Genomic DNA, 72,089 nt, shown 5'->3' on the forward strand with positions numbered 1-72,089 from the left:
CTCCCCTTGCAAAAGTCGCTGTTCACGGCTCAAATACCGTAACGGGTGACTAAATCATGGTCGTTGTACGGACTAGACAGGGAGTCGCTACATACAGACCATTTATATAGTAAATACTGTTCGGCGCACCTAACTATGGTCGCTATATACAGGGGGTCGCTAAGACAGTCTTTACTGTATGAATATTGAATGTTTATTTTGAATTTGAAGTAAATGAAAGTTAAAAGAACGAATAGGAAAAATTAAAAGTTTAAGGAGGAGATAATTCTGGAAATATGGATGCTAGATTTATAAACCTTGTCATATTATTATGATGTGGGAGTTTGAAGAAAATCCTATCATGATTGAAGAAGTTGGAGTAAAAATTACCAATTTCTCAAAAAAAAAAAGTCTAAGTTCAAAAGGGGCATAATTCTGGAAATAGTCTTGCTAGAGTATTGAACACTCACAAATGTTGAGTGTTAATAAGAAACATTTATATGAAGTTTGAAGTAGATACATTCAGAAAAAAAGAAGTTATTAAAAAAAACAATGTTTTTTTCATGAAAAGTTCAAGGGAGGTAATTCTGATAAATTTTGTGCTAGAGTTGTAAACCTTGTCACATATGATGTGGTTGATGACTAGCAACTTATATTTAAAGTTTGAAGAAAATACCTTAAGAAATAAAGAACTTATAGTGAAAAAACTTAAAAACTAGAATCAGAAATCTTGAAATTCAGTCTATTTGTTGCCATAGCAATCAGAATTTTCAACATAGGAAAATAAGAAAAGGATGTGCATAATTTCCATACTGCCATCTATCCATATATCAAGTTTCATAAAAATATTTTCAGTACTTTTTGTGTTATCGCGGGATCCAGGTTATGTGTAAAATTTGCCATATTTTCAGTCTATTTGATGCCATAGCAACCAGAATTTTCAACATAGGAAGAAAAGAAAAAGACGTGCATAATCTCCATACTGCCATCTATCCATATATCAAGTTTCATTAAAATATTTTCAGTACTTTTTGCGTTATCGCGGGATCCAGTTTTGTGGACAGACTGACGGACGGACTGACGTTCTAACAGGAGAGTAATAATGTGGCTACTCTATTGTTCTCTCTAATGTTCTTTTTAGCCACACAAAAGAAAATAGCCACATAAAAGCATTATTGAATGAATGACATCAGAGAAAGAACACTTACCTATTGTCCCTCTAGCCACATAATTACTGTCCTGTAAGTGCGGACAGACGGACAGACGGACGGAGGGTAAACCTAAAGTCCCCTCCGGTAAACCGGTAGGGGACTAATAATGGGTTAAGAGCAATTAGATGTTTAACAACTGAAGAAAGTAGCGTAGAACGATTAAAAATGTGTAGTATTTTCAAAAGGTAACAAAATGTAAACAATGTAGTATTTTGACTTCCTGACCAAATACTAACTCACTATATAATCACACCAATTGCCAACAGAGCAAAAGAGGCATACAACAGTTAATGTATAGGGCAAATGAGTATATTTTTTGGAAACTTTAACAAGATCTCAAAACTAGAAAAGTTTTTGAGATAGCATTTCTGAGGCAAAATGGGCCTTCAAATATTAAGCCATGAATAGGAACATGCTTCTTATGAACATGTGTAGGCGGTAATCAATATTATTGTATATTTAGAAGTATTAACGACGATGATAAAGATCTGGGCGATATTTTACAGCCGCCACCCATCAAATTCTGGGCGATATTTTGCAGCCGCCACCCATCACTTAATACTTGTTACATTTGTCTTTTCCATGAAAAAGAAACAATGCTCATATAAGACAAATTAAAATTAAACATTTTATGTTCTTATTGCAATGTGATATTGCAAAAAAATTGAAATGGAAGTTCACATTCTAATTCTTACCCCAGGCCGGAAGTACAGTCTTCAACGTAAATCGCGTAATATAGGTTCCTAGTATCTTGACAAATGTAAGGTATTGCAGTATTGCTTCCATCAACATCCACATGAACGAGACCAGAATGAGGTAATGAAGAAGCACGGCTACAGTTATACAGCCAAAGTAACTGTGTGTTTGTTTAATTCCGACCAGGAATACCAGCATTGACAGGAGCAGTGATAAGGACAGGTTGAACAAGCACTGCTGGGCGCGACCTTGACGAAGTTTTCTACAAGACAAAGACAAGTTTAAAACAAGACATATTCTTGAAACAAGATATATTCTTTTGTACTGAAAATATATAGTCACCATTATTATTACTCTAACTTCTGGGAATATATATGACCACATAAATGGATTTATAAGTTCTAAAGTTCCGTATACATTGATTTCGATAAAAAATGCACATTGACGTTGTAAGTGCAATAATACTGATGTTGCAGTGGTGCAATACCCTGTAATTGCGCTTTTCACAAATATTATTTAATACGGATCACCGTAAGCATCCTTCAGTCTTCATGTTTTTGCTCTTAGTTCGTTAGCTCAACTTCTGAAAATTCTTTACAGTCAAATCTTAAATGTGAAAACAATTTACTTACCTAAAGAAAACGTAAGAAATAATGGTAAGAGATAACCCAAGGATTGAACAACTAAGACCGAGCACTGTGATGATACTGAGAGATAATTCGTGGTGGTCGGGTATTGGTTTAGCCTGGCCGTAGAAATCCTGAAAATAAATAGTCCGCATTTTAGACCATACCTTATGCAATCGTTTATTTCTAAGTTTTTGTGATATAATTCATATAAAATATTCAGAAGATTTTTAAGACTGTTTGATGTTATAAGGCATGATATAAACCACACAATTATATTTGAATATTAAGAAAGTTAATTAAAAAAATTGGAGGAGCTGTGGCCTAATGATTAAGTTATATGCCTCACTACATCTACATGGCTTCCAGTCCTTACAGGGTGGCGGCCAAGTTTCATCACATGAATCAAATACTGATAAGTTCGAGAAAGCGGACTGGAGAATGGTTCAAATAAACTACAAGATTTCTTTACAATCAAACGCAAATAGTGTTAAAATGCACATTATGACTAAAAATAGTTTAATTCTTTTGAAATGTCAAACATGTGTTCAATAATGTGTAAATAATAGATTGAGAGCACTTTAGATGATAACTTAAACAACTGAAGAAAGTAGCACTGAATGTGCAGCAATGTGTTGTAAAGATAGCAAAATGTAAACAAAGTAGTATTTTGACTTTCATACAAGATACCTATTCACTATAATTATTTCCATTGCCAACAGAGCTAAAGTAGCAACAGACAGTTCGTGTTTATGGCAACTTAGAAATTAAAATTATAACATGTCTGAGGCACAATGGGTCTTTAACTAAGTAATACAATCTAATCAAATGAATTACGTGTATTATAATGAGCATTGCCTATGAACTATAAAATGTCTTACAAAGTTATTGTCATAGGAAAGCAATACTCACAATGAGAACAGCAAAGTTTGTAAGATGATCACACAGGCACACGTCCCGACCATTCACTTTACCGTCGTATACACAACCTTTGTTAGACCAGCCTCCCTTGAAATTATTCATGTCAAAATCCCACCATACACAGCGACTTCCGCTTTCAACATTCTAGAATATTTATTTGGTAGTCGACATTGTTGAGGAGCATTATATTATAACAATTAAATACAACATTTTAATATAATTGTGTCAGTGGTCCATGATTTTGATGTCTATGAGTGCATGTGTGCATCTATTTTTAGTAACACATTTTAAAGTAAAAGCATAATTATACATGTATCGTAAAATTAGACGTTATAATAAACATATAGTGAAAATTTGAGTAATATCCATATTACAGATTTTTTATCCGACACCTATTGATATAGTAAAAGGCGGTAAAATGAAACAAAGAAAAAAAACTTCATTATCAATTCACTGAATTCTCATTTTCCTTTTAAATTATAAAAAATGGTGTTAACTCACCTTGATTGGCTTGAAGATAGTTTTGACTTTTTCATTAAGGTCTTGTAACTTTTTCCCTGCAATGCTAGCGGAAATGACGTAACTGTTGAGATTAGTAAGTTGTTGTTCGGATGGATTCATTTTTCGGCCACCGTCTGTAATTGCAGCTTCGAACAATTTGTTCTTTCGGAATACCATCATGGTAAGACGATTACTTGTCATACCACCTTAAAAGGAGAAGAAATAAAACTTAATTCTAGGAAATGAAATTATAAAAACAGTTTTCTAGTATAGGCTAATGCTGATTAATAGACCATGCTCACAGATTCACGTAATGATAATAAAAAACATGGATCACTTGATAGTTATAAGTACATGTATCTGCTTTTCGATAACACTTTTTAGGGTACTAAAAAGGCAGAACACTTTCAGTCACGCAAATAAATTGTTTATGATAAGAAACAAAGCGTTATTCTTTAGAATAAAAATTAAAATACCTTTCTCCTTCATGCCAAACACTTCCGCCGGAAGTTCAATGGCGGCGTCTACGTTTGCGTCATATAGATGTGATTTGTTGTAAACTGTGGCAATACTCTCGGTCTTAAATGGCTTGTCTAAACCGGCTCCATGGCTCTCGGCGGCCAAACCAATGACCGGTTTTAGTGTCGGGTTGAGGTTCCAGATCTCGACCACGACGTTATCGGAAACAAATCGCATTTGATCTTTTGTGCCAATGTCCGCATTCTCCGCATATCTCTCTAAAGATTTTATTATCCTATTGGAAATAAAATGATTAAAATCATTGCTTTATATAGGAGAGAAAATACTGGAATAAATATAATGTTAAAGAAGACGTCTTGTATTTGTTTGTTCAGTTACGTGATTTATTTACGTACTTTAATATTTATTTATTGTTTACACGAGAAAAAAACAAAACAAGAAAACAGGAAAATATTTCTGTCAAGATGAATTTTATAATAATGGATATTGAACATTTAATATTTGCTTCAAACCTGTTAGCAGCTTTAGTCTCTACGTTAGCCACGTGCGACTCCTTCTCACTTCTCTCCATTAAACGATCAACTGTCCTCAACACATCCTCTCCAACCTAAATAATAAAATAATTTATATACATGTACATTAATACGGTATCCCGTTTAGCCCAAATAAAACATCGCCTGTTTGTCAGTCGAGCTTTCATCCCAACATGAGCTATTTTTTAGATATAGATCCCTGAAGAAATATGAAAACAACAATGAAAAGATGATAACTGCAGACTCGATTTGAATGAGTTGATTCATGAAATATAATGAAAGGCGCTACATTATCCATGCCTTCTGGCACCGGCTTAAGCAGTATTCAATCTTAAGTATTTGAATGAATGGTACCGAAGGAAATATAAAATAATAAGAAACCAGTTCTTGCGTTTGACAAATAAAAATGTCAAAAGTTGACATGACATGGATTCCGTATATAAACACAGATCTATCTTCTGCTTTTTAGGGACACATTTAAACTAAATCATTTACATTGTGTAAAAAAATAACACACACGCACACAAAAATCGTAACAAAAAAAAACCCAACAAAAACAACAACAACAGCAACAACAAATACACAAAAACAACGAATTTTCTATAAATGTCAACAAATGATATTAAGTACTTAATGAAAATTTCCCTTTTAAAGGCACATATTGCCTCAGGAATCCATACTTTTTAATTTTTCAGAAATTTCAAATGTTTAAACAATGAATTTAGAGCATGTTTGATGTAGGAGCGCTGAATGTCAATAATGTGTCGTAACTGTGGTAAAATGTAAACAAAATAGCATTTTGAATTCCATACATTTATAGCCAACATTTAATATCATGATAATGATAACGATACGTACTTTTTGTGGTAAATTACGAACTTGAGTCGTATGATCCAGAACGTCTGCTATTTTGTTAATGTCGGTTGGTGTGAATTTTGGCGCCACCTTGGCGATATTCGCCATTTCCGATACAAGTTTCTCTACGTTTCTCGAATCAACCGTTACCTATGTTTAAAAGAGAACATTTTTCATTTACATGTATGTCAATTATAATTTATGTTTTTATACCAGTGATCTTAAACCATTTAATCCACTTGATGTCGTTTCCATTTTGGACGGATATAAAAATTTTAATTGTTCACAGTATTATTCTTTTAACAAACAATCATATAAATTGTATCAGATGTTAACACTAGTCTTATCCTCGAAAATTTGATGTAAAATTATACATTATCCATTTATTATTACCGTTTCATAAGAATTATCTGTAACTACCCATTCTTTATTACCACACCCATCAATTTTAGAGCCAGGCCCACTGCACCTTGTTTGGTTATCATTGACTTGACACATCAAAATACGGGATCAAAAGGACATAATTTCATAAAATTAGAAAAGGTTTTGTTAGATAAGCTAAAAAAAACTAAGACTATATGATCTTGTCATTAACTTTGTATGACCACGTACTTGTGCCATTTCAGTAAGCTTTTCGGTATACGGAGACGCTCCCCATATCTCGTTGTTAAACTGGTCAAGGTCAGCTTCCTCAATACACTCGTTCGCAACAACTTCTCCCCAGTAAGCACCGGTGTAGAAATCACCAAGGCAACGGGCAGTACCAGAAGGCAATCGGTTTGTAATGCCTGCGATCAAAAGGGATATTTGAGCCGCGTCACGACAAAACCAACATAGTGGGTTTGCAACCAGCATGGTCCAGACCAGCCTGCGCATCCGCGCAGTCTGATCATGATCCATGCTGTTCGCTATCAGTTTCTCTACTTGTTATAGGGTTTGTAAGCGAACAGCATGGATCCTGATCAGACTGCACGGATGCGCAGGCTGGTCTGGATCCATGCTGGTCGCAAACCCATTATGTTGGTTTTGTCGTGACGCGGCTCATATTTCATTCAAGAAGAGATCATTCATGTTCAGAAGATTTCATACAAAACAGTAAATGGCTAAAAAGAAAGGGAGTGAATCTATACAAGGGTTAAATAAAGAGCCCTGATTTATCTGTCTTTGCATTGTTATACGGTATTAACTAGCATTTTATGATTTATTTTAAGTTTTGCTGACTTTGTATATAATTTATATTTTAAAGTTTTAAAAAGTTTTTAACTTGATGTGAGTTAAAAGGCAATGATAAACGAATAGTCAGAACAATATATAGGTTATACCTGGGAAAGCTTTTCCGTCTGTCCAGTTTGTAAATTTCTTAAAATGTTTAAAATATATATAAAAAAAAACACTCAATTGTGCTGGAAAATAATAAAAGTATTTACTTACTACACTTATCAATACTGTTGGAAAATTCTCCAAGGAGAGCTTTTGGAAAAGAGAAAACTCTCTTCGGGATCGTGTGGCCGTACAAATCTCTTGTCGTCTGCAAAGTTGCAGCAGGACAGGCCACTGTAAAAGAATACATATTTTTATATCATTTCCTTTTTTCTGTAGTTAGTTTGTAGTTCGAATGTGTTGGAAGCTATAAGCTTATTGAAACAACTGGAACCAACCAGTGCTTAGTAATGAATGTAAAATTTCTTGCTCAAGGAAACAACGGCTTGCCACTGATAGGGTTTCAACCCACGCTGTCAGCAATCCTTAAATCATTGGTCAGACGCGTTAACCACTCGGCCACACCGCCACTCTTTAACTGTTATTTGTAGTTGATGATGTTTCATAGATTTTTTCAATCAAATTAATGAATATGTGCTAGTGTAGTATCGGTCAATGTTTTATTTAGTCAAAATTATCTAAAAGTGATATTTTATTCAGTCTTTTGATGCATTTGTTTAAATCAGTTTATGCCCTTTGTCCTTTTACTTCTTTGTTTTCATATGACTTTTGTTTCTTTAAAAACCTTAAGCCGATTATATGTTTTAAATAAAGCTCATTCTAGCTGTTTACTTGAACAAAAAATAATTATTTTAAGCATAATTAGTCTTTCATATTGTCCTGCTTATAACAATTACTTGTTGTTTTTTTTAATGAATTTGAATAACTTGTTAATATTTTTTACCAGTGCTTTGCAGTGACATTGTCCTGAACGACGATAGTGGTGTATGACCCGGAAGTTCCGCCATGTAATTCCGGTTTCCGAGCTTTGACCGGAGAACGGCTTTTAGCCTATTGTACACGACATCTTCATCAATGGTGTCATAGTTTCTGCTTAACGTGAAATATGTGTGGTACTCAATCACGTTCGGTATTGACCTGTTGTTAAAAATAGAATCTCGCTGTTACTTTATACCAGTCATTCATAAATTAATAATAATATCATAAAAGAACATATTTTCACAAGAAAATGTAATGCTGAAAGCAATTATATTGCAAGCTTTATTTCTCCTGGACTCCAAACGACAATTCGAGTTACAGTTTTGTATTTATGTAGGTATACTCAACATCACTAATTCCGCGTCTGACATCACTTACTTCATGGTAATGGCATATTTTCATGTGACCAGTGCTAAAATTGGTCAGAATTGACATATTTTATTCATACACATATACAACAAAGTTTTTGTGCAAAATATTTTAAATCTCTAGATTTTTACGTAAAACAGAACAACATTTTACAAATTCTGCCAAAAGCAACAATAGTCCATTAAATTTGTGCGTATGTCTGAAACAATCATCATTTTCTAAATGTTCTTGATTGTTGAAAAAATAAATTTTGAGTTACAAAGTAAGGGTAATTTTAATATTTAAAATCAAGCAAATTAATATGCAGAAATTTTAACTGAAACATGAAAAAACTGAAATGTAACATCATTACCGCGATTTTATTAATGACATACTTTTTTCAAAATGGCAGACTTATGTTCTACGTTTGGTCCATTAAAATTGACTTTGACCCAATATATTGTTGTTTCCTTGTGCCATACAGTAGAAAATACCCTATATGTTATAGCTTACGACAATTATTGTACCATAAGTTTCATTAGTTGTTTTCTTTCTGGTTTCAAAGCGTTAAGTACCGTTAACTAAGAGGAGCACAGTACAATTGTATTGAGAAAGCATCACTGGTTCTTTGACTTTTGGAAATACAGCACTAATGTTACAACGATATCCTTAAACCGAATAAAACACAGATGTCAATCAAGAAAAGTCTAAAGTGACAGGGATGAGCGTGTCTAAAAATAGAAATTTATTAGCTTTGGGCGTGCTTTGCCAATTTCAGATTCATAATTATTCACGATAAAAGACAAAAAAATATTCACAAGGAACTATCTTTAAGTAAAAGAAAGAGCATTGCAACACGAGGCTATCTGATTTGTACGAGGGGCCATAACCCCCGAGTATAAATCAGATTGCTGAGTGTTTTAATGTTCTTTCTCGTTTGTATCATAGACAAAAATAAAAACACGTTCCAATATGAAATCCCAGAAGAAAAAAAAACATACGAGCATCTGAATGTTATTTTTCTATCGTTATTCCTTTCTCTGTCGTAACAATAAATAAACCCAGAAAAAAATGAGCCAATCAACGAGTATGCTTTATGTACACTTTTAACAGAAATGTCAAACAATTTAAGTATGATACAACTATAATTAATTATCATTGTATATGCTCGGCTCCTAGGGCATACCTAATTCCATCTACGTATGTAAATACATCAACAACATCGGGAAGACGGGCTTGTATCATTGGTAAAACGTCTTTAAACACTTTCTTCATATCAGTTTCTATGGCAACAAGTTGAGGGAACTTCTGATTCATCATGTTAAACAGAATTTCGTCTTTGTGAGAAAAGGACGACAACTCCATCGAACCGTGGAATGATATGACGTCTGCAAGAGATATAAGCTTATTTTGTTTAAACTGTACTACAGATTGGCAAGTGCAACAGTAAAAAAAACCTCTGATTTCCTGTAAAATCATTTTCAATTCGATTTTATTTTAAAATACATATATAATGTATATAAAAATTGGCATACTTGTAACAAGGGAGTTAACTACATCTATTGGCGGTGAATATAAAGATAAAAACATGCAGAACAACTTAAAATGTTTCTTTTTTAAATTTTCAAAATTGACTGTATGCCTTGTTGTCTAAAATAATGAATGAGTGGGAATCGGATGTCATTCTTTGCCAAAAAGGAGCTCATGAATCGATTTATATGATCATGGCTTTAATAACAATGATCGTAAACTAATAATTAAATCTGTTTAAACCATACCTGAGTATCGAACAATAAATGGTTTTGATCTTTTCCTGGTCAGTGTCTGTCGATCCCAGACCTCACACCAATATTGACCTTGAAGGGCAGGCGTTGCTAGGTTACGGTCAGTCACCATGTTTATTGATGAAATTAATTCGGTACTAAGATACAGCGATATATCTGGCGATACATCTGAAAAATATGCGTGACAAGGTTACTGAAATATAACAGAACAGAACATACTGAAATATATGTAAACATGTCGGAAAAAGGAATATAAGATATCAGGCGACAAGTCTAAAAGAATGCGGTACTTAAAAGAACACTTAAATATCAGGCGACACATTTTAAAAAAATGCGGGACAAAATGAACAAAACTGTAAATGTAAATTTGTAAATGAAGAATGTTTTACATTGGGACTAAAACATGTTTAACATTTTGTTGCATCTGAAATAGGTTTAGACTCTAAGCAACAAATGTAATGCAATATTAAATTTAGCCGAATTGCAGCTTTAAAATTTTTCTCTTTTCTCTCCTCATTTAATCTTAACAAAAGAGAAATTTCTTAATATATTTGTATTTACGGTGAATGATTATCATAACACAGGGCATTTCTTTGAAGTCACAAAATACATATGTTTACATCGAAAATGACAAACACTTCTCTCTCAAGAAAGTGTTAATAGACACGAAAATTACTAAATAAACATTTGTTCGATGCATTTTCAGCAAAGAGGTAACAAATGTAGATCAAATTCTTACAAAACCAAAATAATGACGGTTTTTATATATTTGAAATACAAGATAAAAAGACAAGTTAATGCTAGGCATTGTTGTTGAAATGGTAATATTTTAAGTACTAGAATAGGTGGTAAATCAGAGGGAGGAATAGTGTCCGATCCTAACAGCAGACACAGGTTTTCTTTTTGGACCATACTGCATACTGTTAATCGCATTCCATTAAGTTTATCCCAATGGAAAAAAGTCATGAATTACACCGTTATATCACACGCGTATAATATATCAGTCGCATTACTCAAAATAAAATAAATATTTATGAAACTCTATGTGTTTTGCATTTTCAAGTTTATATAATGTGAGATTCTAAATTTAATATTATGTAAAGCATATAATCAAGTTGTTTGTTTTTTCTTTCAAAGTCATGAGGCCATTTATACATACAAGTGTCTTTTGTTTCCACAAGAAGTCCGTCTTTAAACCACAGAACCGGAAACTCGGATGCTGAGCTTGTTAGCTCGCATGGAATCTTATTGTCTCCCCTGCGTGACGAAAACATCGTCAGTGCGCCTGCGCTGTCGTAGTAGCCCGTGACGCCTTCGTTGTAGAACGGTTGGTTGTTGACCGTGTACACAGCTGTGGAAACACAACATTACAAGTAAACATCTTTATTTGAACACGTGACACATTTTTCTGACGCCATGATTTCGTTGATTTTGCAGATTTCGGACATAACTTGTATATGTGTTTCCGATGTTTTACAAAAAATGTTAGAATCACATACATGCTTGGCATTATGTAAACAATGTTTTCTATTTTACGACATGTTCAAATTTAGTGCAACAGTACTAGTTTTTATTTGTACAGGAATAGGACGCTCTGGAAAGAATCGAGGACAAAAATAACATATAATTTTATAAAAATTTTGTTGCTATTTCTATTCAAAATGAATAAAATATTGATACAGCAAAACTGTTAATTCACGATATTGCTAAAATTTATATCTGTACTGACGCGTAGCTTAAAATAGATACAGAAAAAATACACTACATACACAACGACTTGGCATCTTTGACACAGACGACATTCAGTTGGGTATTGCAACTCCTCATTGTTGCCACACCTCTCTCGTCGAAATAATTACAGTTCTTTTTGTCAGTGGGTGATTCCATCCAAAATTTGGCACCTGAAGATAGTCAAATCCTACTAAACATTCGAATTACAGTGGAAACTCTACCTAAAGTCCACACCGCAATTAACTTGAATTAAGACCACCCTGCTATTAAGGCATTTAAAAGAACGGAATTTTTTTTATTCCAGAACATTTTTACTTGTACTTGTTTGTCTATGCTACCCGTTTACTGCACTTCCGTCCATTATACAAACTAAATGGTGAAAGTTTGAAATCATAACTAACAAAGGGTTGGTTCATTATTATCGTAATGCAAATATACAATATACTTGCGGGATACATGAATATTTTTTTTTTATAAAATGTTATTCTTTTCAAAATCTTATTATGTTAGTGATGTATCAGTAATTATTTTCACATTCTACAATGTATATTACTTAGAGGAAACAGATCGGTTTTGTTACAATTGTTTAGAGGAAATAGTAGTACGTTGATAATGACTGTGAAATTACTTTATTCGCTTATTAATCGTTTAATTGAGATCAATTATTTTACATTTAAAATTAAACAGTACGTTCCGTAGCCCTTAAATATTGTATGTGAAAGTGAAATTTGGTGATCAAATTACCTTTTCTCTATATATGTACATGTACGCATCGTTCGTCTTCATTTCTAAACATGTCGTTAAAAGGGTGGTTGATAAAAAATAAACTCTCAGAATGCAGGGATGTTTACTATGTATGCATATACTTAGTATAGAAGTGTAAATATGAAGAAACTTAAAACTGACACATGCTCCGTTTAGTACCCTATACGGAACGTGATTGACAATAGGCCTACTAGTATTTCATAAACTGTATTAAAATGTGGATGTTTATTTTGATTGCTATATTGACATAGAGTTCTTTTGATATTTATAAAATAGTAGTAGTTTACTTAGTTTATGTTTTTATTGCTTTATGGCACTATTCATAACAATTCATTACTTCCTAACAGGTGCCCGTAAAATACGAATATATCCGGTCAAGTAGCTTTGCATGAACAGCGTCTAAAATAAAAAAATCTCTCCAATTTATTCGCGAAATCGTGCGGACTTATTCGCGCAAACAAATATTCGCGCTTCGTGGCCATCCGCGAATATAGCGAATATTAATTGGTCGCGAATATTCGTTGGGTTACAGTACTCGTACTTTAAGACGTTCTACCCTCCCCGCGATTGTAATGTGAAAACTGTACGTATCTCAACATTGTGTGTATAAATCATATCTAACAGCGTGATAAATCTCAGTATATCGATCACAATGCACGTGAATATTTAATTAACTGTATGTTTTTTTTTAAATTTATCCAGTCATGAGCGAAAATAAATTTTTTGGATAAACTTCAGAATGTCAAAGATAGCCCTACTTTACCTCTGAATAATTTTCCATCTTTAGACACAGCAGTGAGGACAAATTTCCGCTCGAACTCGCTACCCGCCAAAACCAGTCTGGCGTTTTTCGTTTTACACTCTAGTTCAGCCTCTCTATAAGTCAGCCTCGTATCTAGAATCTGATAGCACGTGTCTAACAACACGTGTCCATACCAACCATTGTCACATGTAGAAGCTGTTAAATAACATAAAAATTAAATTATCTCTGAACCCTGTAAATGTACGAGCTAATTCATATGATTAAAAAGTAATCACTTTGTTGTAATTTTGTTCTTTCGCCTTTCGCTCCGCGGTTACTTTGCCGTATTCCAGTGTTTTCGTCTGGGAAAATACGAAATGACACAAATCAGCCCAAAAGTAAACATATAAATGTAGAATCGAGTACAAGTATAACTCGAATTGTTATAAACTTTTATCTTTCATAAACCAATAAAACATTCAGCATATTTCACCTTTTCATTGTTTTATTTATTAGAAACAATCGTCTCTAAGATCGTATATGCAAAGCAACAAAAATGTTGCCTTAGGAGTTCAAAGTGTTAAGTCTTTGCCACTAGTATATAGCTAGATATTCCATTATGTCTGACATGTATCCATACTGTTGGTAGCTCAATATTTTGTATTTCAATACTGACATCCATTAAACATCAAAATGGTATATCCAAATTCAATGCAAGGCAAATCCAAATGCAGCAGGTCAAAGGTTGAGTGCATGCTTAAACAATATATAATTTGAAAAAAAAAAAAACGCAAAACTGAGCGACTTTATGAGATCTCTTGAGATTGAAATATAAAACACATACCTTTATCCATAACCTCAACTTCGTAGCTGAAGCATACTGAAGGAAGTTTGACTTCACATGATGCTAGCTGCATTTCTTTACTTTCTAGCACGGGGTTTAAAGTGTCTTGCGATCATCTTCCACGACATCTTCAGCCAGATCAGGGATTTCGTCAAAACGGTCATGTTCTTCTTTATCTTCATAATAAGTATCAGGAAGTTTCGTTACATCGTCCAAATCGGGTTCATTGTCAGGTGTTTCTAATCTGTCGTCTGTATCAACATTAATCACATCAAGTGTTTCATTCTCATTCATATCATTATCATTTTTGTTTGGTTCGTTATCATTAATATCTTGATCATTTGTAATGGCGTCGTTCTCCTTTTCAAAATTGTCAGATATGTCATCATTATTATTATTTTCGGGTTCGTTATTTTCAAACAGGTCATTGTTGTCATAATTTATTTCAAAATCTTTTTCAAATTTATCACTATTTCGATCATTAATGTCGTAATCTTTTTCATAAAGTCCGTCAGTATCCTCCTGATTATCCGTATTAATTACATCTTGGTGTGGATTCATAGGACTCGCCGAATCTAAATAATCATCATTATTATCAACTTCAACCGCATCGTTCCCGTTTACTGTTTCTTGATCATTAAAATCTCTGTCTAGTTCCGACCAATCAAAGTCTCGTTTTGTCTGTCCATCATCTTTCATATCATCAGCTCTAACACCTGTCGTGTCATCAGTATTTTCAATGCCATCAGTATTGAAATCTGTATCAGTATCAATATCTTTATCAGTATTGAAGTCTGTATCTTCATGTTTATCTTTTTCAGTATCAAATGGAGAATCATAATCTGGTAAATCATCAAATGTTTCTTTTAAAATCCCAAGAGGATTTTCGGTAGACGCAAAATTATTTTTCAAGTCTTCGTTTGTTTCATCAGATATTTTAAGTCTTTCACTCATGTCGTCAAAGTAATCTTCTTTCTTTGGTTCCATATCTGCTTCAGGTGCAAATGTGGTTCCAGATTCTTTATCATCGTCAATATCGCTAACAATATCGTCGATAAAGTCGGAATTCACAGGTTGTTGCTCTTGTTCTCTGGTTTCATCGTTGATCGGACCGGCCATAGAAGTCATACTCTCCTCGGGTATGTCTAACGTTTCCGAAACAAGTTCCTGAATATCTTTGTCATTTTTTAATTCATTATCATTTCTGAGCTCACTGAGTTCAGTCGGTTCTTGTTTATCTAGATCGTCATTTATTTCATCAAAAATTGTCTTTACATCATCTGGAATTGATTCAAATACACTGTCATCAGTTGTTACAGGTTCAATTTCCGGTTCATCTTTATTGATGTCAATTGGAGGCATATCTAAAACGACATCATCTAAGTTATCTTTTGCACGGTCACTTCCGTCATTTGTGTTCATATCATCTATTTGTTCATTCAAACTGTCAATATCAACTATTTCACTAGGAGAATTTTCTATCTCAGAAACTATGTCTGAGGTTCTATCAGCGACATTTTCAATATCAGGCAAAACGTTATTAATATCATCAACTTCATTTAACGTGTTTAAATTTTCTATTATTGGCTTATCTAAATCATCAGGGACAATTGTTTCACTTATGAGTGTTTTTTCATTCGTGATTGTATCTTGATTTTCATTTAAATCATCAATAACGTCTTTCACTTTATCAAATTTGTCCTTCATATTATCTATGTCATCTGGGACAATTGATTCACTGACGAGTGGTTTGTCATTCATAATTGTATCTTGATTCTCATGTAAATCATCGATAACGTCTTTAACTGTATCAATTTTGTCTTTCATATTATTTAGATTAATGCCTTCATTGACAGCATTATTTGTTACAATATCAGCAAGATCTCCGAATCCCAGAGATGGAATCAAGTTTGAATCATCTTTAGAATCGGCCGCTTCAATTCCTTTGTTAATGTCATCGGTAGGAGTGTCAGTGATAACTTTACTATCATCGATGATATCTTCAACGGTTTTAACAATTGTCTCTGGCGGTCTTACATCCATTAATGGAGCGATAATATCAGCTACCTTTATGTCTGTTCCATCTACTTTAGCTGAGTTATCATCGTTGTCATTTTTCTGCACATTGATGGTGGGGACGTTTTTTAGCTCTACAGAATCTACTTTAGGGATGTCGTCTACTTTGTCAACATTTAAATCGTCTTGTCTATTATCATCACCTACATTGATGGTGACGGGAGGGCCAACAGTGGTAACTCTTGCAAACGTGTTGTCAGGTGTATCAGACTTCGCTGCGGAATCAGAATTATCGGAATTCATATTTTCTTCATTTTGTTTTAGTAGATCTCGAAGTTTTTCCATAGCCTCTGTAGGAGAAGGTTCTGGAGGAAAACCGCCTGACCCGATTGTAGCAGCTATATCTTTCACAGCAGTAAGTAAAGGTTTGCTATCCGGATTATCATTAGAGTCAGTGTTTGAAGTATCACCATTGTTAGAATCATTATTGCCAAACTGGTTATTTGTTTCAAAATCTGGTTGCTCGAAATTAGATGTTGTTCCAAATGATGGCATATCTGTAGCGAGACCTCCATTTTGGATATTTGCATCTGGGATACCGGAACCTGGAATTTGGTGCTCGCTCTGGAGTCCAAGAACTTCAGGAAGCTCTGCTAGCTGGTCAGACATTTGAGTTCGAGCTAAAATGGTCTGAAATGCTCTGGTTGGTGGGAACTCACTATTTGATCCGGTAAATCCTTCATAAAGATTTGGAAAATTAGTGGATTCAAAATTTGGAAAATTGTCGTTTGAATCATCGTCGCTTGAACGCTTTTTTCTTCGCCTTTTATCTTCTGTTTCAACGTTCATTTGACCACAATACTCTTGTCTGTTAGGAACAAGGCTGTCGTCCCAGGTCCAAGGTCTTTCGTGCGTTGTTGTTATATTACCACTGAAATGAGATTACCATGAAGATAATATTTCAACGTCACTGATTGGTTGAAAATTACAATATTAAATAGATGAACATCTATTATAAAAATTCCTTTATTGATATATACAGTATTAGAATGCATTTTGTTCTACACTTTAGATGAAAACGGTGCAAATTGTTACTAAAAGACTAAATCAAAATAATGGATCGACGTTTTTAAAGGTTTTATTTAAATTTGAAAATATTTACGTTATATTTCTAGAACCATTACACAACAGTGCATGAAAAAGGTTTCATATTGTTTTTAACACTTGTACAAAATAAACACCGACAACACAAGGCAGATCTTTAAAGCGAGATCTGTTAAAGAACTTACAATACATTACAGCATTAGCATTTACTGATTTACTAGTATCTTAAAAAGTTAGAAGACCTTAAGAAAAGATGAACTCACTAAGAAACCAATATAGGGAAAATTTAGTATCCCTTTGCATTACCCATTAATCTACCGGAAGTAATAGGGACTCTGCCGTTACTATGTAAATATTTTTCTCTTAAATTTTATTTACATAAGAGACTTTAAGAAACTTCTTTTATCCCACAATCATGAAATGTACAGATCCATTTCGAGAAAAATATGTTTAAATATTATATAAGATACCTCTCAATGAAGAAAGATTGACTTACTGGCAAAGTTAAAAGATTTATTATTGCACACTGTGCAAACATTGTAGAAATGTACCAATTGAACGTTAAGATAGAATAAGTCTTTTGTTGTTTTTTAAACGTCAAATCCCTGTCGCGACGGTGAATCGGTAATCGAAAGACAATGACTTTCAATTTAATTTGAATTCAACGCACATAACCCAAATGAACTGCAATAAAAATCGCACTTAGTGAACCTAATGAGCAAAATATCGGCTGAGTGAAAACCGTTTTGTTATATAAATTAAGCATGCACCATATCTTACCTATTGTTCGGCCGGACTTGATTAGGTATAAGATCATCCCAAATTAGATGATTGTTTCCCGTATGCATTCCTGTCCAGAATTTAGTAATACCTGCAAAACCAATGAAAGAACACTGTTTTACTTATAATTCCCATTACCTTGTCAATGCTTCCTGTTTTATTATTATATTAATTACGAATCTAAAACAATATAAAGTTTATACAAGTTAAATGTTTAAAATAACACCACTGTCTTCTTAAGTTCGTTTGATATTTTGTTTTCTCAAAGGCATTCCAAATAATGAAAGTTTATATATCTAGAATTGATACAGCTATTACATCACTAAGATAAAGATCCTGTAACTCATTTTTGTTTTGGTTTTATATCATAAATATAATGCTAAAATGAAGATTTATCGATATTGTAAGTTCCAAAAAGCATGATTTGTAGAGATATTACCGAATTTACATTTCATGTTAATAAAGGGAGGTTATTAGAAATTTGTTTTCTATAAAGTCTTAAGTCATTTTTTTCAATTAGAAATTAATTCATATATTTTAATGATTACATAATTATAATGTGACAAATATTTGCAGTACATTACTTTACATATTCTTTGATTTTTGAAAATTGTTTTAGAAGCATAATCATATACATATATAAAATTTCACTTAAGTATGGTAACAACCCTAATTACAACATACAGGATATTTAAACATATTAAAGGTATTACTTTATACTAGTTCTTAAATGATAGTATTTTCTTTTCTTCACTGCTTAAATACTTTTTATTTACATAGGTGTTTCAGTGATATCTTTCACAGTTTGAAAATACTTTCTTAAATAACGATACTAATTGTGTATTAGTCATACGGATTTACGAACCTTTTGTTATCACCGAAGACAACAGGTCGGCCTTGTTAATAGTAGCGTGGGAGTCAAACTTCATCAGAAAACCATAATCTTTTCTGCAAGTCTGTTGCGCCTCTGACCACGTCAGGGCATCTGGATTTATTTTCAAGCAGATTGGAATTTCTTTTCCAGAAAAGTCTTTCATAGTTCCCGACGACCAGCCGACTCTACAAAGGCCCTTTAACTTGGCCCGGGGGTCATCTGGACTGATGGTCTGTACCTCCAGATTCTCGGGCACGACTATCCGCTGCCGGGACGAATTTTGTTGATCATGATTTTGGCACCATGCATTAGGGACTACTAAAACGAGAAAATCAAGAATTTTAGTTGTTAAATGTACAGAAACAACTAAACAAATAAAATGATATATAAAATTTTAACTTCTTATTCATCATTTACTATCAGTACATAGTATTAAGGTCGACTGTTTTGGAAGCTATAAAGCTTCTTGAAACACTCCCTCGGATCTGTTCCTGGAATCAGAGTACTAAGCAATGAGTGTAATGTTTTTTGCTCAAGGAAGCAACGGGTTGGCTCTCACAGGGGTTTGAACCCACGTGGCCAGCAATACTAAGCTCACTTGTCCGATGCGACAACCATTCGGCCACGCCTCCACAAGATTATCATTGTTCAATGGGACAAATGTTAAACATGACAAAATATTTTTGGGCAACGCACCTTAAAATTTAGAACCATAAGCCTCTTTTCACATGGATAGTCATAAACGTGTCACATTGATGGTTTCATGTGATTATTTGTGTGAATGTTTCAAAAGTTTTAATTGACACATGAAATGTTTAATTCTTCCACAGTCGGTGCTAGTCAAAAGACGGTGATATTCAAAACAACGCTCCATTAACATTAAAAAATCAATCAACGCATGGAACAATATCTTCTTGGCATCATAAAGCGAAGTTTCTCTATTCTAAACCAACCAAACAATACCTTTGTATTTGGCATTGGACCATAGTTTCGATTATTTAGTCTCTCTACATTTCGTGCTATTTGAGATAGTTTTTTTCCCTCTCAGTGTTATATGGCAACTTTGTGCTAATGACAAGTGCGTTCGCTTGTATCATTTTCAAAGTTTAATGTGTTTATGCAATTATGCCTCAGAAATGTTTTTTCTTTATTTCTCAAAAACTTTTTAATTTTGATGTACTTTTATAGTATCCAAGAAGCTACTCATTGGCCAGTTTAATGAACCATCTTGTTCATCTGTTGCTTTTTTGCAATCAGTACAATTATAGTGAATTAGTATTTTGTATGGAAGTCCAAACACTGCTTTGTTTAGTGAATTGGTATTTTTATGGAAGTCCAAACACTGCTTTGTTTACATTCAGCTACTTTTATAACAAATTATTTCACATTTGTTGCTACATTCTTCAGCTAACAAGCATCTAACATTCTTTTAAACCATTAGTTAAAGAATCTGTAACTCATTTTTATGGTTTTATATAATAAATATAATGCTCAAATGAAGATTTATCAATATTGTTAGTTCCAAAAAGCATTATTTGTAAAGATATTACCAATTTTACATTTTATGTTAATAAAAAGAGGTAATTAGACATTTATTTTCTATAAAGTCAAATATTTCAATAAGAAATGAATGCATATATTTTTATGATTATATGTAATGTGGACAAATATTTGCAGTACATATTTCACATATTCTTTGATGTTTGAAAATTGTTTTAGAAGCATAAATATACATATATAAATTTTCACTTAAGTGTGGTATCAACCTTAATTACAACATACAGGATCTTTAAACATTTAAAATCCATGTTTGCCCTTTCTTAAGATGTTAAAAAATTTATTTCCGAGGCATAATATGCCTATAATGGGAGGATTAATATAACATCATTTCAGACTTGACAAAATGGAACAATAAAATACGGGAAAACATCCGAAACATCCGGTTATAATGCCAAAAACACTAACAACCAACAATATTTAAACAATCCATTCATTTTAGCAAGTCTCCAAATTAAAATAATTTTCATCATAATTAGTGGTAATTATGTACAAGTTAATAATATCATAAACAGTTTGAATATATTATATGTAATTTTATGCATTTACTAATAAAACGTTCATTTGACTTGTCTCGGTACGCCAATTCTACTTCCATTTTGTTGTGTTTATTGTTGAATTGTCATTTCTTTTTCCTTTTTTGCTTATGCGACTGAAAAGACGACCGTGAATTCTAATTTTAAATTGAATTTCATAACGCCTGACGTTTCTCTCTATTTTAAACTTTTTATGTTATTAAAAAAAACCCCGACAACATTTGCTCCCGAAATCGACAGCATTAATGTTACATTATGCATCGCCAAGTCGCCATTTTTGCATCGCCAAGTCGAGCTGAATTGACTCTATATTTTAAATGACTGACTGTATAACGTTGTTCGACAGATAGATGATATTATAAAATGTTAAGGATACAAATTTAAATCTGCCTAAAATAAAAAAAGACGCCCCCCATTTTTATAAATTGAACATTATCTGTAAATTCAAAGGAAAAAAAAAAAAAAAAAAAAAAAAAACAACCTTGATCATCGTTATTTATCTATCGTTCATGCGAAATAAATTGTAAAATTAAACGGAATTATATAAAAATGTAAACTTTTTTTGACTTTCATCTGTTCACTCTATTATACTCTTGGATTGACACAATGTCACTTTAATAACATTTTAATGTACTTGAGTTATTTGTTTCAAACTTAAAGCCAGTGCTTCAAAGAATACCTCTCATTTATTAAAGTAAACCTTCAAAGAAATTCCTAAGGTCTATAACATAAGGAACTGATACCGTTAAAAAGGGCTCGAACTTATACCTCTAAATCCCCGGGCGCATGTGTCCCACTTCTGTTGTGGCGAATGTAACATGTGCTCTGTTTCTATAATTTAACTCTATAGTAATAATTCATATTTCTTAACATATTTTTATGCAACCAGTTTTGTATATTTCAACACTTTTTCTACGTATATGGACCGCAATATTTTAAAATCTATTTTAGGACAATCGCAGTAACACAAGAAGTGCCCGCCAAGAATTCGCAAGGAGGAAAGTGGCAAATAACAAGAAAATTTCTAACCACAAATGAGTAATATGGCTATATACGTGTAAATGTCATTAATTTGTCAGTATTTATACAAATGTTTCCGCATAGTTTTAATATGTAGAACACACACCAGTAGTCAATATATTTGTCAATATCTATTTTCGTATCTATAACACTTCTAATGAACTATGTTAAGTGACCAAAAATTGTCAACAGCGAAATTCTAGTATGTGTGCGTGTGAGTGTTTTTGTGCGTTTGACAATAGTAATCAAAATAACTAATTTTCTTTCCCAAAAACTAGACTTTGACCTGTAATCATTCATAGTAATGAATCTATCCTTGTGACTGAACAGTCCGAAAAATATTAACATTTAACCTGTTCAGTCCAGAAATGATTGGTCACCAGTATAGAGCCAGGTCAGCAAGCATCTCACTACTGTAGCTCATTTCTTTGCATTTTTACGTTGAAATCCCGTATTCTTATAATGGATTGTTCCATAGTTAAAACAGGATGAATCCATTTTAACAGAAGAGGTAACATTTTTCGTCACACGGCACAATGAATAAAAAAATTGTTGCTATTTGACAATATTTTTCTCTTTTTGTGATTTAATACGCTGTGACTTAAGTGCTAGAATGGCATTTTCAGTATTGTAAGCAAACTAAAATTGACATAGCCTAAACAGCTTGAACAGTAATGTTATCATATCGTCAGTGGCACATTTCACTTTTCGACCTTATTAAAATCCACGAAGAGAAAATGTCCATGCACAGCATAACTGCACGCCAAATATGTAAGATATCGGTAAAGGAAGTAGAAATCAATTCATAGATCCCTGACCTGTCTAATTCTAATTATCAGATAAATGGATGCAATACGGATTTCACCACAACATATTTGTTAACAAAAGAGCACATGTCAATGCGTGTGGTTAAATCTATTGTTATTCAAATAAAAAAGTAAGGATCTTTCAATTACCTTGACTACACCAAACCCAAACCATCTCTTCTATGGAAGAGGTCCATGCAAGGTATCTTCACAATTATTTCTAACTAATTAAATGATTTAAATCTGTCAATACATTGTTTGCATATGTAGAAACAGTACGGAGAATGAGAAAGAAAGAACGAAGGACAGTCAGGACATTCAAATGAATATACTTGTTGAAACACCTTTCACATTAGTAACGTAAATGATATATTCAATTTGATACATGTATGTTTTTTGATGAATTTCATAACCTAGCTATTAACATGATCTACCGTTGTTTATATCATTTAATTAAACACCACATGATTAACACCATGAACTTTGTCTCGTTTATTTATACTAAAAAATGGCTGCGATACTCCATCAATTAACCATCGACAACTTAATGGCGTTATCTTATCGTTATTGAACAATAAAGTTCACAGAAAACCTGGGCAAGAATAAAACTTTGAACTTACTGTTGACATCTTCCGATGATGGATGAGCATGTGATACGTTGTAAATCTAATGGTATTTTGTCAATATGTTTGATGGACGAAAATGAGCTATTTTATTGTGCCATTAAAATGATGACGTAGTAATACTTAAGGCTCGGACGTTTTACTGCGCATGCGTAAAGAAAGATAAAATGTTAAATACATGAAACCTAATACTTTAAAGAAGGATTCACATCATCAAAAATAAAATTGAACTTGATATACACTTATTAACATAAAAGTATATTCATACGCCAAAATGCTCGGACTACTTTTTGTCTTGTTAATTATACGATTATTGTTTCAAACGTCATCCATTATAATGTTTATAAATTTTTGTATGTTTATATAACATTTATAACGACGACGGACCTCTTATGCTACGACAATTAACCTCAGTATATAACTTGTTAATTACTAAGTTAATCACAATTACGCAGTAGTCATAATCGCCATTCAAACACTAGAAAATAGTGAGATACGAGTTTTATTGTGCTTTCTCCTTTTTTATAGACACTTTCAACAAAACGTACAAATTTTCGAAATATTTACAACATGAGCCGGCGATAATTTTTGTCTTGATGACAAATGACTAAGATTATGGTAAAACCGCAATCAGTACCGAAATACCTTTAGATACTTGACAACTACTTTGATATGACTGAACAACATTGTTTTAACTTTTTTTTCCACAGTTTCTATTTGCTATCTAGAAAAAAAGCAGGAGTGGATGCCGCACCGTCCAACACAGAAAAAGATAATAGACGGTCTAATGGTACACACCGGAAATCGCGATTACATATAAATAATGGGTAAAGGGCAAAAGTAAGAATCCTTGAATAGTTATTCTCAGTCATAACATTGTATTTAAAGATGTAAATTATGTGATGATAAAACATCGGGTCTTTTCCTTGATGTTTTTTTGACACAAGCGACATGCTTTGAAACAAAATAATTTATTTTATTTTCGATTTAAATGCAATTACATCAATTGATATTACGTAAGCCACGCTATTTTGTTGATATCATGCACGACGCGCCATTTATTTTGTTCAGCCCTACTGAGAATACAGTGGTTGTGTAAAACTTTTTTCACATAACCATTACTTTTGCTCAGTGGGCAGCGTTTATATGTTTACATATTGCATGTAATAAAATGATAAAGAATGGAATTTTTGCTTCATATTTTCATGTAATACGTGATCACAATGCCATTATCGTTGTTTTTGTATGTCTTTCTTTCTTATTAAGGGAGGCAATAAATGAGCCGCGTCATGACAAAACCAACACAATGGGTTTGCGACCAGCATTCGCGCAGTCTGATCAGGATCCATGCTGTTCGCTATCAGTGTCTCTACTTGTAATAGAGTTTGTAAACGAACAGCATGGATCCTGATCAGACTGCGCGGATGCGCAGGCTGGTCTGGATCCATGCTGGTCGCAAACCCATTATGTTGGTTTTGTCGTGACACGGCTCAAAAGGCAATGAATAGAAAGGGAAAATTTTAACCTACCTGCTGAGACGATTAGGGACAGGCATATCAGACAGAATGATCCTGACATTCTATGGCACGCTCGTGACCGTCACATCCTGAAATTATACACGAAAATATCCTGAAATAATATATTACCAGTATATGCAGAAATATGACACTAATGTACATGGAATATGAGTGCCGCTATATAAACATGAATGTATGTACAAATGATAAAAAAAATAAAAACGGAATATGAAAGAAAGAAAGAAAGAGAGAGAGAAAGAAAAAAAGAAGATAGAAAGAAAAGGAAAGAAAGAAAAAGTAAAAAACAAGAAAATGATAAGTATATAAAGTATAGATAGAAAAACATGCGGAAAGAAAAGAGAATATTGAAAGAAACGAGAGAAAGAAAGATATAAAGAATGAAACAAAACAAATAAAGAAAGAAACAAGAGAAAGATAGAAAGAAACAAACAAATGAACAATATTAAAATTCGAATGAAAGTACGAACGATTGTACTGTTTATTATGGTAAAAAATGAAGGTAAATAAGTGATAAAAAAATCTTTCTTAAAAGGCTAACTTAACATTTGAACACAAATTCTATAGTTGTCATAATATTAAAAAGCCGGTCTTTTGTATGTTTTTATTTTCTAAACTTACATAAATGTCATTTGTTTAAATAAGACATTTATAAAGAGTTTACATTCGTGGGCGTTACCCCGCATTAATTTTCATTTTACCATCATCTTGAGAGGTTTATGTAACTTTTGTTAACATTAAGTAGAATTACACCATCATTTCATCATGCAAATTACATTTCATTAACTTACCACACCGTTACTAAAGTTTGAGACATATCAGCTGCGAGTTAACGTTTTTCATTTTCATACAACCTTGAAGAAATTGTCAAGAAACTTTAGTCGTCCTCTAATCATAGTAATAACTTAAAGTAAATGGTTGTGTTTTATATTTGTGTTATCAGTTTTATCAGTTATTTCGTCTATTGTTACCTCTTTTTCTACAAAAAAAATACAGAATAAAAATGAACGTGGTGTAACTATATAAGTGATGACTATCTTGATAGAACAATATCTGGTAAAAACAATATCTTCTACAAACAATATTTTCTTCTTCTAACAATATCTTCTTCAAATAGATACAAAAGTTTTGAATATGAAAACAATGACTTTCTGTGACTTTTTCATTGATGTTAACAATGTCATATCTCTATCTCTTTATTTATGTAAAAGCCCCTTTGTGGCTGAGGGGTTGCTATTAATAGTTGAGGCACTATAAGAAATTCAGCCAGTGTTTATTCATGCGTGATCGTAGGACGTTACTAAATGGGTTCAAATAACTGGAGTATTTGCATCTTTTATCCCCAGCATATGAGATGGTTTTTACCCCTGGTATTGCTTTAAAGTTTGTAACACCCGAGCTTTGCCAAAATCATCTTTCCTGTTTCGGCGCCATTTGACCTATACTGCATGGTGCGCCGAAATTTTTAATGATATCAATTAAAACTTTATATATCCAGAGGTATGATTAATGGCCAAACTGTATCAATGTGAAAAAGAACATGTACTAAATAATAATTGGACTGCTTCTCTGCTTCAAATGTTATTTCCTTATTTCTTGTCATTTTTTTTCTCAAAGATTTTTATCAAAACGTAAAATAAAAAATGTGGCGTGTCTAGCTGTTGAGACCCTTTTGATATGCATTATGGGGTAAACTGATACATCAAGACTAAGCTGTCAGTGACATACAATGTTTATGGTTAGATGCAAATATTTGAATTCCAAAGCCTATGTAAAATTGTCATGTAATATGAACATGTCTGACTTTTTTCAATGTAGCTATCGGTTTAAAAAGCCTTTGTTAAATTGCCAAGTAAAATGAACATGTCTGACTTTTTTCAATGTAGCAATCGGTTTAAAACAGGGAGATACATAGTCACCGTTACAATTTATGTCTTTCATAAATGTTATTGCTGGAATCTTACATGAATCTTGATGGGTAGACTTTAGATGATTGTTTTGCAGATGATCTTGTTTTATTCATAACAGATCCAAAAAGTCTTCAAGAACAAAATGATAATGTCCAATTGAATTTAAAAATAAATTGTAAATGAAACTAAAATATGTGATTTTGAGAAAAAAACAAAAACAAAACAAAAGTGTTTATTCCGATTTTTATATGGATTATGAAAAAATATATATAAAAATAAAAAGTAAAATCAAAATTAAAATTGTCCTCTTTTTAATGAGGAATCAAGTTTGAATATACTGATACCATGTTCATAAGGTATTGGGGCATAGTAGAAATCTCCTTGATTTGAAAATAGAGCTCATTTGTCCCATTAAGATGAATGTCTCTAAAGAAATAACGCTTAAGAAATGACCTTCTTTGACGCAAAATTATGATATATTTTTCATCCAAGTTAGACTTATGACATTTTTTTTTAATCTTTTCCACCGTATTCAATATATAACTAATAAAGCAATCTATATAGTTATGTCTTTACATTTATACTTTAGTTTGGGAAATCTGTACATAGTAGGTGTCTCAGGCTTTACGTAGTCATTTTTTGTAAATATTTGATTTGATAACAATTCAAACAAGTTTTTACATTTTCATAAAAACTTGACGCACATCTGAAATCTAGCTACTTTAAACTGTTGTCGTCGTGTCAAAGCCTTGACGATACATCTAAAGTGTCATCGATATGTTTAAATCCGGTAATAATACGTTAGTAGTAACTGTTCAACTGATAATAAATCAATCAGGTCTGATATAAATTCATGTTATTGTCAATCGTCATATCCGTCACATCACCATGCAAGGGTCAATGCAAGAACAATCATGGCTTTTTCAGATTTATTGATGTATCAACGGAAGCTTATACAAACGAATCTTTGTTTAAAACAAGTTTGGAGGCAGTGATCCCAAGTCTGATTAGTACACTGCAATATGATATTGAGACAAATTGATGTGTATAAAATTATGAATATTTTACAGCTTTCCCACACGATTCAATTGTGTAAGTATATAAAACGCTTGAAATTTATATTTTATTGTGCAGTTATGTGGCCTTGGCACACTGTTATGTCTGTCATTCATAAAACGGCGACTACCTGGCTTCAACTGGTGACAAAAATATCGATAAATATTTCTTTATTATATTATTTCAAATATTGAAAGAATATAGGGAAGTGGATGAGTTAACAGTTTTTCAAATGTCAAATGCAGATTGTTCTGATTTTATTACCTTGTATGTAATTGTGATTGGTGAACGCACTGGGCCCATTTATCTATGTTGTAAAAATGAAAAAAAAACCTATAATTTCCATTAGTGTTTTATTGCGTTCCCCTCCAACTTGTGACAACCGACTCTTCAAACTTTAGTGTTAACTTCCGGTTTAGTCGAAAGTTCTGTATGGAGCGGTTTATAACCTTTTTTGAGCGTATTAGATCTAGTTCGTCTGATCAGTTGTAAAACTTATTTAATGTACTTGAGTTGAACATGAATATATAAAGTACATTCGAATTTCAAACATATATTTTATCAATCTCGTACACAGTGATCTCCCCTTATCAGTACAATTCTGCCAAGTGAGGTAATCACTGTGAGGAGTTTGATATTTTATTGACCGTCAATATATGCCGCTTTTCCGTATCATATATAAAATGCGGTGAGTTGACAAGAACTTTTGCTACTCATAAAACACGAAAAGAAGCGAAGTTAACCGGAATTTACCGATCATCTTATAGATATATGTATCACCTTAAAAGCAAATGAATTTCGCACGCTTTAAATCAATTACATACATATTAATATTCCTAATGCAATGAGTAATACACGTATATTTAGACACGCGGAACTTATATGTATATATATATATATACACGCATGTAAGTATATTTATCACAAAATGTCAGTTGATATTTGCCTTATTGACAGCCTGTATAACATAATTACATTTGACAGGTATATATGTGTGTAAATTGTAATTAACTCTAAGGTCATTGCCGGTCAAACATAGAATACATGACCAGAAATCTGGTATCTACATTATGCTAATAGACTTTTTAAAATGTCTTGCCGTGTTAAGTAACGTAATATACCCTTCTCGCGTGTACTATAACTATTCCGTCAACATTATTACGTTATTGACGTGACTTTAAACTGTGTACGTTACGGAACAGAGTTAACGTAAACATATCGCCCACTCTAGTGTTGTCTAAAGTAGTGCGTAATGAAAACTTCCCTTTCGTGCTTGCTATACCAAATCCAGAAACATTTTGTACCCAACAAAAATAATTGTATTGTTTACGTAAACTATATTAGAAACGCCAAAAATATCACCTTTCCTTCCAACAAAATCATTGAAAATGTCAGTACAAATTATTGGGAGCGAGACTCCTTGCTCGTTTATTTAATGCCAAAGATTTCGAATCACTTACACTCTATTACAGCGAGTTCAAATCCCGCAGTGACTTTATTGATATGATGAAACTATCCAGGTAGATTACGGAACGTCAGTGGCTCTACTTAAATGCTTAGTCGTGCCTGAAATAATGCATTGAGAGGCATCTGGAGTCCTCCTTCGCAAATAAACCCGGAAAGTCGTCATGTGACCTTCAGTCATTATTGCGATGCAAGCCCCACCTCATGAAGAAAAAATACGCTATTCATATTCATCAGATGAACTGAATATTCAACATTGCAATACAAAACAATGACTTTAATTTATTCATATTCAAAGTTACAAGCCCTTTGCAAACAAAAATGACTTTGATTTATTCACATTCAGAGTAACTAATCTTTTAAAATAGATTTAATGTATGCAAATGACGTCACATATATCTTCAAGTAACGACCAGGATATCTCGTGTTGTGATTCTAAAGTAATATAGTAAATTATTTATAATAAAGATCTAAGCACAAATCAAAGAATATGAGAGTGATTTTACCCTAAATATTGGTCCATGTCATTGCACCACATTTGTTAGAATTGCTTTAATAAAACGTGAAACTTATTCACGATCATCATGCACGATCTATGCACTTATGATTTTATTACAGCGATAAATTTTAAATTTGAACATATTTATACTAATGTATAGATTACATAGAACTATAGGTTATGCCAGAACATAAAATATTTATTACAATTTTATTATTGCAACGTCATCATTAGCAGCACGTAGAAAATAATATCATCATTTTTTTTTCAAATAAGTTCAAGCACGAAAATCTATTTTCAATTTCAAAACGAGACAGCAAAAGATCTGACTCATTTAAGATACATGTACTGTACATGTATATGGACGACAATTATAAGCGAAGAGTTCGTTAAGTCCCTTTTTATTCTCCAACGGTTAACACATCTTCAAAGGGCAAATAACAATAATTAATAATTGATCAAAGGTGGACGATAATAAAATTGTCGTCTGGTGCAGTAAGGGTTGTTTATTTATTGTTGCCTTAACATAACACGATAAGTAAATTTCTTTAATTGTCTTTGTGTCTTGTGTTTTAACGTGTCTCCGCCATTACATTCGTGTATATACTGACAAAATTCGTGTCAAAATAAATTTTATTTTACATAAACGTGTGGTGTAGACCTACTTAAATTCTGATTAAATGAAATGTAACTCATGTCGACAGGAGATTTATTTCACTGACGGTTAAGAAGAATCCATAAATTCACGAGTGTACTAGAAATAAAAAATATTAGCCCAATTTAGCACTAAATTGTGTTTGAGTTTTTCCTATTTGCTTCTTAACGGTTGTCAAAGCGCCCATAATGCTTCCCTGTTTAATTCTCAAAAAATAATACAATATATTTTATCAAAAAGGAAAAAGAATGTATTGTCAATTGAGATGAAAAAGGAGGCTGGATTTAAAGCCTGAACTGAGCATTTGCTGTCAACCACAACTATATAAGTCAAACAATGTTATAAAATCAGTAAATAATAATCATACAAAGTTAAAACTTAAAAATATCATTATCATTTTAATCATTATTTTGGTTTAATTTGGTTTAAAACCACACCGACACTGTTAAGATTTTTATAGCAACATTCCAGTTTTTATTGTGGTGCAAAACCACTTGTGCCTCGGAACAGAACCATCCACCTGCAGTAAGCTAGCTGGATAGCTTCCTTACATGAAACCATCCAAAGCTAATAAAGAAATTCAAAACGAAACAAAATTAGAAGGAGAAAGTGATCCGGAGTCTGCGGGACTAAAAATTCGGCGACGAAGATCTAACAGATAGTTAGACTCAGATAGTAATAATGATAAAAATACAAACAAATTATTCATGCGACAGATACATTTAATTCAAATGGCTAAATGAAATATCAATAAATGTTACGTATGATAATTTTACATCTTTCTTTCATGCTAAAGATAAGAAAACATCGTATATTTTTCTCTTTTCAAAATATTTCATTTACACCAGTAAATTAAAAAAACAAACTCCAGATATAAGTATCTTCAAAAGAAAATTTTTAAACAGATTAAAAATTGAAAGATTTGTTGCGTTACAAAATGATACATTAGAAGAATTTGAAAATTGCTGGATAAATCTAATTGAACTGTTTGATTTCTAAATAGTACATGCAGAAAAAATGCTACAAAAGCAGTTTATTTACTTTTTACTTTTTATTTACTTTTCAACCTTTTGCCCCTTTTCTTGTGTAATTGTATAAATGAATGAACCACTTAACTTTTTAAAATGTCTTATATATTCTAACTAAAAACGTAACAAAATAAATTTATTTTTATTTTTAATTATCTACATGTCAATGAAAATGCTAAAGTTATCATGGTTTGTATACTTGTATTGTATTATTTTTTCTTAAACGTGGTTCAAATAAAAAAAAAATCAAAGGCCATATCAGCATTTAAAGCAAGAAGCAAGCATACCAAAGTGAATAGGTTCTCAATGGAAGGACTGTACTACTATACATAAACATTATGTTAGTCATACACTTCCAAAAAAAAGAAGAAAAAAAATCTAGGAAAATCTAAATGTTTTTATCATTACTTGAAATATTCATAGAAAATATTCCTGTTGTATGTCTAGACCAATCCACTTTAAAGTAAACGAAACAGAGTTACTTATTGGAAGAAATAAATGTATTCTATGAATAGTGTTATTTTGTGGGAACAGATTATGACAAACTGTCAACATAAGAGTTATTTATTGCGATAAAAGATAAAATAAATTATAAATTAGTCTTCATGCGGTGTGAAGGTTGCAGTAAAAGAGTAAATGGTTACGTTTAAAGTTACATGGTGTCTTCCTGCGGAGGAAGACCTCATGTACTCTTCCGCGCTTTTTTCACGCATGAGTGGGCTTCAGATTATAGGCACCGAACTGCTATAACCTAGCTGGGTAACTTCATGGCATAAACAAATCTTAAGTTCCAGGCGGGATTCCAACTCACAGTGTTGTAAGTTCGCGACCTTGACCACTCGGCCTAGGATTCCCAAAATCAACCCAGGGTTAAGCAAATACATGTGTATCATTAATGTGTTATACTTCCTTTTCTAAACCCAGTTTTATCACATGATCCAAAGCAAACGTCGACCGTGTGTAATGAATTGCTAAGCGGGTGGGCTTATATGCTTTACAAAAAAAAGAAGAATAATGTAAAACGTCATAAATAGAAAACAAATGAAAGAAACAAATGCTCTAAAAGTGACATGATTTATACTTCAAGCAAATTTGCACCATTCTGAACATATTCTCATTTATCTTGACAGTGAAAATTAATCAAGCAATCCGAAAAGGATAAATTACGTAACGTATGGTATTGCTGTTCTACATAGATGAAATTAAGAAACATAATAACTAAATTTGATTGCTTTTTTAAAGAGTAAAATATGTACACATTGAGTAAAGCAAAAAGAAAAAAATAAAGTAAATGAATAAAGTAAATAAAAATGAAATAAATAATAATAATAAAAATAAATAAAAAGGATTATACATAGTGTTTGATTAATAATCAACTGGAAGCATATGTTTGAATTAATTCATACTTAAAATTTCCGATGAGGTAACTGCTGTCAAACGAAACATTTTCAATTTTTTATTTTTTGTTGTTGTTGAAATTATGATATTTGGTTCACATCAAATTTCGTCATACCTTTGTCTAAATTATCCTTGACACACAGGTATATTCATATGGAAAATATTTCAAAAAATAAATAAATAAATGTAAATAAAATACTCCTTAACATTATGTTATTGTTTCATCTTTTCTTGCAATAATTTTGTGTCATGTTTACTTTTTCCAAAGGTCAAAGTATTTCTGTCACATGTCACCAAAATTTAAAGACCATAAAAAAACAACATCTAAGGTCAAGAAATTTAAAGTTAATGCATGTTGATTTTTTTTGTCACTGGTGCGTAGCTTTAAGCTGGTCTATATTTTGGGTACATGTGATCTGGAATTTTTTTTATTTAAAGATAATAAGGCACTTTTTATCTAAAAATGTACGTATTTGCACTTATGAAGTATCATTCCAAAATGTTGCACTATTTGGAATTCGTCCTATATTTGATCCAATAGAACATAAAACAATGTTTTTATTTTTAATAGAATGTCTTTCATGGTGATAAGTATATATGCAATGATTGTACATTATAGTTGTTTACTTTAATAGATGATCTATATTTGTTGATATATTTCGAATTCTATAAACTTTTAAGATGAACGACCTATGTTCGACCTATGTTTCGAACCTATGTTTTATACATATTTTGAATTCTGAACAGATAAACCATGTTTGTTGATACATTTCGAATTCTACAAAGATGAACTATATTTATGTTTGTTGATATATTTTGAATTCTGAACAGATTACCTATGTTTGTTGATATATTTCGAATTCTGAGCAAATGAACCATGTTTGTTGATTTTGTTGATTTATTTCGAATTCTAAACATATTACCTATGTTTGTTGATATATTTCGAATTCTGAGCAAATTAACCATGTTTGTTGATATATTTCGAACTCTACAAAGATGAACTACATTTATTTTTGTTGATATATATCAAATTCTGAAAAGATGAACTCTATTGTTAATTTAATAAATATTACTTTTTCCCTGATATTGAAACAATCATCTTTATTTATTGACGATAAACGCTTATAAGATTGTTTTTTAGAAAAAGTAATTCAACTTCACTAAACAAACATTTTCATATGATCATTAGAACATCCAGAAAAAAATCTATGGTGTAGAAATAGTGCCATTATTGCAATTCTTTTATTTTTCTTCAAATTATCAAATTACCGTTAATCGGTGGAATATTTCCCTTTTGTGAAGTTAAGTCACGAAACGTTATACCATACCGTTTTATAATATGCATAAATATATATATATATTTCACTTCTGCATAATTTAACATACACCTCAAACAGCTGGTCCTCTGTTGTTATATGTAACTAAAATTGTATGATAAAGTCAGATGTTATACATTTTCGCACAGTGTTTTGAAAATAACATAAAGTAACAATTTTAAAGGTTTGTTTGTTAAAATACAAGTATTATTGTCTGCTGTATATAAGGGGTAACTGCTTTTAAGGGTATACAGAAAGTAAAGGTTACTGGTCACTGCCATTTTACATCATTTTTGTCAGTAAAATCTTAACCTCATTTTGTTTTTGAACTGGTTTGCTTACCTAAAAGGATTTAAACTATTTTATTTTTAGCTAAGACTTTAATGTTTTAAGTATTAAGAGGGACACTCAGTATTAAGAGAGACACACAGTATTAAGAGGGACACTCAGGTTTAAGATAGACACTCAGTATTAAGACAGACACTCAGTATTAAGACAGACACTCAGTAGTAAGATGGACACTCTCAAACAGTTCTTTCCTTAAGAGGAACATCAGTAGAGGGACAATCTCAGAAAAGTTAATTTCTTTATCTATTGTCGTTAGCGTTTTTTGTATGACAACAATAAGTGAAATACACAAGAATAGTGCAAATTTACATAATTACTCGAAATACGTGTGTTTTCAGAAGAAAAGCTACAGTTTATTATTTCAAACAGAAAATTTAAAATGGAAAAAAGTCCAGTGCGTTAATTAACGGAAGTCTAGTTAGCATTTTTTGGGTGTCTCAGTTGATATTTTGACAGATACACCGTGATTTATTTTTACATAAGTTTACATTGCCCCAAATGTATGCCTGTCAATCACTGTCAAATTAAAAACTCCAGAGGCGCATATGGGAAGTAATAATTTATTAATTAACTTTCAAAATCCTTAAAAAATTTTCACTTTGTACACAATCATACGAAAATCTACACATGCACGATCAAAATTATTTAAGACCAAATGAATCGGTTTCATAACATTAAAATCAAACAGGCATACAGTTCAATCGTTAGTTTCCGAACATTTCCGTCGAGTATGGATAATAGGGGAAGTGTGCCGAATGTCATGTTCTTAAGACTCTTCACAATAGAAAATAAAACAGAGTTATTTTAAGGACAACACACGTTAAGTTACCAAATAATTCCGATGAGCATATTTCTGAATAAAAAGCACTTTTAAGGGGTTTTCTACACCTTTTCCTCAATGATAATTCCCATTTAAGGTTTATTCCTGGTAATTATCTACTGAACCTTATTTATAATATTCATGATGAAAAAATGACCACTGAGATAGCCTAAACCATTTCCCTAGGAATATTTTGCGATTCCGGGTGTTGTGTAATGTGAAAATCTTTTCTTTGAATTATGAACATATAAAGAACTTTGATTTGGTTAACATATACATCATACAATAAAAGTACATCGGTTTTCCGAGATGAGACAAGAATGTTTTTTTAAATAATATATTTGAAGTAATATATACGTCACTATCGACAACACACCTTTTAGTTTTAATCCATCAAGTTAACCTATGTTTACATTCTTTTAATTGGTAGTAATGTATTGTTAACAACACACATTTATAAAAAACATCTCATTGGTTGAAAATATGATTTCGTGAATCATATAAGATATAAAAAATAAAATATTTCGAAATTCTTAAATGTATAATACCTGAATGAATATTATACTAGTAATAATAATTCTAACACCTTCAAATAATCATATTCTTTATTCAAACCTTTTTTAACTTTAAATTCGTGTCTATTTAGTTAAAATGTCCTACTTAAACGAATCAATTGAATTAATGGCATGGTTACAACCCTCTCGGAAAACGAATCCATTGTACAGCGTTATATTTTCATTGTATAAACTTGGTACACTTGCTTTAAAAAAAATTAATTACGCGAGTTTTAAACTATGCGAGTTTCACTATTTGTAAATGACTTTGATATGGATTCAAAACTTAGTTAATATACAATGTTATAGTATAGGTTTATTATATACTTATAAATGAAATATTGAGAAATATTGATGAAATAAAATGCATATTTTCATTTTCCGTATTTTCACTGTAAAAATTTATTTTTCACTGCAGTGAAACATATTTTCCGTATTTTCACTGGTGTCTCGCCGGACTACTTTCTTTTAAATTCTGCCCGTACACAAAATTTAATGGAAAGTCTTTCAAATTTGATCGCAAAAAAAGAGAAAAATGTATATAATAAACAGAAAATTCAAGTTTTTTCTATGAATACATGATTTATTTTCATCTTGTGGCATGAAAATTATCATATTTCACTCGTGGCTACCACCACTCATGAAATATTTATTTTCATACCACTCGATGAAAATAAATCATGTATTTATAGAAAAAACTTGAATATCCTCTATATCTTGTTGATGGTTCACATGTACTTCAAACAGGTTTCAAGAGACATTTAGAATATTACAACTGGTATATTCTGCAACAAATGTTTCGTGTACATTTTCATTTACGTCATTCTAATAGTGTGATTTTTAAAAAAATACTTTATTAGAAGTGTGTCACTAACGTTAATTGTATCATAAACATGATTATTCTATTATAGCTCTCTTGATATTAAAACTTGAAGTTTATTTTAACCAGCTTACTGGTCGAGCGCCTGTTCCGTGTATTATTTCAGGCACGGACGGACACGTGAGCATAACTTTCGACGTTCCGTAAGCTAGCTGGATAAATATCCTTACATGAAAAAAAAAACAACAAAAATTCATGAAAGTATTCAAACTTCACAGCGGTAAGGGGCAAGTGGTTTGAAGTCAACGACTTTCACCACTAGGTCACGGGCGCCTATTATCACATGTGTAATGTCATACAATAACTCCTGGCTTTTATTCCAATAGTGTTTGAAACCAGGATACCTCGGTTAAAAGGCAGAAAAGTAAAATATTCCCCTTTTTAACTATTAAGCTATAATATTCTAATTCAAGTACCATATTGATATAACATAAATTACCCTAAAGAGTCAACCATCAAACTTCACGTCACATCAATTTCAACTAAATGTAAAAAATGTTATGTTTATCACTCTTGAAACAGTTTAAAGTTCACTGTAATTCCAAATTACAACTGTACGAACTTTATGATAAAATAGAGGAAAAATTGATGATAATTTACAATACTGACTTTCTAATCATTTCCTCACTGATTATTTTCCAGTGTTAAAGATAAATCGAACAAAACACCAGTTAAATTATACTACATTTATTATACGTGTCTATGTGTTTAAAATAATATTTTCTTAAAACACGCCTGAAAATTAAACTAAAGGTATATTTACGGCCGCCAAGAAATAAATATTTAACTACGACATTTTGTAAATGAAAGATTCAACTGGAATTATGTTTCACCAGATATGCATGTAAAACAAGCGGTAGAATTGTATTTATCTGCACTTGCAAACTACAATACTAAAGATGATAATTAAAAAAATATATACAGTTTTGTTTTATATACCTGTCACTTTGTTTCCTTTAAAGTATGAAATGATAAATTGTTTGTTAGAATTTCAAGAGACAGATTTTGTCAGTAAGATTTATACTTAAAACGAATTCAACAAATATCAAAGGTTTAAGCTTTTCTATACTTGTAAATTGTTTCATTTATTTACCAAAAAAAGGCACGCAAAGCCGATTAAAAGTTTTTTTTCTTAGAATTCCATATAAGATAAACACGTTCTTTCTAAATACTCGTACATGTGTGTTATAAAAAATTCTATTTTAAATGAAAGTTATTTTATTTTAAGAATTTATATAACTGACTTTCGGCTTGAATCAGGTGTATATCATTTCTTATATTTAAAGTGAATAAATATCTTTTTTTTCAGGGTAATTTTTATTTCATCATGAAATCGGTTTAATTAATCACCCATAAGCAAATCTGAAAGATACAATATTTTTTTCACTTTATTTATAAATAAAGAAGCAACAAAACGATTTTGAATATTGTAAATGGTGAAACACTTACCTACACAGTACAACGACGCTTAATAACTTATTCCAATCACTGAATATCGTGCACTTTATACCATAAAAATCAAATAATTCCAATGTATCTAAATGTTCGAAATTCCTTTAAATATGTCTGAAATCTGAATATCACACTTGTATCAACAACAACTTTATTTACAGAAGACTATTTTGATTCACACAGAACAAACAATGACCTGTTAATGTAATATTAAAGCACAAGAAAACCCGTTAGCTAGAGTAATGAATGTGTCTTTTTGATACGTCATTTGACAATCGTCGACGAATTATTGCGTTATGGGCACGGTAACTCGCATAAATCGCCACACTCCGTCAATTTTCGTGCGTTAATTTTCCAATTACGGTCTGTTTACGGAAAGTACCGAATGGATTCGACAGTCTCGTGAGCATCTTCGGAAAAAGTATGGCGACTGTATTATTTCCTTTTACTTCCTTCACTGCCCGAGGGATGCTCTTTTCATCTGTCATACCTACAGGTTGTTGTTTGATGAATTACAAGTTATAATCACCAAGGTATTTAACCATTTGATGTGGTATAAAACTACTAATGTATGTTACACTTTCTCTCTTCTTTCTTAACCAGTAATGGTGAAAAATTAAATTCATTTATGTTTGAATAATGTCACAATCTTTATGAAAATTTAAGGTACAGATAAATATCTAATGTATAAGATATCAAAGAAGCGCAGAAATCTATACTTATCCTGGTTAAATATTTATTAAAAACATGCGCAAATTTAGTCGACTTAATATAATATGTTAAAAATATACAAATAAACATCGGTAATAAAGAACAATTTTTAGATAACACCCATTTCTTCCTTTCTCCCTACCAAACACCAGACAGTTACAAGCTGCGCCCAATCTTTTATATAAAGTCAATATAGAAAGAGATATAGTTCAACTAAAGGGACGACGGTAAGTAGCAGACATTCACTTACAAAAAAAAGAACCACCAGGACAAAAAATACTACAAAAAGTAACAATCCTGAAAATTGAGAAAATACTTTCATTTTCTGGATATCTGAAAATTGAGAAAATACTTTCATTTTCTGGATATCTTGTCAGAATTGAAGTGCTATTTTGCATCCGTTTTATAAGCTTCAATTTATCAAATTATGTAAAAAGTCGCCCCAAATATCTTCTCCGGTTGCAACCTTTAGAAAGAGTCGATTGACCTTAGCAATATTTTTTCTCTATGATTTCAACCAATCAAAAGAGTCCGCCTTATTTTTTACTTTATGAAATGTATACAACTGTTATGTCATTTCATTTTCCTATCTAAAGATCCAATAAAACAATGCTTTAATTCTCAAACAAAATGTAATAAAAAGTGTAGATACATGGTTTGACAAGTGAAAGACAAGTTACAAGATCTTAACAAATTATAATTACTAAATGTCATTAAATACAGGCGATAAATAAATGTTATACCAACGCTTACTTGACCGTATAACCCCCTGGTTAATTATGTCACTATCTTGTTTGTTAGCTATATTGCCGTACAGAATAAGATGAAATGTATGTTTTACTTTTGTTACTTGCTTCCATATGATGCTTTTGTCAATTTAATATTATTGAAATGTAAAAATTATATTTATACAAAAAGTCAGAGGAAGCCTCACATGCGATATTGCTCGGCATCACTAGTGAAATTCTCTCAAATAAATGTCTTGCTTAGCTGCAAATATTAGTTCCGACTTGTTCATTGACCTTGCATTTATAACTCTGACATCTAAGCTTCTTACCTTAAACATACAATACATATTGAAGGGTAAATATAAATTTAGACTTTAAAATAGTTCATATTCTTTTGTCGTAATTTCTTTTCATTGTAAAGTATTCATTGTCGTTTGCTTAACTGTACGTAGATTTGACAACAACAACAACCAAAAAACAACACCAAATATTCACAAAGAGATATAAAATGCAAATGGCTTGGGCTACAATTTATATCAGCATAAGCAACAGCCCCTGCCTCAACCATAAGTTATAAGCCAGGATTAGTATATTTACACAAAAAATATTGTCTCCTAAAGGGGTTTGATCAGATAGGAATGGACAAGGAATCTAAACTGGTTATTTAATACATATACTATACAAATGACTCATTCTTCAAATGCTAAAATTTAGTTTCTTGTTAAAAGTTAGATTAGAGTAGCCGTAAATGCGGAACAAAGCAACATTTATTAACGAACTCTGGTGATGTTGAAACGTTTTCTGTGAATCCCGGTGTTATACAAGGGGAATGCACGGGCCATACATTGTTTATATTAAAATGTAGTCAACTATTGTTGTGAAGCTATCCTATTTCAAATAAAATTTCACATTTCTAAATGTATATTACAGTATTAAAACGGAGTAAGAACATTTGTTTATCTGAGCATATCAATTTAATTAGACAAAAACACTGCTAAATTTGGCAGTCCTTGAACATAAAACACAATAACAAATTGTGTTTCTTTCTGAAATGACGTTGACTAGTTATGTTATTTCATTATGTAAATAGAGGATGTATTATGTCTTTCTTTAGCGTGAACGCTTGACCGTTACATTGACAAAGTATTGACAGATCGTCCTAATTTTACGACATCTTACCGCAAAGTCTGATAAAAGGTTAAATTATTATTATATATAATGATAAATTAGCATGCAGAACAATGCTTTATGTAAAACAGTATAATTTGCTGAGAAGGTATTATTAATTAAACAAACATAAAGGTGTTATTATGGATATTCTACGAACTGATATTTACGCGGACATTGTTATTAATCAAACTGCCAGTATTATTTGTTAATTTTGGCAATTTGTTGGATAAACCGTTTTAAAGACAGTATAAGTCATATTTCTAAAATAATTCCGGTTAGAATTGCAAACAAAAAGGAGGAAAAAAATAAAATAAAAAAACCCCCAAACAAACAGCTAATTTTGGTAATTTCTTTTATATCTAACCTAATAAATAAGCCGAAGAAAATACACGTGTTTTAAGATTTCAAATCCTGTAGCAGGTTCTTCGTTCACTTAAAACAACAACAACAACAACAACAACAACAACAACAACAACAACAATAATTATAACAAGCAATTATCATAGTATTGCAAGCAATCCATAAGTCAGTCCCCTACCGGTTAGAACCCCAGCAACATTCTGATGGGCCATTGGCCATTCAATTTTACCAGTGAATGAATGACATGAATGAACTAAAATCTTTTGAGTTCTAAGTTTGTCTATATCACAGTAATGTGTTAAGTTTCCCTGCCTAGTAAGGAAATTATGTTTATACAACCTTGTCATATTATTACAATGTGGGATTTTAAAGTTAATCCTATAAGAATTGAAGACGTTGGAGTGAAAAATACCAATTTCTCGAAAAAAATCTAAGTTCAAGGGGGACATAATTCTGGAAAAAGTCTTGCTAGAGTATTTAACCTTCTCAAAAATGTTGAGTGATAATAAGAAACATATATATGAAGTTTGAAGTAGATACATGAAGTTATTTAAAAAAGACATTATTTTTCACAAAAAAGTTCAAGGGAGGTAATACTGATCATTTTTGTGCTAGAGTTGTAAACCTTGTCACATATGATGTGGTTGATGACCAGAAACTTATATTTAAAGTTTGAAGTAAACACCTTAAGAAATAAAGAACTTATAGTGAAAAAGCTGAAATTTAAATCAGAAATCTTGAAATTCAGGCTATTTGTTGCCAAAGCAACCAGAATTTTCAACATAGGAAGAAAAGAGAAAAATGTGCATAATCTCCAAAATGCCATCTACCCATATTTCAAGTTTCATAAAAATATTTTCAGTACTTTATGAGTTATCACTGGATCCAGTTTATGTGTTAAATTTGCCATATTTTCAGACTATTTGTTGCCATAGCAACCAGAATTTTCAACATAGGAAGAAAAAAAGACGTGCATAATCTCCATACTGCCATCTATCCATATATCAAGTTTCATAAAAATATTTTCAGTACTTTTTGCGTTATTGCGGGATCCAGTTTTGTGGACGGACGGCCTGACAAACAGACGGACGGACGGATAGACAGACAGACGGACAGACAGACGGACGGACAGACGGACGGAGGGTAAACCTAAAGTCCCCTCCGGTTAAACCGGTAGAGGACTAATAATAATAATAATAATAATAATATTAATGTACACGAAAAATAAAAATGATATAATATTGCTTTTTGGCATGATATTAATTAAAAAAAGAATTCACTGTAATGTATCCTCAATCCAAATGTCTCTCTTCACATCCATCCATCCATCCAACAAGAAGAAACCAAACAAACAAATCAGGTTTTTTCTTTAATACAATTGAAAAACAATATTTTCTCACAAAACAACAATTTGAACAAAGGGCAAAGGGTTGAACAACAAGTTCTAGCAACATAAGCAACTGTCCTTCCCTTCATTATAAGATATCGAAACGAAAACATGTTTAAATACGTTACTCTTCGGTCCTTTCTGTCAATCTTCGGATAAGGACCTCGAACACAATAGTATGAATACAGTGAACGGATACGGTATATTGGCCCAACCTACGCTCAGAAACTAAACAAATAGTAATTTAATGCTGGGAGTTGTTGACAAGTTTTTTTTCCAATATATTAAGATATAAAAGCAAACAATACAATATTTATTATTATGGTTGTAGAAACCGAAAGTACAAAATGCCAATCTGTTTGACATTAAGTCAGATTTGTTTAAATTTGTACATCAGCGGGCATATTAAAAATAAAAATGATTGTCAGACATATTTTCAACCATAATTGTGCAGAATCATACTTATTTTTTCCTTCGGATGTCAAATAAATACATTCGTTTTACATTATCTTAGAGATTACACTCTCTGTTTCTGTTCACATCTGAAACCACGTAACTCCGAGGTTATTATAGATAAAAGCCGAGGATGTTCCGATTGGTTTAAATACAATACGCATGAGCAATAACAAAGGTCAAGACGGATACAAATATAAAGTAGCAAAAAAATCAAACCATTACATACTCCAAAGGCAATAAAATGATTTGTTTTAATATCAAAAGACTTGATAGCAAATGTTCAAATAAATAAATCTCAACAAATAAGCAAATACGTAGGTAGGTGTGCAATCTTGCTCATTTGTTGTTGATTAATCATCATAATGACAGAAATAAGATTGTAATGATTGGTATTATGACTCTACTAGATAAAGATTGTTTATGGCCAATCGTACCATTTATGCCTCAGAAAAGCTTTTATAATGTGTAATTCTTTTTCTCAAAACTTTTTATTTTTGGTATCCTGTGATAGTTAGTTTTTTTAAAATAAAAACACTATTTGGCGAATAACCTAAATCTTTTGGTCCTGTTGTATTCTGGCAACAAGTTAAATTATTATAGTTGTTTAGTATTGTGTATGGAAGTCAATTTACTACTTTCTTTACATTTTGCTACTTTTATGACAAATGATTTCATATCAGCGCTTCTTTCTTCTTTCTGAGTCATGATGTGCTTTTAAAGGAAACAATTCTGATGTTTGTATACCATGGTTACAACAGTTACTCTCCTTGTATATGTGTGACCTTATTATTATAGTTGTAAAGCCCCTCTCTTTAAGATAAAAGTTAACATTCCAAAATATTTAGACTTGAGGACTGAATACCCATTCTTTAATGCTGAACTCATGACCGGTTCTAGCGTGCATGGGAGATATTGAGTTGTTACATTTTCCTAACAAACAGATGCGATCAAACCGAGTCTTCAATTTTCTAATGAATTGTTGTTTTCATTGCTTCCAAGGATCTTCCTTTTTCGAGACTTGGTTTCTATAAAATTTACTCGACCGCACGATATAATACTTAGTACAATGCATAATTATATGTTTTTTATAAGTAAAAATTCTATCCGTTGATTAACTTGCACCGAGTATATTGTTAATTTATTTCTCAACATCAATCGGTGATTCTACTTTTTGCTCTTTGTGATTAATGATTTGAAAATAATTGGATTGCACCTGCCGGTCTGTTAATAGTCAAACGTTGATTGTTTTTGGAATGTTTATTTTATACCATGTGTTACATAAGTAGTTATTATAACGTGTTTATAAATGTAACGATACGGAAACTATTGCTCAGTGAAATAAAACAAGATCTTGTGCAGCAGATTATTCTATTTGAGGCACTGTCATCTCATTGAACATAAAAGGTATTATACAATTGCACACAAGTATAATCTCATGAATTTTGTCAACCATGTTGATTGTTTAACTTGTAGCATGTGTTGAATCCTTATGACCATACCACATGATATATGACGACATTTTAAAGGTATCGCAAGCAGGTTTTATGTCCTGCTTAGGAGAAATAGACTGCAATATTGTATTTCTTTATTTATATTAAAAGAAAATGCAGCGCTTTTTTGGCTAAGCTTTTGAAACTTTTGTATATTAATTGTAAATTCTTTCATAGCACTAAGGGAAATTGTTAGATTTCGTAACATTTGTTTTCTTTTGCAACAGACGAAAACTGTTGGCAGTTCGTTGTGTTAGGAAAATAGTTTATATGGGGAAAAAACGAATCGGATAAACATTCTACTTATATAAGTTTACAAGTTGAAAGAAAATTTAACAACAAGTATGTTTAAAAATATACTCACACGAGGTATAACTGCTTTTACTTGCATGGTGTCTTTTAATATGCATATGTTTTTCAGGGATCGTAGACGTTATTGGTCGTCTCGTCATTTTAGAATGTCATTTATAACTCGGCAAATTCTTATGTTGAATATGATATTCGCTAAAGCATTAATGAAAATTCTTAAAATAGAGTAAAATATTTTTAGGAGGAAATTCAAATATCTCAAATATCCGAGAAATTTAACTATAATGTGTGTTTCCGATACTCCTTTTAAATTAGATAACTTATATGTATTTTAAAATTTGGACGTGTATACGTTTCAGAAATATCTTTTACATTATTATACTAATTTTAATGTGGCCAATGAAATTCCCTGACTTCAGTTTGCAATATTAAAATGACCATTGAAAATCCTTCTAAAATTCAGATCTTCCGTTAGCCTAATTAATTCGGCGTGATCGGTTTGACCCATTTTACAGACTTTTTTTTCTTACTGTCAAACCGTTACGCCTAATTTTAACTGTCATTTTTACGCACGGAAAATCTACCGGTAACACTATCGATAGTTTGGACTGATTTTTACTGCTTAAACCTAAAAGTAACTTCAATTACCTCTAAAGATCAATAGAATATAAATTTTAGTACTAACTTCTCCTAGAAAAAATATTAGATTGTACCTGTCTTAACGCATACATGCGATTTATTTCAAATTTGTACTGTCTACTCTATCTTCGGCGGACATGTTATGACGTCATCGTAAAAAATCGATTCCGTGAAAGCTGGTAGTAGCTACCAGTGTGTCTAGCAGGTAAGTGTGGGTTACGCATGAAGATTAAATTAAACAAAATATCGGGGGAAATAAATCTATTCATCATTTTTTAAATAAATGTGTGCATTATTAAATACTATTGAAAAGTATCATTGTATTTAACCTAAAATGCAATGGTCCTGTTGTTTAATATTTTTTAAATATTTTAATACATGTACTCAACATTTATCAATTGGTGGTTTGCCTTCTTGTTTACTGCTAATGACTGCCAAATGTCACTCTTGGATAAAATACTGACTTTATTTATACATGCATATTTATATGACAATTAAGAACGTAAAAGAAATATTGAAGGAAACTATTTGAAATACACTTCAAATTATTCAGTATTTGTACAAATAATATTTCAAGAGCTCTTTTTCACTGATTGCCGATGTATAATACCATATTAAACCTATTGATCAAGTTAAATGTCTTCTTGACATACTTTATTAATTTACTAAAAAGGAACTTTATTGTGATCCAGCCATATGCTGTGTAACTATTAAGGAAGGGTCACATATTTTAATTGAAATAAATCTTTTTATATAGGATATTTAAAAAAAGTCATTGAGAAGATCAGATTTTTCAAATGAACAGATTAAGACTTATAAATGTATAAGTTGTATGTCTTGAGGTTTCATACTGTTTTGGTGACACTTTTGTTTGTGTCCCTTGTTGTTTTCTCGTCTATGGTAGGTATCTTCCCTTTGCCCCTAGTTTTATTTCTTTATTTTGCCCCCCTTCCCCGAATTTCCTATCCCCTTCCCCTGTGCCTGTTAACTTAGTGGTCCTGTTTCATACTGTTTTGGTGACACTTTTGTTTGTGTCCCTTGTTGTTTTCTCGTCTTTGGTAAGTATCTTCCCTTTGCCCCTTGTTTTATTTCGCCCCCCTCCCCGAATTTCCTATCCCCTTCCCCTGTGCTCGTTAACTTAGTGGTCCTATTAATCATTCATTTATTTATTTTCTTTGATTTCCTTCTCAGTTACATTTTAGCGATAAGCCTGACCGTGCTCTCCCTTGCGCCCTGTCCCGTTTTAATTTAGAATCATCCTGGGCTCCTTGCCAATGGTTCATGTTCCTGGGTCGTGTGGGAGTTGTGTTCATTGAACGCCGCCTTTCCTTGTTCATCTTGTTTATCATATTGTATACATGTATACCGAACCGTAACAAACAGATAATGATTATCAATACAAGGTTCGGCAAGCAAGCAAAGAAATGTAAAGAAACAGAAAAAACTTATCCACATTCATGTATCCACCCTCGAAAAAAAAAACCCACCAAAAACGCCTGAAACTGCAAAATCGAAACATAAATACACAGGAGTGCCAAAGACGGCTCTGGTAGGTGCAATTGCTCCCTTTCGCCGGTTTAAACAGAATTGACCACTTAAACATAATAATGTTGAAATTTTTAATCAACATCCACAAATGTGTACATAATACGGCGGTAATCATGGAACTTTCAATGTGACACATACGAGGTGCCGTTCAACGGGAACTAGACAACATGGAATTTTTAATGGGTATCAGAGGTTTTGGTGTCCTTTTGCGACAGTCGTTCTAACATTTCTCCCATCTGTCTTACATTGTTATGCTATTCAACGTCTAAATAACGGTCACTAAATTTCCTCTTGCTGCGTTTTTATCATAAACCCCGTCAAATCTGTGCGACAATTGTATTTTACTGAGGACTGTCTGAAATTCAATTTTATAGTTTGAAATTTTAAGATTTTTTTTTTCGGAATTTTAAAGTTATTTTTGGTTGTTTTAAACTTCTTCCCCTTCACAACTGTCCTCAATTTCTTTTAAAGATAATAAACTAGAAATTGCTATGGAGTGTAATATAAATTGAAATTCTTTTTTGCTTCATCATGTATAGTATAATTATAATTCATTAAGATGTACCTACAATTACATTGTATTTTCGTATGTGGGAAATCATGGCAGGGTTATAAAATAAAAAGGTAGTTCAGAAATTTCACCTAATGATCACAGATGTTAAAAAATCCAACTTAATAATATCTAATTTGACAATTTAAACGGACTTAAATGCAGTATGATCTGACATCATAAACTATTTAATTTGTAAGTAAGGTTATCAGAATTTTCTTTTCACATTCTCTTTTTAATGCTGAAATATTTGTGTGTGAATAAAAGAGTTATTCCTGCAATAATTCATATAAATAACATAAATAAATTGTATAATAAAACTTGGCAAATACAATCGATCGCCGCCGATAACTGTGTTACACCATGGATTTTACCATGACACCGCTTTCCAATATGGCCGCTTTCAATAACATTCAACGATTAAAAAATTAAAGTGGAATATTTAGACTTCTGTTCGACTTTGAAGTATGATAATTTGGAACCTTGCATAAAAAACGATTCTCGTTCAGGTAATGTATACCGTTTCTTTGAAACTTTTCTAGTTTTCGCTCCCAACAACTTCTAATTGGGAAGCGTCCGTGCATAAAAATGCAGTTCGTGGTTGGACTTGGAAAAAGACAGCGCCCGTCCAAAATTATCTCGGTGTCTCTTTGACAAGTCTAATTAGTTGGACTAATCTTCCGTGTAAGTTTTACAGGAAGTCAAACCGATCTTAAACAGACTTTGGCCGGAAAGAAAGACAAATGATGCAAGTGCTTGTACTCAATAACAATTGATGGGCTGCGCTTATGTGGCAATGATGTGAATGGGCGTAGGAATATTTTAATTCAAGGTTTCTCTAAACCATCAGGTGATTCCTTGTACATCTTACTAGAACATTGAAATTTTATTTGTATTTACACTAGGTGTATGTTTGTGTGGCAACATGATGACATCTTGCGCATCATTTAAGTTAATAGGATTCAGAGAGAAACGAGTACTATTAAATTTTGCTTTATTGAAAGCTCTTTATCCCCAAAGTAATATTAATCTTCTCCCTTTGATCTTCCGTAAATCCCTCCTTGTATTACTTGTTCAGATAGAACAAGCAAATGTCAGTTGAAAGTAATATTACATAATTAATCTTTTAAAAATAGAGGACTGACTCAAGAGACAGCAAAGATTCAAATACAGTTTATTTTCTAATGTTAAAATCACGTAAAATGTTTATGTATCAAACAAATGATTTATATCCTTTTTCTGAACTCCTTTGTTTTCTGATAAAATAAGTAAACAGGTTTTTATTGTCCCGGTAGCTTTTTTCTAATTAAACTTTAGAAAATATAAAGAATTGGTATTAGTAAAGTGCACCTGAAAACAATACTAATTCACCACTCTTGTCCCAAATAGAATAAATAAATTAAGAAATACAATGGTAAAAATTAAAAGTGATATGAAAAAAGAACAAAAAATACACATATATCTGAGAGGTAATCACATAAAACAAAATTTATGGGAATGTTAACTTATTGTACACACAATAAAATATGATGGAAATAAAGTTGTTTAAAAAATAAGTTTATTCTGCATTTATTTCAAACCAATATTGAATGAATAAAAAAGTCATGATATGACAAACCATTTTAAAAGAGATTCCACTGAGGTTTTATGGCATGACAGGACAGACAATACTTTATCATGAGTTAATACATAATTTGATGTAGGCAAACTGTAAACCTAAGTAAGTGTGTACACAATATCGTCGTAAACGAGACGGCATCCAATGCAGTTGTATAGCTTGGGCACAAGCTGCATGCAAAGAGTGTCTGTCAGTAGTCTATGTGCAAAACTTTTACTGATCCCAAATACATGTATGTATAAAAGGTAACATATATACTTTTGCCCTTCTTGCAACTGGTTTAGTAAGAATGCAATGATTTCGGAATATGAAATGTTTTAAAGAACACCAGTCGACAATTTTCCCTACTTCATGCGAGAAGCGCGAATGTTATCCACTGGAAGTCGAAAAAAGAACAAGTTTATCGAAAAAAATCGTAAAAATTTTAGGTGCGGCTATTGAAATCATTTCGATTTTTTGGAATAGGTACTAAAATAATATTATTTTTAATGATGTATTTTCCAAACATTTGCCGTGTGGTTTAAAATTTCGATAATAACTACGAAAGATTTCTCAAAAATGCGAATAGTGCGTCGTATTTTTCATGATGGGACATTTATGCGAACTTTTGGAACACCCTCGTATTATCCATACATGTACTACAGTTTTACCAAGATTATACAAATATTGCTCAGTCATGCATACTGATGACGTAAACAAAGGTTGATGATGCATATAAAACAGAACGCGTGTGTCTGGGATTCATAGAACGAGAAATTTCCAAGGGATACACACGAAAAAGGTTTGTCTCAAAATAATATTTATTGAAATAATTTTACGTAAGACATTTTCACAAATTTTGTCCATTAAATTTATTATAAAGTACACATTGAATAGGAATTTAGTAAAAATGAACTGTTCTTCTATTCTGTGTTAAAAGCAGTAATTTATTAACTATCAATGTTCTTATTTACACTGAACTGACATATATTTTAGAAATGGCTCGTTACACACAATTTGATCATTTATAGTGTTAAAAATACGATAATTCAGGCTAGATGTTGCTCATTACTTTACCTCACACAAGCAGAAATAATCAAAACAGGGTCGTTGTGTTTGTTTTCATTGCATTCCTATTTTAAAAGTTTTCTATTTCATTTAAAAACTTATTTCCAGTTTAGTTTTTCCTTATTAATGAAAATAATAATAATAATAGTAACACCATTATATACCTATTAAGTGTCACATTTTTGAAAACATGTATCATTGTTGATATATTTTTGAATTATTCCAGACACAAGATAAAAATATGCGACTTGGAACAGTTCTATGTGTTCTTATAGTGATCACTGTGACAACGTTAACTGACGGACATCGTAAAATACCGCTCAGAAAATATGAACGTTTTAAAAGTAAGTTGATTTGAATAACCCTAATTGTCTTGAATAGAGTTGTCCATATTTTTTTAGTCTGGGGAAAATAAAAGTGTTTATTATTTTCAGGGATTTTTTCTGAATATGTCCTGTCTGTATGGCGAACAGTGCATGCAATGATTAGACGGGGCAAATGTGCCAGCTGATCTTGGTCGTGCCGTCAGCAGGCTAAGGGTTAATATTATCTTTGTAGAACAGACGAATTTTAAATTTAACTAGTATCAGCTAATATAAATACCGATAATCTTAAAAAAAATATGCATTGGTATGTTTATTTATCCATATAAAAGAATAAGTATTTCTGACAACTTCAATATCATTGTATCTGAATACCCTAAATGATCAAACCGGATTGTAGTCAAGAACTATTGTGTCTTACTGAGATTAATATTATAAGAAATAAATTAATCTGTATCAATCTCCATATTTAAAACTGGACAAAAAACATTCGCCATTTAAAGAAAATAAATAAGATATGTGTTGACCGGAAAGCAAGCAATACCGTCTTTGACTGACGGCACAGATGTTCCTGCTGATCCTGTTCTGCACAATGTGAAAATTAAAATCAGCTGGCGTCAGAAAACTGAGGTTTCATCTACATCATTTGCTTATCCCATGTTGAAGTCATTTCAAGCCTGTGTGGAGGGAGGGCGCATTACCTGAGGCATGTGGAAACCACTACCATCCTTCGAACCGAGCCTGCATCATTTTCAGACTACTCTTAATATTTGTTTGTGTGTGTTTCAGGAATTCTATGTTCATATTGGAAAGGCTGGCCATGGATATTTGGAAGTATTCATTTTGATTTTACTTATTTTTTTTATTTTTTTTTAAATAGTAAATATATGTACAATTTATATATAATCCATTTAGATATAATCTATATGTTTATTTTACTCATTGTTTCTACACTTTGTGGCAAAGAAAAAAAAAGTTAATCAAAGTATAGAACATCACTAATTTATATTTCAGTGTACCTACTCTATGTGACTAAAAAACTATTTTTCTTACACATTAGGATCAATAAAATCTTCCTATAACATTCCTATTGTAACAAAGTTTTATTAAAAAGGTTTATATATTGTTCTTCCTTGAACCACATTGTTTTCCTCTGTATACTTGTCAATCAAATATGTTTTCTTTCATAAATAAGTTGAACCAATGAAACCAATAGAACGATTACCACAAATTAGAACGCTGGTTGGAAATTGTGAAGCGGATGTTGGTACTTGTCCAGTAGGATCATGTTCCACATTTCTAAAGTTTTCAATATTTTGCCCGGATGACGGATACATATGCCCCGAAACAGAAACCCGAATCAAAGACTGTGGAGAGTTTGGAAGCAGACCTTACGAATACGTCATGCAATGTGGATGCTGTAAGGATACTGGTATCGTTGTCACAGGTGTTGTAAAAGATCAAGTCACTCAACAACCAGTAGATAAAACACTTGTCTTTTTAGACTTCAGCAGAAGACCTATAATCACCGGGGTAAATGGTATGTTTAAAACTGCAATTGCGTCAAGCGTCCGGCGGATCGTTATAAGAACTAAAAACAGAAATTACTTGGAAGCTGTCAAGGTTGTTGACATACCAGAGGGTTTCAGGGGTCCTGTGCAAATTGAAATTTTCGTCATTATGAAGTCCGATCCAGTGAAACTCGATTCAACTGAAAGTACAGTACTTTCTCTTTCATCTAATCCACTAGACCCAGAAGCCGGTAATACACTTGTTGAAATTAAAGCTGATTCATTCATTTATAAAAATGGAAAGCAATATCAAGGCGCGGTGAAAGCAAGCATAACTTTTATTGACACAGAAAATAACCTCGACATTGAAGTTCCCGGAATATTCCAAACCGCCGTTGGAAATTCTGTTGAACCTCTTATCACCGATGGTGTATTTTCTTTCAATTTTGAAAGTGCTGATGGAATAGCACTCGAGCTGTCTGCACCAGTGACAATTAAAGGACGAGATGGTATGAAAGTATGGAAACTTAATTCGTTTACTGGTTTATGGGAATTAGTTAGACCCGTTGAAAAAAGAAGGAAGCGACAAGTTTCCCTTGAAGATATCTTCAGAATTGAAAGCGATCGTTGGTACAATATTGATAAGATTCCTGGCGCCCCAAGATGCTACTTTAAAGGTAGAATCTTCGATGAAATGAGTGGAACGGAGATAACAAGCAGCAGTACTGCATCATTTAGGCCAGAAATAACTGCATACACAACTGTCAAAGAACGTTTGCGTCTGTATTTCAAATACACAACCAAACCAAGTACAACATGTTATGAAGTGAGATGCCCACTAGTCAGCGATCCTGATGATAACCTTGCTGGTTTTATCAACATGTCTTCAACAGAGGTTGTTTCAATTGGGGGTGTAAATGTTCCAATCGTTGCTTATCTTACTCCAAAAGAACTTGTTGACTATGACACTGCAGTTATACAGCCAAAACTTTTCAATGTTCAGTATAAGATTGCACCAAATGATTTGGACATTTTCGTTAATTTTGTTTCCGACATTGATGGGCCTTTCTACAGAAACAAGAATATTTGCGAAAGTTCAAGTATAACACAGCCTGCTCTTCATTTCTTTAAAGCAGAATTGCCTAGCTATTATCCTGTCCCTGATGATGCTAAAATTTGCACAGCCAGGATTGCTTTTAGAGATGGTGATGACTTTTATCGTTATATTTCATCCTTAGATTATTTGCCAAATGTGACGGGAATCAGCGAGTGGGAACAAGGTGGATCCAAACTCTACTATACAGATGTTGCTCAAATGGAGCTATTTAAAGATAGGAATGCTACTGTTGTTTTCATATGTCTTAAATACAGGTGTAGTCAAGAGAATGAACTAACTACCGTATTCATCTCTGAAAAAGAGGTGTTTCTTTTGACTGATGATAATTCATTTCAAGAATATCGCTGTTACGGAAAACGCGCAAATACTACCTCTAAATTGATAAATATTGGAGGTAGATTTTCTACCATCGAAGGTTCATTCAATGCACCTGTCAACGTCGATACAGGTCCAGATTTTTATAATACGGAGGTCAACGATTGCAAAAAGGAGACAGACGCTACATTATTTGCTTATGAATTGTATTGTAGGTTATGGCAAACACTTGCCAAATGAGCATTTCCTTAACATTTTATGCAGCCATTTGAAAACTGTAAACTATTTTGTCTGAAATATATTATTATGTCAATGATTAAAAAACTATGTGGGAAAAGAAATATTTCAGTATATATTTAAGTGTTTTTCTATTCTATATATATATATATATATGTTTCTTTAAAGTTTGTAGACATATGTTAACACTTTGTTATAGATAGAATGGAAATCTGAAAGGTCGCTAAGCACGGCAAAATGTATTGTAAACTTAGTTTGTTTAAGAATGTCCCTAACAAGAAAATGTACATGCACGCGACCGTCAACCACTTCTTGCACCTATTATTATGTAATATAAAAATAAAAGTTAATTTACGACAGTTAAAAACTTGTCATAAATGAGGCGGGAAGTGTCCATATTCAATTATAAATTTGACAAAACAAAGATATTTAAGCTCAAATGCGATAAAAGATGGAACTTCACATTTTATTTGAATCTCCAGAGAGTATTCTTTCTTAAACTAAACGATACTGGTACATGAAGAAACATGCCCATGACTTGTAGCGTTCGAACTCATACTCCATGGATTGAGAGGCAGACACCTATACCACTAGACAACAGCTCACATTTTTGTACGTTCCTGCTTAACAATTGAAAGGTTTCTAACAACGGGTATCAGAAATTGCCGAAAATGTAACACCTATTATAAAAATGAAAACATAGGTTTAAAACTTTTCTACTTAAAACAGTTTTTGTTGACAATTGCGCTTCTTCCCTAGTCTGTCTTGGCCATTTGCAGAAGAACCCCCAGAAGAAGGCATATCACTTACACGTTACTATGAAATTATAAAGACTCTAGAAAATATTTTATTTTAGTTATTGAAATATCCATAGTCAATTTATGAACATGGCTAAAGGTGTTAAGTTGGTTTTGTCACATGGAACTTCGATCAAAAGTGACAACACAAGCCTTTGAAAGAGTTATTTGTTATGAACAAAGAAAGTGAACATCTTGCTACCGATTGCATAATTCTCAAAACTTGAATTTGACCTAGACATTATCAAAATCGGTGTCAAATTTCAAGGATATTTTAGGTGAAAATGTTTCCTCTAACAAGATTTTCATGTTTGGATGGTTGTGTGACCTAGTTTTTACCCATGATTATCCATATTCTAACTTAGAAATCATCATAACAACCTTCAACTAATTTCAGGATATTTCGACAAAAACAACAGCCTCAAAAGTGTACAAGGTTGTTTTTTTAAATTCATGCTGTATTAGTTTGTTTAAGATCCCATTTGACTCAATTGAACTAATTGAACTTAACAATGTTTCTGACCATTTTCAAGGATATTTTGATCAAAACAGTAGCCTCTACATTGTTTACACGGTTCTTCCATATCTGTGCTTTGTAATCTCGTTTTGGAGAGAATGTGACTCTTATTCAAACTTAAACTAGAAATCATTAAACCAACTTTTCTATCAAATACCATGATATTTTGGACGAAACAGCAGCATCTAGAGTGTTTCCATATTTGTGCTATGTGACCTAGTTCATGAACCCAGCTGATCCATATTCGAACTTGACCTAGAAATGACCTTAACGACCTGTTTGATCGATTTCAATGATACTCAGACTAGAAATTATATCCTTGCTAAATTGAAAACAAAATCTCAGAAATTATCAAGTAATAAATTTTAATGTACGGCATTGTGTCAGATGTAATAGATGTTTCGACCGATAACCCATCTTCTTCGGCAAACAATTATCTTTTAATTTTACCCTTGAAAATAAAGGAACGAAATGCACATTCAGCAGTAGCCAAACCATCTTCCCAAATATGATTGAACTCCTTAATTCTTTTTTAATAACATTATGATCCACCGGCCGAGGGAGAATTGAAGTAACTGTGATTTTTATTGAAGGATTCTCGTGTCTGAAAGCCGCAATTAAATTGATGGAATATGAAGACATGCAATTTGTTGAAATGTGCGTTATTAATATAGTTAGTACCACAATGTAGAAAAACAAATGCGTTATTATACACAACAACTTTTGACTAATTAAAATCAAGACCATTTTCCAATGGTGGCTGCAGGAAAGGACTGCAGCTTAACTTAATCGGTAGAATATTCTTAATTATAATGGAATCACCCACTAAAACCATTTGTCTTACGTCTTCAAATATAAACGGAAAGTTAAAATTATACATAGGATTTTAAATATCATACATGTCCCTTATAATTAAATAATCAGAGGGCTTGGTAAAAGTGCCCTTAAATTTTGAAAAAGTAAAATAGCTTAACCAAATCAACTGTGTTTGTGTTTATGTAAACCCAATCATGACCTATGAATGCATGTAGCCAATGATGATTCTTGATGATCATTTCACAACAAACAAATAATTCTTAGACACCCTGGTTTGGGAAAAATGTGAGTTTGGTAATTTTTTTTCGCAAATTTTATCCAAAAGAAAGTATGAACCACTGCATGTACCAATTTATCACATGACATGTTTGTTCAATAAATAAAACAAAACATGAAAATATATATCTGAAATTTCCACGCGGTGGCTCATGTCTAAATTCTAACATAAAACAAATGTGTTATTGGTACGGCCAATCTAACATAACACAATATAGACATTAGTTCTGGTAAATATACTTAAATAGCCAGTTTTAATAACACCAATAACCAATTCTCAACAACACATTTTGTTCAAAAACTAATAACTGCAATGATATTTTTTTTTACTCGGAGGAACCAATATGTTACCAAATTGGTTGAGTACGAGTGCAGCTTAAAAATTATGACCTACCAATTAAAGACATATTAAAATGAATTACAGAATAGGGTGCGCCGAAATCGAACTTTTTTTTCTGTTCGGAAAGTTAATACATCTTACCCACAACAGAAATGTTTCTATGCGAGAACTGAACGCGCAACAACATTTTTATAATAGTGACAATATAATTAAGACAAGCAAAATGCAAGAATATATTATGCCGATGCTTGAATATCCATTTTGTTCGGAAAGTTCAAACAAAAATTGTTTTTTTCCCGTGTGAACGAGACGCATAACAATCATTAATGCAGAATTTGTCAAATAAACACAAATTAAAATAGACTGAAAAATAAATTAGAATTTAAGTAAAACAATTTATGCACTAACTTGCTAAATTACTACAAATAAATAGAGCAACTTTTAATTTATCTATTAAAGAATTTTGAATGTTTTTTTATATGCACTAGAGTGCCGTTTAACCATTGAACGAGATCTGATGGTAGTTCTAATCTAAAGGCCAAAGTCGCCAAACCTTTTCCAAGGAATGTATACATAATAATTATTGTTTTGAATCTGAAATAGAGAAAAAATGAATTCCTAAAGGAAACCCAAAACGGCAAAATTGAAAATGTTGCAGGCTCGGTTTGATTAAGCCTGTTCATGGAAAGTACTGTCAAGTGCAAACTACCATCCACACCAACTGACACCGGCTTAAGCAGAATTCAACATTTAAACATTAAATGATAAACTTTTGAATTTAGAAATATCCGCAGATGTGTTCATACGGCGGTTTTAATGGAACCTTCTAGGTGACAATTCCGTACCATTCCATTAAAAGCGGCATGTGATTCCAAAGTAATAGAAAACGCGTACACTTAACAACAAAAAAGGGGCGGAACTATACAAAATGGAATATTGAAAGGGGGTCAGAGGTTATGAAGCCTGCATATCACAGATTAAACGTCAAAAGACAAGGTTAAAAAGCAGTCAACAAATAGTTAAAACTTTAAATACCACAACAAAAATGTCGTGATGAACCTGCCTTCGAAAGAATCTCTCGAAGCTTCGAAAGATGCATTATATATGTGAACCCCTTTCCAGATTTTAGCACTAATAAATGAAAGTGACCTGAGGTCTGATGTTCTTTACCATTGACTTAAAAGCCTTGATTTGACATAAAACTGAGTGAGAGGAGTACACAAAATTCATTCAACTGCTTGAATTGTTTTAGCCAATTTCATAAAAAAACAACAAATGTTTACCTGAATATGTAACATATTGTCTTGATTTTGGATTAGACATGTCATTGAATGAAGTAGGAACTAAGTTTTCTTTCCGAGCCATCAAAAAAAAAAAGCAAAATGAAACAAGCACCGATATGTTTTGAGATCCATAACAGAAACAAATACTACACACAATTCGTTAAGTTATGGGATCTGCTTGTTTAACAATATACAAACATCTTTTGGCAATAGATAAGTTTAATGCAAAATTATTAATGTGATCTATATTATAACCAAGTAGAGTATGTATAGTCTTGACACCACCATTAATATAATTGTCCCCGCCTTTTCGAAGAAAAAGGGGGATATAGAAATAGGCTCCATCCGTTTGTCCGTCCGCCTGTCCATCCGTCCGTCCGTCACACTTTCGTGTCCGGTCCATAACTTTGTCATTTATCAAAGGAATTAGAAATAACTTGGCACAAATGTTTGTTATAACAAACCGATGTGTGATGTGCAACAACCAGACCCTATCTCCAGGGTCAAGGTCGCACTTGCTCATTAATTGTCAACATTGTCTATTTGAATGTATATGTCGTGTCCAGTCCCTTTGAAAGGATTTTGTAAACACTTGCCACAATTGTTCACAATAATAAGACAATGTGTCATGCGTCGTCTGAAACTGACGGCAACTTCTTTTGATGAGTGATATATCTTACTTTATGACGAAAAGTTTTCTCGACGACATCAAAATATCATAAGAATTTCTTCTTGTCTAAACTATAATGAATTCTACTCAGTACACCATCAATAAAAAACAAGAAATAGCTCAAACACTAAATTGACGCTTCAATGTGACACAGTTGTGCCATTCCATGAAAAGCGGCGTATGGTACCCAAGTAAAAGAATGTGTGTGCCTTAAACGTTAAAACATTGCGTGGAACTAAATAAAATAGAATTTTGAAAGGGGTTCTGAGGTTATGAAGCCTGCATATCACAGACAAGACGTCAAAAGACCAATTTAAAAAGCATGCAACATACCCTAAGGGTGATTGTACAGAATTCAAGTAGGAATAATGGAACCACCCAAGTTGAAAGAGGCCAAAAACAAGAAACCTTAAGTACCACATAACATGTATAAAACAATAATGTCGTGCTGAACGATCTTCAAGGATCGGGTTTGTAACATCATTGGTTAAATGTACGGGAGACTTTTTACAGCCACCACGCAGCACAAATAACACTGATGTGACAATCAAATAGAAACAAAATTTTCCCGTATTTTGACTATGTGACATAGTATTTGACCCCAGGCGATCCAGATTTTATCTTGACATAGAAATCATCAAAAGAACCTATCTGACCAAATACTAGTATATGGGTCGAAAGAACAGTAGCCTCTAGACTGTTTAAACTTTTTTCCATATTTGTGTTGTGTGATCTAGATTTTTACAGTAAACACTTCTAATTACTTCGCAAGTTTGTATAGTATATACATGTATATTTCCCTAAATTATAAATTATTTATTTTAATTTTGCACATATGATGTTAATAAATTTCTGTTCAGTTGGCTATGTATAATAATATCTCTCTAGATTTTTTGATTTCAAGTCATGGAACTTAGAACATATTAATACAAAATGATATTCATTTTATATTAGACGGTATTATAATTTCTACACAATCTTTCATTTCTTGGTATAGTTCTATGCCGTGCACGTTCAATAGCCAGATCATGATGAGATGAACGAAATTTAGGCAATGATACCTTAAACTTCGCGAATAATTTCCAAATGTTTAAATAAACAATATGTATCTTATCTAGACGAGTTATTAATTGAAGAATACCACCTTTCATCATGTTCATAGAATATGACTAAATGCGTTATTTAATAATACTAAAATTTATGTTCATTATGAACCAATTTTCTCACATATAAAAAAGGCCAGTCTGCTCTAAAATAGACTTAATAGTACGATGCCGGGTTTTTTTTATCAGTTTAAGTAACACCATTGTCGGGATCGGTTTGTACCATGATATAATATTTTACAATATAGTTCGTCAATTTGTTTAAGAATTTTGACCAGTATTTTATCAATAGTAGTTTTCAATGAATCGACATTGGTAAACGATTAAGTTCCCCATGTTACATACATTAGTTGACATTGCTTGATTGCTTGACACATAACAATCTTCTACAAAACTTTGCATGTATAATGTATATGTTCCTCACTTCTGCAGCATAATTTAAATTTGGTAAAACAATGCCATAAAATAAACTTTTCATTTGAGAAACTGGAAGTTCCAACTGGTTACATACAATATATAACGAATACGACGCATATAGTGCTATAAATAAATTTATATCACAATGTAAGCAATTCCAAGAATGTTTCTATTTACGAGTATATTATATAATTTATTAGTGAGAAAAAAATAAATACAATATGCTTCTTACTGGATCTCTCTGTTTTACACCACCAATCTTAGAATTAATTAAATCAGAATGCATGTTTTATAAGACTATCTACGGCAGATTATTCGGTTTGTGGCATTGCCATGTAAATAAACATTATAGGAATAGTAAATGTGAACACAAATGCAATTTCATCCCGACATCATCAAACTTTACATAAAATAATGATTTTGTTAAAAGTATTGAGCAAGCATATTGATTGTTTAACATGTAACATTTTTCCAATTTTGCAATTTCATTACAAACATAATACAGTTTCTATAGCAAACAAATAATATAAATGTATATATGTCGAATGAAGATGCCAAAATTATAGGGGTATAACTTTGATAAACATTATTGCAAAAATATATTCCCAGGTAAATTACTTAATCGCCTAACGTCATGGACTATAATAACATAAAACTATGATAGATAATCAATATGGATTCCAAAAAGGAAAATCAACTACAGATTGCATATTTATACTTTACTCAATAATAGTAAAAACTTTTTCTGATAAGAATAAATTATACGTAGCCTTTGTAGACTTTGAGAAATTCTTTGATAAATGACAACGTTCGTTTATCTTTCAAAAACTAATTCAAGAAATTGTTAGCTCAAAATTAAAGCATGTACAGCAGCGTAAAAACAGCGGTAAGGTACAGCCAAACTTCGAAACTCAAACATAGGCGTAAAACAAGGTGACCCCAGTTCAGGTCTTTTATTTTTATTTTTCGTATATGACATAATTCATAATGTTAATTGTGACATTGACGGAAGTTTCGCCGTACCAGACTTAGAATTATTTATGCTACTTTATGCTGATGATAAAGCTCTTTTTGTCAATACACCCGATGCAGTTCAGTCAATGTTAAATGATTTGAATTTATACTGCCAAACATGAAATCTGAAAGTTAACACAAGTAAAACTATAATAATGATATTTAAACATGGCAGACATTTAACGCTTTTTTCACTTTCAACGGTCAAACGTTAGAAGTCGTTAAAAGTTTTCAATATTTAGGCGTTTATTTCTTTAACAATGAACATTGGAATCGGACACAAAGGCATCTTGCCTAACATTCATTATTTTCTATGCATAACCTTTGTGTCCGTAAATCAACAAATCTAGATGCATTATATTGAGAAATAGGGGGATATCCAATGGCAATACACCGTAAAATCATGATATTTGAATATTGGATTAAAATACTTAAGGCACCTGATAACATGCTTAATGAAGATGCAAATAATGAGTTGTCATACAGGGAAAGAAACTGGGCTTATCAAATAAAAAATATACTGAACAAAATAGGAATGTCTAACGTCTGGCTACAACAAGATAATTTAAATGTAAATGTATGTGTCATAAAGCTAAAAATTGTAGATATTTACAAGCAAAAAGGTATTCAAACATCAATAATTCTAATAGACTTTGGCCTTACAGTCATTTTAAACACGAATTTCAGTGTGAAAAGTATTTAAGCGTTATAAATAAAATAGCCATAGGATTTTTTTTACCAAATTTAGACTATCGGCTCACAATCTTGCAATAGAAAGAGGAAAACACGATAATATTCCCAGTGAAAACAGAAAATGTCAAAATTGTCCATTTAATCTGGTAGAAACAGAATTTAATTTCTTACTAATCAATTACAATTTAAAATTTACGTAGAATGTTTTTTCAAAGCATATTTTTGTAGATGGCCTTCAATGCAGAAACTCGAAACACTTATGACAAGCATAAATATCAAAACAATTAATAATCTTGCAAGTTATCTGTACTATGCATTTAAAGAAAGGACATAACTTTAGATTTAAATAGCCTTTTAGTACTTTTTTTCTTATGAAGACTGGTAAAAGAGAGATAACTACGACAAAAATGCTTAGTGCATATAATGGTTATTTCATCTTAGAAATATTAATAATTGCCGTTTAATAGGTGGACAGTGACATAATGCAACACAAATATCTTTCTACCGTGTTTCTTACATGTATAAGTATTTTTATGCAAACTGTTCGATATGTCGTAACCTTTGTTTATACTTGTCAACAATAATTCCCGGCCACGTTAACAAATATTTTTCTACTTAGTTCAAGTACATTTGTTTCTTTCATGTATAAATATTTTATGCAAACTCTGTTAGATATGTGATAACCTTTGTTTATACTTGCCAACAATACTTCTTGGCTAACTTAATGAAACTTATAACGATTTACATCACACAGTACTATAAAGTGTATGTAAACAATTGTATGTTGAATAAAATATATGTTATGTTATGTTATGTTATGTTATGAATAAAACACGACGTGAGCAATTAGGAAGAGCTAAACAAACTGACAAAAACTTTTTTTTCTAAAGGTTCTTTATTTTGGACAAACTAATAAAAAGGTGCTATTCGGTTTCGATTCATTGCATGCTACATGATTTACAAAGTCGCTCATTTTGGGGAATGTTTGTGTATCTTCCCGTTTTTATGGCTATTCGGTGTGCTAAAATTCGAATTTTAGCTAAAGCAGTTTTTAAGTAGTTTTCTTTGATAATTTCTAGATATTTTTCACTTTTGAATTAATGTTTAAAAATTGCATGTGTTTTTTATTTCAAAATACTATTTTAGTATAGTTGAATATTCTTTGCTTTGTCTACTGGAGTGTTTCATTATCAAGTTTTTGTGAAAGCCAAACGTATCCGAAATCGTGTTCATTTAAAATTTGTTTTATTTAAGATATCCAGTTTTTGTTTTTATATGTTAAATTATTTTAATCACCCTCTTTCAATTTATTATATACTTTCTTTACGATGTTTTATTTGTCCAGGGTAATTAGCTTATTTCAATATTTAGTCATATTATATTTTCGCACAACAAACATTGGAACCCGACCTAGTTCTACATAGACGGCTGTTACATTTGTTGACTTCTTAACTCTTTAAAAAAGTTCAATGTCTCATGCTGGATGCAACCCCAAAATCCCAGAAGAGTTATCTAAGATTGACACCACTTATATATCGAAAAGTAAATTTTTGCGATGTTGGTAGTACTATTCTATCAAATATTTGGAAAAGCTTGTGTTATAAATTTGCGGCATGTTAAGTTAAGTTTTTCTTTAGATTTTCTAAATGGTCTGTGTACATTTATAGAAAGAGATTAATATCATCAAGGAATATAGTTCCCGACATACCATTGTCTATATGATTTATCAAGTCAATTCCAAAAAAGGGCAACAAAGGTGAACTGGGCTCCCCCCTGTTTTACTCAAGATGTTGAGTCAAAGAAGGGGGGCAACTCCTAGTTAAACTGAACACAGGACTTTACAAAGTTATACGTTACATGCAGTGCTAAATAAAATTGTTACTTACGTTTCCGTTTAACAGTTTATGCCAGAGGTACCTGTGTTCAATTCTGTCAAAACATTGCTTGTAGTCGATAAATACGCCATGAAGGTTTTCGTTTTTTGCTAAAATTGAGTTTTAGATAAAATACAATCCAATATCGATTTTTCTTTTCGAAATTTACTGAAACATCACTGCATTCGCTCGATACATTGAACGTAATAAATCATCAGATTTAACATGTATTTTTCTATGAAATAGTGACTAAAAAAACAAATGACTTGCTAGAAATCGCTTGTTATGACAATTGAGTGTCTACCGTTCCCCTCGGCCAGGATATGAAAAGAAAACTGTACTCGAATGTTCTCAAAAAGCATTCAGGGGTTTTCAGAATTTCGATATAGCGTGGAAAGCTGATACAATTACGGGTACTCTGCGCCTTGTCTGATGAAAATCGGTTGAGTAATAAAGAAGATATAAATAACAAACATACCTGAATCGGGTGAATAATCGGCGTGCTCCGTACCCGAAAAGTCACGTTGCTTTAAATTGTGTTGGTGTGAATTAATTGTAAAAAGTAGTCCAGGTTGTAAGTCTGTTTAAAAGTATCTTTGAATATATTTAAGTATTTATGTTAATAAATGTTATTCCTTTGTAGTTTTTAGCATTATTCACGTCTCTTTTCTTAAATACCAGGGTAATTATTCCTTTACCCAATAGAACTGGGTATTCTGGATATTTATAAATAGATTTTAAAGACGAAAGTGTTATTTCAATCGAGCATTGAAAGATTGCTGCCGAAATTTGATCAATACCGAGATTTTAATTGTTGTGACGGAACTGTTTTCCCTATTTCCGACCTCGGTAATCTCTCCATTAAGCATTTCGTAATGGGATGTAATATTTTCGTCGAGTATATTAAAAAATAAAAACATCATTAGAGTAATTGTTATTTTGCCCAAAAATATTTTTAAAATGATTATATAAATCATTAATTGTGAGATAGTCTACTTATTAATTTCTTTCTGTATTTAGTTTTAGAATTTTACAAAATTTATGTGGAATTGAGGATGCGAATTTATTTAAACGGTCACCCTCTTCTAAATAATATTTTTACTTTCTATACGTTGTCCTAACAAACCTTTGTTTATTTGCATTCGTTTTATTCCTGTTAAACAAGTTCTTAAGAGATTTTAATTCCATACTTTTTCTAAAATATTCGATGTATGAAATATATCATTAGCCTCTAAATAATAATGGTAATATGTTTTGGAGAGCCCTTAAGTAGTGCCAGCCCTACTGGGGCCGTATCGATCACGTGGGCGGTGACGTAAGTATACTACTGAGGATTATGCTACTTGCATATGATTTATCAAATGATTAATTTTCTGTTTAATTGGTTGGTTATAAATAGTTTATACTTTATATGATGTTAGTGACAAGTTTTAATTTTAATTTATCTTAGATATTCGTAATTAGTCGGTGCACAAAGCGACGACGCCCGGAAAGGGCACCTGCCGACTTTAATTCTTTGTCAGTTTTCCCTTTCATTATGTAAGAAAAATAGTTTATAGTCGATGATAGACGATTCAGACAATCATACCACTGACAAAAGTACACATAAATTCAGGTTTAAAAAAGGAAACAAAATAAAGACAACTTAAGTTAGTCAATAAAATTTTAATTTAGAGGATGGACCGTCGTATGTGTGGTAATGACGTTAATAGGGACATGCTATTGTTCTATTTCAAATGTATCTCTAAAACACTTCTGGTGATACATTGTACATGTTACAAGTAACATTAAAATGTGTATATACGTGCTGCAGGTATGATGCGCAACATGGTGACATGTTGCGCATCATTAAACTTAATAGGATTTATAGAGAACGAGTTTGTTTCTGAAATATATTTATCCCAACATTATTATTAATCTTTTCTGTCTCTCTTTAATCTTCTTGTAATCCATGATTGTATTACTTGTTTGTTTAGATCGAACAAGTAAATGCCTGTTTAAGAAAGAGGACTGGCAAATGCGACGATATGGATTCAAACTACAAACATAAATTTAATGCGAAGCATGTAAAATGTTTATGTATCGAACAAAGGGATTTATAGCTCCTCTGTACACCTTTCATTTCCACCAGATAATAAAAAAAATGCAAAACAACATTTCAATGTTATGTCCCGAAATGATTTGTTTGTAAGTAAACGTTTTAAGTAGATATAAAGTATACAAAAAAGTTCTAGATATAAATGTAATTACACATTATTTCATCCCGCTTGTCCCTAAAAGAATCAATAGATAAAAATAAGAAGTAATATTGACCAACAATTATGGATACATGAACTGATTGTACACACTTTTAACATTGATGGAAATAAAGGTGTTTGCAAAATATGGTTGAGTTGACCGCATTTATTTTTAACAAAGTTTGAATAAACGAAATACATGTATGCATGACGAAAAAACATTTTTGAAAATAATCTGATAAGGAAGAATAAAAAAAATCTTTACATCTTTGATATGTTTAGTATTTTTCTACATACAAAATAATTATTCTGCCTATTCTCTTTTCTATACCAACTATTTTAAACGTTTAGAAAGAACACATTAATGGATAATGTTATGACAAACACGGTTTATCTGTAGCGTTTTTAAATATATATATGCAAATTCAATACTATTTACATGCAAAATTGCATGCATGTTATGATTTACAAATACGTACATTTGAATCTATGCAGTAGAGATAGTGGCACAAGCCATGACGTCATTTTGACGCCAACGTGATTCTTAATTCTCAATCAACATGAAAGCAATGATTTATTCATTTCGTCCTTGAAATACAATAGCTGCATTCAAAGAATATCAGTCTGCAAATACCCTGTGAGCAAAACTATGACTGGTCCCTAATATGTCTATAAGATAACACTCGTTCGTCCCTCTGTCTCTGTTTAGTAAACCACTAGCTGACCTGACAATGTCGTCGTGAATTTATGTTGTCTAATCCACTTGGAAATTGACTGTAAAGCGTCTTTTCACAACGGAAATATATTTGCATCGTCCTTCCTTGTTGCATATGTATCACTTGTTCTGTTCATGAACGTCAAATTATCTCAATTTCGTTTTACTTTTTCTATTCTACTGGTTTAGTACATCATGCTTCCTGTTGGAATACATTTATATGGGATGTGTAAAAAATGAAGTAATGAAATTAGTTACGTTACGCCCGTCGAAGACTCGTGGATTATTATTCCAGGCGCTTGTAGATGATCAATTGTACGTCGAAAAAGAAATAACTCGTTTTGTAAAATTTAGACGTGTGCCGGTTGACAGAATTTCAATATTTCAATTAAACAGAAACTAAAATAATATCAATGGTGTATTCAACTTAAAATTACAGCCCGGTTAAATACTAGTAGTTTGAGAATCGTGCGTATTGTCTTTTATACAAACGTTTGGGACATCCCTCTCATATTAATCATAAAAGGCTTACCCGTATGATTTAAATATTGCACAATCATGCATACTGATGACATTAAGTTGATGCTGCGTATAAAAGATACCGCTTGTGTTGAGATTCAGGAGATCCAGATTTTTCTCAACTGTAAGGAGACACACAAATAAGGTTGGTAGAAGTGATATTTATTGAAATGATTTTACATTAGACACATTTACAAATCTTTAAATTAATTTTTTTATAAATCACATTTTGATAAAGAATTAAATTCATATAGGTTTCTTATCATAATATGCGTGGTTTGATTACAGTAGCATTTTAACTGAAAATAATTTATTATTGTATCAGAGGATCTATTTACATTGAATTGATACATACAGATATTAGAAATGACTTGTTTCATTGATATAAGCAGCTTATAGTGTAGGAGATTGGACACTACTTTAGTCGGTGCTTTTTGTTTTCATTGCCCTCGAAGGACATGCTCTTTCCAAGAATTGTATTCGTAGAGTTGTGTATTTTATCTGAACATCTGGAAAAGCATTAACCGCAACAAAATTACATGAAAATTGTAGACTCGGTTTGATTGAGCCTGTACATGAGAAATAATAAAAAAGTGCAACATTCCTCGCGCCTCACCCCCCCCCACCCCTGACATCGGCTCGAGAGGTACTCAATTTTCAACACTTGTGCTGGAATTGAAGACTATTTTATTGTCACATCAGTGTTATTTGTGCCGTGTGGCGGCTGTTTTTAAAGTATCCCCGTACATTTAATCAAAGATGTTATATTTTCTATCCTTGAAGATCGTCCGGCATATGTAATGTGGTAATTTTAGTTTCTTCGATTTGGCATTTTTCATCTTGGGTGGTTTCAGTTTTCCTACTTGAATACTGTATAATCAGGATATTTATTTTGACCTCTTATCTGTCATAACCTCAGATCCCCTTTCAAAATTCCATTTTATTTATTTCCGCCTATTGTTTTCTTGTTTAGGGCACACGCATTCTTTTACTTGGGAACCATACGCCGCTTTTTATAGAATGGCAATACTGTGTCAGATTGAATGTTCCATGAATTATTGCCGTATGAACACATCTGCTGATGTTCTAAATTCAAATTGTCACCATTTAAGTGTTAAAAAGTGATTCTGTTTTTCTCTATTTTATTGTGAAAATTGTTCCTAGTTACGAAAATAGCTTTCCCCTACAAAGTTATATCAAATATAACTAAAAATACCGGTATATATTGAATAATCACATTTCTTTATTTTTATTCTTGTTCATTTGATTATTTCAGACACAACATAAGCATGCGATTTAAATAGCTTTGTGTGTTATTAAGGTGGTCGTTGTGGCCACTGTGATTCAAGAACCCCAAAATAAATATGAAGGTTTTAAAAGTAAGTAGAGATAATTTATTCTTGCCGTGAACAATTTCTAAGATGGACTTGTCTGTTTTCCAATCTTAACAAAAGCATTTACTATTTTAGGGAAAATTTCAAAATATATAATGACTGAATGGCTATCGATGTAGACGATGATTAGTGGACACGCATGTAGCGGCTGATCTTGGTCCGTTTGCTGGTCAAATTTGTAAAAAATGTTGCCATCAGCAAGCTTAGCGTAATAGTTATATAGAACCTTTGCTAGTATCAGCTTATACCGATAATCGTAAGAAAAAAATGTATGCCAATATACCATGCGTTGATGTAAATGCGCTGATATTTCTGAATACCACAAATGATCAAAGTGTAAATGTAGTCTGGAGTAATGGTGTCGTGTAAGATTAATATAATACAGATACCATATTAGCGTCCACAATGCTTACCGATGTATGAACATTTAAATGGGGACTTTTCCTTCAAAACCATTCACCATTTAAAGGGAAAATTTCAAAATATGAACAGACTAATAAGCTAGCAGTGTAGTCCAACATGAGACGACACATATGTTTATGCTGATCTTGGTCTGCACAATCTGCTTAAGTAGAACCTGCTGGATTCAGAAGGTAAGGGTTTAGTCTCATTTCTACCAATGATATATATTCTATGTTGAAATCTTTTTTAAGCCTGTGTGGAGGAAAGGCGCATTAGCTGAGGCACGTGGAAACCACTACCGTCCACGAAAAGCCTCTATCAAGCATTGCCTGCATTATTTTAATATTGGTCTTAATATATGTTTTTTGTTGTTGTTTTTTTCAGAACTTTTATGTTCATATTGGTACAACTGGCCATGGGTACTTAAAGGTATAATTTATCTTTACTTTCTTGACATTCTAGATATATTGACAATTTGCTTTCAGGCGGTTGTAATGAGTTGAATTAAGATATTATTTACGTAGTTTGAATCGTGTATTCCACTCATTGTTTGGACGCACAGTTTAGTGAAATAGAAAATTTCTAAAATGAAAGCATATATTTAATCGCAATATTTTTCTCACCATTTGGATAAGAATCAACAAAATTTATCTCTAACTCCTAATTATAATAAACGTTCTTTGAAATGTCTCGATATATGTCAAAAGTATTGATATTTCTTCCCTAATGCTACACTGCTTTCCTCTGTTTACTAATCAAATATTTTTTCTTTCATAAATTAGTTGAAAGAATGAAACCAATAGAACGATTACCTCAAATTAGAACGCTGGTTGGAAATTGTGAGGTGGATGTTGGTACTTGCCCAATTGGATCCTGTTCAATATTTTGCCCGGATGACGGATATATATGCCCCGAAACGGAAACCCGAATGAAAGACTGTGGGGTGTTTGGAAGCAGACCTTACGAATATGTCAAGCAATGTGGATGTTGTAAGGATAATGGTATTGTTGTCATTGGTGTTGTAAAAGATCAAGTCTCTCAACAACCTGTAGATAGCATATTTGTCTTTTTAGACCTCAACACTTTAATTACCGGGAAAGATGGTATTTTTAAGACTACAATTGGGTCAAGCGTTCGACGGATCGTTATAAGGACGAAAAAACAAAATTACTTGGAAGCTGTCAAAGTCGTTGACATACCAGAGGGTTTCAGAGGTCCTGTGCAAATTGAAATTTTCGTCATTATGAAATCCGATCCAGTGAAAATCGATTCAACTGAAAGTACAGTACTTTCTCTGTCATCTAATCCACTAGACCCAAAAGCCGGTAGTACACTTGTTGAAATTCAAGCAAACTCATTCATTTATAGCAATGAAAAGCCATATCAAGGCATAGTAAAAGCAAGCATTACTTTTCTTGACACAGGAAATAACCCTGACATTGAAGTTCCAGGTTTATTCCAAACCACCATTGGAAATACGGTTGAACCTCTTATCACAGATGGTGTATTTTCTTTCAATTTTGAAAGTGCTGATGGAATAGAAATCAAGCTTTCTGCACCAGTGAAATTTACAGTACAAGCTGGTATGAAAGTATGGAAACTTAATTCATTTACTGGTTTATGGGAATTAGTTAGACCCGCTGTAAAAAGAAGGAAACGACAAGTTTTACTTGAAGATATCATCAACATTGAAAGCGATCGTTGGTACAATATTGATAAGATTCCTGGCGCTCCAAGATGCTACTTTAAAGGTAGAATCTTTGATAAAATGAGTGGGACAGAGATCACGAGCAGCAGTACTGTATCATTTAGGCCAGAAATTACAGCATACACAAGTGCCAAAGAACGTTTGCGTCTGTATTTCAAATACACAACCAAACCAAGTACAACATGCTATGAAGTGAGATGCCCATTAGTAAGTAATCCAGATAATAACCTTTCCGGTTTTATTAACATGTCTTCAACAGAGGTTGTTTCAATTGGAGGAACAAATGTTCCAATCGTTACTTATCTTACACCAAGAGAACTTGCTGACTATGACGATGCAAATATAGAGCCAAAACTTTCCGATGTTCTATATAAGATTGCGCCAAATAATTTGGATATTTTTGTGAATTTTGTTTCCGACACAGAGGGTCCTTTTTACAGTAACAAAACTATTTGCGAAAGTTCGAGTATAAAACAGCCTGCTCTTCATTTCTTTAAGCCAGATTTGCCAAGCTATGATCCTGTCCCTGATGACGCTAAAATTTGCACTGCAAGAATTGCATTCAGAGGTCATAATAACTTCTACAGCAATATTTCAAAAATTACAAATCTGCCAAATGTGACGGGAATCAGCGTGTGGGAACAGGACGGCTCCAAATTCTACTACACAGATGTTGCTCAAATGGAACTCCTCACAAATGGCAATTATACTTTTGTTTTCATTTGTCTTAAATACAGATGTAGTCAAGAGAATGAATTAACTACAGTGTACATCGTTGCAAAGGAGGTTCAAGTCCCTTTGACAGATGGTGAACAATTTATAGATTTTCGTTGTTACGGAAAACAAAACATTAGCGCTGAATTGAATGTTAGAGATGATAAATATTCTACAATTACAGGTTCATTCACTGCACCTGTCAACGTCGGTACAGGTCCAGATTTTTATAACACGGACGTCAACGATTGCAAGCAGGAGACGAATCCTGCAGTATTTGCTTACGAACTGTATTGTAGAATGCTTCTTGTGGCCTAGCAAATATTGCCTTTCTTCAAGTAATCCTTTTCTTTATATTTTATGCAGTTATTTGAACATTGTAAGCCATTTTGTCTTAAAATGTGTCCATGATTTAATTAACAATTAGGGAAAAGGGAAACTAAGTGTATTGTTTTAGTTTGTATAAATATGCTTAAGTTGTCTAAAATAAATAAAAAAAACTTTTAAGTGAGCTCAACACGGCGAAACTGAGTGTTGCAGACTTGGAGGCTTCCGAGGCATCACCTATTTTCCAGATTTTATACTTCATATCAGCAGGTGTCAAGTGTGGTGTAGCAGCTTTAAAAAAAGTCCTCGTA

The 72,089-nt window shown here is 32.1% G+C and overlaps 3 protein-coding genes across 3 annotated transcripts in view; 2 read left to right on the forward strand and 1 right to left on the reverse strand.

Annotated features, from left to right (window-relative positions):
* Positions 1-1,885: 1,885 nt before the first annotated feature.
* On the reverse strand, positions 1,886-38,739 carry LOC132726681 (uncharacterized; the record flags this gene model as incomplete). The annotated part of the gene is given in 20 exon segments (XM_060712026.1): positions 1,886-2,148; positions 2,519-2,646; positions 3,425-3,577; positions 3,935-4,140; positions 4,411-4,688; positions 4,927-5,021; positions 5,806-5,952; positions 6,415-6,590; positions 7,234-7,356; positions 7,967-8,160; positions 9,536-9,737; positions 10,128-10,301; positions 11,293-11,484; positions 11,903-12,034; positions 13,393-13,587; positions 14,314-17,162; positions 18,116-18,206; positions 18,981-19,307; positions 25,061-25,137; positions 38,444-38,739. Coding segments are annotated over 19 exon segments (5,974 nt in total), but the record flags the coding sequence as incomplete, so codon positions are not given.
* A 12,838-nt stretch (positions 38,740-51,577) lies between these two features.
* Positions 51,578-54,052, forward strand: LOC132726682 (cartilage intermediate layer protein 1-like). Its single transcript, XM_060712029.1, has 2 exons — positions 51,578-51,616; positions 51,978-54,052. Exon 2 carries the CDS (start codon positions 51,986-51,988, stop codon positions 53,963-53,965), a length of 1,980 nt encoding a protein of 659 aa, XP_060568012.1. The 5' UTR covers positions 51,578-51,616; positions 51,978-51,985; the 3' UTR covers positions 53,966-54,052.
* Positions 54,053-68,507: 14,455 nt separating this feature from the next.
* Positions 68,508-72,089, forward strand: part of LOC132726683 (cartilage intermediate layer protein 1-like) — a 4,581-nt gene continuing 999 nt past the window's right edge. Inside the window, exons 1-3 of the mRNA XM_060712030.1 lie at positions 68,508-68,612; positions 69,414-69,458; positions 69,812-72,089. The exon at positions 69,812-72,089 is cut by the window's right edge and continues 999 nt beyond it. Of these exons, the coding sequence (XP_060568013.1) occupies positions 69,820-71,769 (1,950 nt within the window). The 5' untranslated portion in view covers positions 68,508-68,612; positions 69,414-69,458; positions 69,812-69,819 and the 3' untranslated portion in view covers positions 71,770-72,089. The remainder of the gene's footprint in view (positions 68,613-69,413; positions 69,459-69,811) is intronic.

Source organism: Ruditapes philippinarum, unplaced genomic scaffold, assembly GCF_026571515.1.
Source record: "Ruditapes philippinarum isolate M1 unplaced genomic scaffold, ASM2657151v2 ctg3300_1_1_1_1, whole genome shotgun sequence".
In the NCBI taxonomy this organism is placed as follows: Eukaryota; Metazoa; Mollusca; class Bivalvia; order Venerida; family Veneridae; genus Ruditapes; species Ruditapes philippinarum.

Excerpts from the sequence above, each read along its gene's own strand:
- LOC132726682 (XM_060712029.1), top strand. The coding sequence starts at position 51,986 with ATGAAACCAATAGAACGATTACCACAAATTAGAACGCTGGTTGGAAAT.